Genomic DNA, 68,000 nt, shown 5'->3' with positions numbered 1-68,000 from the left:
AATGATGGATAGTGGCTTGGCCAGCTCCCCTGCCAGTTCTCTCAGTACCCTTGGGTGGATCCCATCCAGCCCGATCAACTTGTGCACATCCAAGTGCCGTACCAGGTCACCATCCAGTTCTTCATGGATAGTGAGGGCCACATCCTGCTCCCCATCCCCTTCCACCAGCTCAGGGTACTGGGTATCCAGAGAACAATCAGTATTGCCGCTAAAGCCTGAGGCGAAGAAGGCATTAAGCACCTCCACCTTTTCCTCATCTCTTGTAACTAAGTTTCCCTTCGCATCCAGTAAAGGATGGAGATTCTCTTTAGTCCTCCTTTTTGTGTTGATGTATTTATAAAAACGTTTTTTATTATCTTTAACGGCAGTAGCCAGATTGAGCTCCAGATGAGCTTTGGCCTTCCTAATTTTGTCCCTGCACAGCCTCGCAACATCCTTATTGTCCTCCCTAGTGGCCTGCCCACTTTTCCAAAGATTATAAACCCTCTTTTTTCTCCTAAGATCAAGCCACAATTCTCTGTTGAGCCAGGCTGGTCTTCTTCCCCGCCAGCTCGTCTTTGGGCACGTGGGGACAGACCGTTCCTGCGCCATTAAGATTTCCCTCTTGAAGAGCGCCCAGCCTTCCTGGACCCCTCTGCCCTTCAGAACCGCCTCCCAAGGGACTCTACCAACTAGTGTCCTGAGCAGCTCAAAGTCAGCCCTCCGAAAGTCCAATACAGCGGTTTTACTGGTCCCCTTCCTGGCCTCGCCAAGAATAGTGAACTCCACCATTTTGTGGTCACTCTGCCCAAGACAGCTCCCAGCAATCACATCCTCCACCAGTCCTTCTCTGTTTGTGAAGAGAAGGTCTAGCGGGGCGCCACCCCTGGTAGGTTCACTAACCAGCTGCGTCAGGGAGCTATCTTCCACGCTCTCCAGAAACCTCCTAGACTGCTTTCTCTGGGCTGTGTTGTGCTTCCAGGATATGTCAGGGAAGTTGAAGTCCCCCACGAGTACAAGCGCTGAAGATTTCACAACTTCTGTCAGTTGCCTGTAGAACTCCTCATCCGTCTCCTCATCCTGGTTCAGCGGTCTATAGCAGACCCCAACCAGGATACTAGCCTTGTTGTCCCTGCTGATCCTAACCCAAAGGGACTCGACCTTGTCATTCCCAGCCTCGAGTTCTACAACCTCGAAAGACTCTCTAATATAGAGAGCCACACCACCACCCCTTCTGTGCTGCCTGTCCCTTCTGAAGAGCTTATAGCCAGGCATTGCAGCACTCCAGTCATGAGACTGGTCCCACCACGTCTCCGTGATGGCAACCAAGTCGTAGCCTGCCTGCTGCACGATGGCTTCCAGCTCCTCCTGTTTGTTACCCATGCTGCGTGCATTGGTGTAGATGCACTTCAGCTGGGCCATTGCCTTATCCTCCGGCCTTGCCATTGTTCCCCCTGGCACAGCCCCAACAATCCTAGCCTCAGCCCCATCCCCCTTCCTACCTAGTTTAAAGCCCTCTCAATGAGCCCTGCCAGCTCCTGGCCCAGGATCCTTTTTCCCCTAAAAGATAGGGACCCGTCTGCGGCCATCAGGCCAGGTGCTGAGTAAAGTGCCCCATGATCAAAAAACCCAAGATTACTGCGTTGGCACCAGTCCCGGAGCCACGTGTTTAACAGGTGGGCTTTCCGTGTCCTCTCTGAACCCCTCCCTGCCACCATAGGGATGGATGAAAACACCACCTGCACTCCCGCTCCATCCACTAACCGACCCAGTCCCCTAAAGTCCCTTTTGATAGCCCTGAGGCTTCTCTCTTCGATGTTATCACTGCCCGCCTGGACTATCAAAAGGGGGTAATAGTCAGAGGGGCGTACCAGGTTAGGAAGCTTCCTGGCAACGTCCCTGACCCTGGCCCCAGGGAGACAGCAGACTTCCCTACGGGTAGGGTCAGGCCGACAAATAGGGCCCTCTGTTCCCCTAAGAATCGAGTCACCAACAACAATAACCCTCCTGTCTTTCTTGGTGGAGGCAGTCCTGAGGCGCGGAGTTGACCTCCTCGCCCCAGGCATCCTCCTGGGAACATTTGCTACCTCTTCCTCACACACCGGCCTCTCAATCTCTAGGGCCTCAAACCTGTTGCGTAAGGGCACCTGGGAAGGTGGGGCCGGAAGGGGAGGGGATCGCCTGTGATGTCGAGCAGGGAACTGTTTCCATTCCTCCTCAGCTCCCAGATCCCCTCCCTCTGCCCGACGGGGACAGGGCAGGGTGTCCGCCCCCATTTGAGGAGTCTCACCTCGGCACCTCCCCTTGAGGCCCTGCAGGGAGTTACTCCAGAAGTCTATCTCCCGCTCACACTCCCTGATGGCCCTCAACCTCTCCACCTCCTCCTTGAGCTCCGCCACCATGCGGACCAGATCATCCACCTGCTCGCACCTCACGCACGCAGTTTCTCTGCCTCCCGCCGAAGGCAGCAACAGGCTCAGACACTCCTTGCATCCGGTGACCTGAACTGCGGCATTTTTTAACGGGTAGTCGGTCTGCGTGTGTACCGACTTTCTGGAGAGCGTGCCGTGCCTGGTGGCGACCATTATCACCTAGTTACGGCTGTTGTTAAGGAGGTGTTGTTTGTGTGTAGGGGGAGCGCTCTGCCCTTCCTGCGCGCCCTTCCTGCGCGAACTGCCGCGCCACTCCCTTGTGACGCGCCACGCCCTGTTTGCCCGCCCTGTTCGCCGCGCTCCTGGTCGCTCGCGCTCCCTAGGGGCAGCTTTTGAATGGCTGGGGAGGGGGCGCTGCTGGCTCCGCCTTCGCCTCGTCAGCCTCCCTCACGAGGGCTGCCGGGTCCTGGCGGCTCCCTCAAGTAGGCTCGATGCCGGAAAAAATTAGCCCTGCCTGGCCCGATCCCCCGCTCCGCTGCAGAACGCGTCTGCCCCGGAGCCGATCGCCTCGGCAAATGTCTATCTTGTGGCCATTACCCCTTGTCCTGTCCCTGCAAACCACTGAAAAGAGGTTGGCCAAATCCTTCTGTCTCCCACACCTCAGGTATTTATACACAGTGATGAGATCCCCTCTCAGTCTTCTTTTCTTCAGGCTGAACAGACCCACGTCTCTCAGCCTTTCCTCATAGAGAAGATGCTCCAGGCCCCGTATCATCTTTGTGACCCTCCGCTGGACTTTTTCCAGGAGATCCCTGTCTTTTTGTACCAGGGAGCCCAGAACTGGACACAGTACTCCAGGTGAGGCCTGACCAGGCAGAGGGGGAGGATCACCCCCCTTGACCTGCTGGTCACTCTCCTTTTAATGAACGCCAGGATCTCATTGGCCCTCTTGGCCATGAGGGCACACTGCTGGCTCATGGTCAGCCTGTCGTCCACCAGGACCCCCAGGTCCTTCTCCTCAGAGCTCCTCTCCAGCAGGTCGTCCCCCAGCCCGTACTGATACATGTGGTTGTTCCTTCCCAGGTGCAGGACTCTACACTTGCTCTTCTCAAACCTCATTTGGTTTCTTCCTACTCATCTCTCCAGCCGGTTCAGGTCTCCTTGAATGGTATCACAGCCTTCTGACGTGTCAGCCACTCCTCCACTCCTCCCAGCTTTGTGTCATTGGCGTACTTGCTGAGGGCAGACACTATTCCCTCATCAAGGTCATTGAACAAGACTGGACCCAGCACCAACCCCTGGGTAACACTGCTGGTCACAGGCCTCCAGCCAGACTCTGCGCCACTGATCACCACCCTCTGAGCTCAGCCAGTGTAGTGGGTTTACGTGGCAAGGTTTTGGTAGCAGGGAGCCATAGGGGTGGTTTCTGTGAGAAAGATCTAGAAGCTGCCCCATGTTTGGGAAGGGCCCCATTGTTTTCCAGAGCTGAGCCAATAAGCGATGTTGTTTTGCACCTCTGTGAGAGCATATTTAAGACAGGGAAAAAAACGCTGCGCCACACAGCAGCCAGGAGAGTCAAGGGAGTGAGAAACGGCCTTGCAGGTGCCAAGGTCAGTGTAGAAGGAGGGGGAGAGGTGCTCCAGGCGCCGGAGCAGAAGTCCCCTGCGGCCTGTGGTGAGGACCATGGTGAGGCAGGATGTCCCCCTGCAGCCCATGGAGTACCACGGTGGAGCAGGGTTCCACGCTGCAGCCCGTGGAGGAGACCACGGTGGAGCAGGTGGCCCTGCACCGACGGAGGCTGCCGCCTGTGGAAGACCCCTGCTGGAGCAGATTCCGGGCCGGACCTGTAGCCCGTGGAGAGGAGCCCACGCAGGAGCAGGTGACCTGGCAGGAGCTGCTGCCCATAGGGGAGCCAGGTTGGAGCAGTTTTCTCCTGAGGGATGGACCCCGTGGTACGGACCCATATCTGGAGCAGTTCTGAAAGAGCTGCTGCCTGTGGGAAGCCCACGCCGGATCAGTTCATCAAGGACTGCATCCCGTGGGTGGTACCCCACAGCACAGGGGACGAGAGTGACCGAGAAGGAGCGGCAGAGAAGAAGTGCTGTAGACTGACCATAACCCCCATTCCCCGTTCCCCTGCGCCGCTCGGGGGGAGGAGGTGGAAGAGGGTGGATGGGGGGGGAAGGTGCTTTTTTTTTTTTTTTTTTTTCCTTTGTTTTCTCACTTCTCTCGCTTGTTAGTTGTAGGCAATAAATCTTACTATCTCCTTATGCCGAGTCTGTTTTGCCCGTTACAATAATTATTGCGTGATTTTCTCGTCCTTGTCTCAATCCTCGAGCCCTTTTCACATATTTTCTCCCCATTCCTCTTTGAGGAGGGGGAGTGAGAGAGCGGCTGTGGTGGAGCTCGGCTGCCCACTCGAGCGGAACCACGACAGCCAGTCAGCCAGTTCTCAAACCACCTTACTGTCCACTCCTCTATCCCACACTTTCTCAGCTTTGCTACCGGGATGTCATGGGAGATAGTATCAAAAGCCTTGCTAAAGTCAAGGTAGATTACATCCACTGCTCTCCCCACATCTACCCAAATGATGATGCCATCACAGAAGGCAACAAGGTTGGTCGAGCACAACTTGCCCTTGGTGAATCCATGCTGACTACTCCTCATAACCTTCTTCTCTTCCAATTGCTTGGAGATGGCATCCAGAACAAGCTGTTCTAACACCTTTCCAGGGACAGAGGTGAGACTGACTGGCCTGTAGTTTCCCAGATCCTCCTTCTTGCCCTTATTGAAGACCTGAGTGACATTGGCTATCCTCCAATCTTCAGGCACCTCTCCTGTTCTCCAGGACCTTTCAAAGATGAAAGAGAGTGGTTCGGCGATCACCTCTGCCAACTCCCTTAGCACACATGGATGTATCCCATTGGGATATATATTCTAGTTTCTGTAAAGAAGTGTAATTAAAGCAATACAAAAACTAAACTAAGTCTTGTTTAACAGTCAATGACCCTGTTGTAACTAGAGCTGGCCAAAGCTTCTCAACTATTTAGTATTTTGCAGAAAACAGCTTAGAAGCACAACAGATTGCACTCCTAAGCTTCACAAATATTTGCAAAACAAAGTATTCTTATGTCTTACATAGTTGCTCTTCACAGACACAGAGAAGTTCAAAGTAAAGAGAACTCTACAACTCCAAAAAGCCATTAAACAAAAAAAAAAAAAAGAGATTTTTATGTCTGCAGCAGAACCAGTTCACCAGACAGAGCCCAGACCTTCCCAGAACACAGAGAACTGTTAACACAGCAACCCCAAATCAGAATCACAAACAGGAAACTCACAGACTATTCATGTCCTAAAGCAATGATAAAACCCAACAGTGTAGTCTTAGTGACTTTTTATTATTATTATTATTTATTTTTATTTTTATTTATTTTTCTTAAGATACATCCCCTCAGGCATCTATAATAGCCTTTCATATAAGCTTTTTCACATCTTTAAACACTAAAAGAATGTAATAACAGGCCAATTTATTAAGAAGTTCTTTAAAAAGACACCATAAATTCAGCCTTTCTTAATCAATACCAAAGTCTTCACAAACTGCATAAACTCCCCCTATCATAGGCATTTCTTATGCAGTCCCACAGTTACATAATTAGCACATCAATTTCTTTCACTTTTGTAGTTTTATTTCACTTTGTTGCTTCTCACACTGCAAGCAGATTTTTTTATTTCTGTCATTTATCTTTCAAAGTGTTTGGGCATCCTAGGTTTAGGTGTTCTATATGATGCATTATTGCAGAAATGAAAAATTTCATTTTATCCTGTGTGGTTTTAATACAACTCACTAGCTGGCAAAATTACCATTTTTCACCCCACTTCATCCTCTCACAAAGGCCTTTATCAATACTAGTGCCTTGTATGAGTGCAGCAAAGAAAGGACAGTGGTCCCCACAACTGCAAGAAGATGCAGAAACCAAAGCTTTTTCCCACACTTCACAGAAGTTGCAGACTATTTGGGTTTATTGCATGTTATTATTATCAAAGCTAATATTTCCTTAAAAATCACAGTGTGTCACTGTACCCTAATAACCTGTTTTGAAAGCAGACTTACTGAGGGGTGAAATGAGCTTACCAGAGTCAAATTAGACATGGGAACATCCCCATCCCAAAACAGTGGCCGTACGCCTGCTCTGCTCCTGCTGTACCCTTCAGGCATCCTGCCGGGTTCCACCTCCTCATTCAAGCACTGGCAAGAAGCCAGCTCTTGCCTTGGCAACCCCAACACATTTGCAGTTGATATTCCTTGATTATAATCCTGACAGCTAAACTAGACCACTTTGGAGTGAATCACCCCAGGATGATTCCTTTGCTCGGTAACATGCTGCAGAAGTCTATCTGGCAGTGCACTTTACGGTTACCTATTTGTGTCAGAAAAGGAGAATAGAAGCCAAAATGGTGTTCTGGTTTGGCATGAGATTTGTACAGCAATGCAGTTTTCTCAGCACTACCCATCCAGTCCGTGGCTAACTTCCAATCCTGTGGAAGCCCTGCAGGTGTCATCCTGGAAAAGAGCAGCGCTAAATGTCTTCCTGTTGTGTTCTGCAATGGGGCTCTTCTTTTCATCTTCATGAGTCAGGGCGTCATCCTCCAGAACAGGAATGTCTGCACAAGGGCACGGGACACTGCCTTCCTCCCGGAGACTCAAGGTTTCCACATTATCTGGAAGAATTTAAAAAACATCTTAATGTGCTCAGGCTCACCCAAGATTAATAAAAGCCAACAAGAATCCCAAAACCGAGGAGAAAACAATATTTTGTCACTGTTGGCACACAGACCAGAATCAGACAATATGCTGTTCTTTCTCTCTGCTTTTCGCCATAGCAGCAGCAGCATGAAGAAGAGAGAGACAAAGGGCTGGGGAAACAGCTAGCACACGCAGACACAGATGTTGAATGCAATGGGCAGGATACACAGCCATGCTGCAATCCGTGGAGTTAAAGTGCCCCAGAGCTTTATGAACGTTTAGATATATTTCACTGTAACAGTCAATTTGTCCCACCATTGCTATGCATTAAAAAGTACTGAAAATATTTCTGTGGTTTACTTATACTAATTCTATATGAAGTATAGAACATTCTCCTAAATGAAACAAAAGGATCTCCCCTTTCCATTGACAGGAGATGAGCACCATAAACTTAATAACAGACTAAATGCATCTATTCTCCACAATTGCCCTACAAACTCAAGGTCTGGTCATGGCGAATCCTTGATTCAAGCTGCTGGTGAAAGGCAATTAGTTAGCAGCTGCTACCTCACCTCAGCTGCAGGCTGGTTACCCTTGTGACTTGTGGAAAACGGACTCCATAGTCAATAAGATTGTAAAGTAGGTATGTTTATTCAGTGCTGGGCAGCACGGGGGGTAGTCCCACCAAAGATGTGCGCACCTGACACAACAATTTGCCATGGCTATATGCAGTTACATATGCATGAAGTTTCACAGTGCGCCTATACATATTCATAACCTGTCCCCACTTCATATTAAAATTAGTCCCAAGGTGTCATTTCCATAAACTCTTCCCATCTGCGCTTGCACAGTGTCTCTGGTGGTGGTCATTGGGTGTCGTGGGGATGAAGGCTGATGACTCTTCCTTGTCACTGCTAGTTGACCTCTTGTCTTTGTGCACTCAGTTGTTCCTTGGCTCTTGTCCATCCACAGGACCAGCTTCTACCAGTTTCTTAAGATAGGCTCACACTCTTACTAGGAGACTGACGTTGGTAAGGGGCCGAAGACTTCTTGCTTTAGTTAATTTGCACAATGCACCATAGTTAGCAAAGACACTAAGTAGCATCCTAGTTTAATGCCATCAGCACTTTATCTCTACTTGATAAGATTCTCCTAACTCCCTCTCTCAGTTCCCCCTTTTCTAAAAAGTTAGTATATTCTTTTACTATTTCGACTTTCAATATAGTGTTTCCCTGTCTAACACTCTTTCAAAATATCTGTTAGACTCCAGTTTCTGTCTGAGTTGGTTCTTCTTCCATTCGCTGTAGGAGTTTCCTGTACTCTTAAAACACCATAAGTTACATCAGATCACTACACAAAGAACCATGGACAAAATCACAACCAAGATTATTGTGATAAACTGTTTCAGCCAGGTTAGGTTTGGCAACCAGGAAGTTAATTTTTCTACCAAGTCTGTAAATCCCCACGATGTATCATCCTGAGCTACTGCATGCAACATTTTATTCTTTTCCCAAATCTTCTCCAGGTCAGTCTCAATCTGTTTTTGTTAACATATGAACAGCAAGTTTGTTTTATGACTGTACACAATCCTCCCTCCTTGGCTAAAAGCATATCTAATCCCATCCTATTCTGAAGCACTACTTTGTGTAGGGAAGAAATTTTTTTCCTATAATGCTAAAAGAGCATCGGCTGTGGCATTTTCAATAATTTCTAATGTGGCTGAGATATTTACAATAGCTTTTTTCTAATTCACTTATTCCAAAGGATGGAATCAACCACCTTACAAAACTATGGAATCCTGTGGGTCTCATCATGAGGGGGTTATTCAAAACAGTACGTGTTTGTCTCCATAAGGTCTGTACTATTCCTGGAGGAGGTTCTGTGAATATACCCCCTCAAGGGCTAAGATAGCCCCCAATACAGTGACCCTTCTAATTTAAGGGTTAGCTTTTTCTAGCATGCCCATCTCCACATAGCCAATAGAATCCTTTTTGTAGTTTGCAATTTTGCGCAAGAGGATTGAGGCCGTGAGATCCTGAGTTCATATGCTTTTTATCAGCATATATTGTGACACCTACACCATAATCTCTCATTTTAGTAAGATTAAAAGTTCCTACATATTCTGTCATAGTACAGTTGTCAGGTTCCTGGGCTAAATAACTAAGTGGACCTGTACCTATACATGGGATTTTATTGTTTAAGCATCTGGTGTATATGTTAACATTTTCATATGGAAGTAGTTCAAATCTCTCCCCTAGATGTTCACGATCATTCTTGCCAAATGGACATGTTCCATTTCTTGGGTGCACAAAGGTCAATGTCTAATTCATACTAATTCAGAGCTACAGACTGGGAGAGGAATGGTTGGAAAGCTGCCAGGCAGAGAAGGACCTGGGAGTGATGGTTGACAGTCGGCTGAATATGAGCCAGCAGTGTGCTCAGGTGGCCAAGAAGGCCAACGGCATCCTGGCTTGTATTAGGAACAGTGTGACCAGCAGGGCTAGGGAGGTGATCGTCCCCCTGTACTCAGCTCTGGTGAGGCCGCACCTCGAGTACTGTGTTCAGTTTTGGGCCCCTCGCTACAAGAAGGACATCGAGGTGCTTGAGTGGGTGCAGAGAAGGGCGACGAAGCTGGTGAGGGGCCTGGAGAACAAGTCCTACGAGGAGCGGCTGAGGGAGCTGGGCTTGTTCAGCCTGGAGAAGAGGAGGCTCAGGGGTGACCTTATCGCTCTTTTTAGGTACCTCAAGGGAGGCTGTAGCGAGGTGGGGGTTGGCCTGTTCTCCCACGTGCCTGGTGACAGGACGAGGGGGAATGGGTTTAAGTTGAGCCAGGGGAGTTTTAGGTTAGATGTTAGGAAGAACTTCTTCACTGAAAGGGTTGTGAGGCACTGGAACAGGCTGCCCAGGGAAGTGGTGGAGTCACCATCCCTGGAAGTCTTCAAAAGACGTTTAGATGTAGAGCTTAGGGATATGGTTTAGTGGAGGGCTGTTAGCGTTAGGTTGGAGGTTGGACTCGATGACCTTGAGGTCTCTTCCAACCTAGGAAATTCTGTGATACTGGGTATGCCCCATATGGGGAACTTCATATGGGGTTGCCTCTAGGCAGCACTGTGCACACCCAACAGTCAGAAAGGCTGAAACTATCACTCACTGCCTGTGTGAGTTTCACATACATGTAGGTATTGTGCGCCCACTGTTCAGTTTTCTCGACTAATGATACCATTAAGGGTGTGAGAAATGTAACCTTCCAGGTCACACCTGAGTAACCTTCCAGGGGGTCTTGGGTGACTTTTTCACTGTGGTATGATGGATGATGCATTCTGTTCCTTGATTATGATCGTTGTAAAAGAGATAAGGAGTACCTGGAACAGTCCTTCCCACTGTGGTTCCAAGGTCTTCTCTGCAAAAGACTTTACATACACATAATCTCCAGGTTGTTTATTGTGCACTGGTCCATCTAGCCCTCTACCCAGTCCCACTCACATGTTTTCCAATTTCATTGAGCTGTTTACCTAAGGCCACCATATAGGAGGTCACAATTTTATCCCCAGCTTGCATGTATTCCATAGGGTTGTCCATATAAGATTTCAAAGGAGCTTAGCCCTTCCTTTCCCCTTGGTATATGCAAAAGAGCTAAAGGAAGAGACTGAGGCCAAACTGAACTTGCTTCTTGTCCCAGTTTCACAATTTGCTGTTTGATTAAATAGTTCATTTTTCTACTTGGCCACTTGACTGAGGGCAATATGTGGTATGAAGTTGCCAGTCTATACCCAAATGGCAGCTAATTTGCTGTACCACTTTTGTCCCTGCCAGAGGATATAGTTGCTGGAACTCCAAAACATGTATTATTTCTTGTAGTAATATCTTAGTTACCTCCCGAGCCTTGGCTGTTCTGGTTGGAAATGCTTCTGGCCATCCTGAAAAGGTGTCAGTTAATACCAACAAATACCAGTACCCCCCTTTTCTTGGGAGTTTGGTGAACTCAATCTGCCATTGTTGTCCAGGCCCATTACCTTTTCCAATTTGGCCCATTTTTGGCTTGGGAGTGTTCTTGGAATTAGTCTGGAGACAAAGATCACATTGCTGAGTTACCTGTCTTACTGTGGTATCCAAATTAGGCCCTATCCATTCTCTATTTAAAAACTCTTATGCTACTTCAGCTCCCCAGCATGCTTTATTATGTTCTCCAGTTACCATTCAATTTAATATGGTATCACAACTCTCCCATCATTTATTTATGTTAAACCTGCACGTTAACATTTTCTGTTTACATCTTAGAATATTCTACTTCATTTTCTCAAGCTTTTGTTAATGCCTGGTTTTCTGTTCCTGGTACTAGTGCCAAAATTTGACTTTCAGATGCCTGTTCTACCACCCCTTTGGCTCCTGCATCAGCCAATCTATTTCCCCTTTCAATATCAGTATCCCCTGCTTGATGTCCTTTAATGTCAATTTTAGTAGGCAGGTATACCACTTGGAGTAATTTCAGTATCTCTTCTGCATGCTTAAAAGTCCTCTCTCCTTCCAAATTGCCCCATGTGTATGCACTACACCAAAGGCATATTTCAAAAATTTATGTGTAAACAATAAGATTCCTTTTTCAGAGAAGGAGCCAGGTTATGCTCCCTATAGCCCTAATATTGCGCCGGTGGCAGCAGAAGTCGCTCCAGGAAGGGAAACAGGGACTATAATTAACATTGTCCCTAGAAGAGGAGCGTACTCTAGGCTCTGGCAAGAATTAGAACAAGGTAGAAGAGATATTGAGAATTTTGCCTTCCCTGATACCAACAGTACTAACACTTAACTGTGTACCCTCTTAAGTGAACTACCTCCCCTCCTTACCATCAGAGAGGTTAGGAGTTTTAAGAGGAGAGGAAGTCTTTAATTGAGGATCCCTTCAGGCTAGCTTAACTATTAGACCAGTTCCTACGACCTAACTTATACTCTTGGTGGGGGTAGAATTATGTCTATAAGTATGTTGTTTACAGGAAAAGAGATGGGAATGATCAGGAGGAGAGCTGCTATACAAAAATGGGAAAGAGCTCATCCTCCAGGACCAGGGGCAATACCAGCAGGGCAGAAATACCCTCTTGCCAATCCTGGCAGGAATAATAATAGTGTGCAACACAGAAATCATATGAGACACTTGGGGTCAGAATGAGAAAGTACTTGGGGAAGAATCCAGAGGACTCGGTATCCCATGGGCTCTTGAAAGTTCATTTTGTGATTAAAGCCTGGCAAAATACACAGAAAATGCTCCAGAAGGTGAAGGGATGTAGTGAACAGACACTGGGGGGCCCTCCTGTGGGAGGCCCAAAAGGTGTGTGTCAGGAGGGAAGATAAGAAGAAAAAGCAGAGATCGAAACTAATGGTATTGATAGTGTAGCAGGTAGTGAGGAAGAGGGTTGGAGAAAGAGGAAGAAAATCTTCAGGGGGAGTCAGGGCCAGGATGGAAAGGAGAGGAAGAGAGATGAAGGAATGGCAGGCAAGGAAAGCTACCTGCATTGCAGCCTGAATCCAAGCAGGGACAGGCTTTGATGGGAAGTGTGGCCAGGCTGGCCACTTCAAATAGGAATATCCTGAGAGGAAGGAGGAGAGAAGGAAAAGGGGATTAAATACGGTATACTGATATGTTGTTTCAGCATCCTGGAGGGAAAAAAACTATGGAATTAAGTTGGCCAATGACTGAGTCTTTTGTGAAAGTACAGGCTGGAGAAAGATAGAAAGAGCTGTTAAAAGAGTTATTGAAGGTGTTAAAGGTGTGGTATGTAGTGTCTGACGCAACTGTCTGAAGTTCAGTGAGCAGGGAAAGAGGATGTAGGCATTATCTAAGTAACGGTCTAGAAGTTTTGGTATATTTGCTGTGATGTTTGTTCAGTTTCCCAAGTATGGGGGGGGTGAGGGGGGAGTGAGGGAGGCAGCCTGCTCCACAGGCCGCAGGAGGGCTTCAGCTCTGGTGCCTGGAGCACCTCCTCCCCCTCCTCCTGCACTGACTTTGATATCTGCAGGGAGGTTTCTCACTCCTTGCTCTCACAGCTGCTGTTGAGCAGCAGGTGTTTGTTTGTCTTCGTGGATGTGCTCTCACAGAGGCATGGACTGTGTTGCTCATGGCTTGGCTCTGGGCAGCATTGGGCCCCTTTGGGGCTGGATGAAATTGTCCCTTATCTGTGACGGGGAGGCTTCTGGATTTTTCTCACAGGGGCTGCCAGTGCAGCTCACCCCCGAACCTCGCCATCGAACCCAATACACTGGGGCAGCTAGGTCATTACTGGCCTATAAAGTATCAGGGGTTAAATTAACTAATGAAACCCTAAAAGCAATAAGGGTAGAAGGGGCTGGGATAACAGTGCCACTTTTGGGGGTTCATCTGAATGAGACAGTGGGGTCATGTGAATGAGACAGGTGGAAGTTGCAGTGGCTGCAACTTTGCCAGCTGACTGCACTGTGTGAGGTACAGCTTGGGACCTTCCTGCCTCAGGAGGAACCCGAAGCCTGGGGTGATCCCCAGCACCGAGCTGTCCTCACATGCTGCCCGAAGTACATGTATGTGAAGTCGAATCTCCCTAGGAAGAAGTCCAGGCCGCCATGTTGATTCAAAGATCGAAGCCGAAATTCCTTTAAGTGGTATATTCTTTATTGCAGCGCTGGATGCACGGGGGATCTCTCCACCTATCGTGCATACCCAAAGCGGAAAGCAGTCTTGAATTTATACAATCAATCTATCAATATTCTACAAGTGCCTATACATATTCATTACCTATCCCCGCCTTCCCTCGCTTCTCATGCTAATTAGCCTTTTGGCACCTTGCGCCTGCGTAGAGCCTCCCAAGAATTGTGGGCAGGGGTCTTTGGGACGTGGGCAGGGGTCTTTGGGAGGAAGACCCCGAGTCTTCCTCACAGTGTACTTTTCACCTTTGGTCAGGAATCTGCTGAATTGGCAGGTTTCTTAATTGCAAGAGCTGGTTGTTGCTAATTCTTCCGTTTGTTGTATCTTTATAATGAATTCCAATGTCCAGTTTCGAGATTTATAGTCCTTACATTCGTTTCTCTGTCCGTCTGCCGCTTCCTTATCATGAGTTCCAGTGTCTTGTTTCGAGATATACAGTCCATGTCTGGGGATTGTCCTTGCCTCCCCAATGCCTCCCCAATACCTCCTTAATCAATCCCCCCTTTTCTTTTCCCATACAAATTCTTTTGCATCAGATACTTTCATTATTTACAGTAACACAACAAAGCAGGCATCTAAACAACATGCACACAAATATTCCTAATACTACTAATGCGATTAGAGCAATGAACACTTGTTTCAACCATTGAAAATTGGGCAACCAGGAGGTTAACTTATTCCATATTTCACTAAAACTCCATGAAAGATCATCTTTACTGATCTCATGTAGGATCCTTGTCTGCTTCCATATTTCTTCCAGGTCGGTAGAGATCCTTCCACTCTGATCTACATACACACAACAACTTGTGTTTATTACTGTACAGACTCCCCCTTGAGCGGCCAGTAACAAGTCTAGGGCCATCCGATTTTGTAATACTACCTGTGATAAACTAGATATCTCTTCTTGTTGAGCCTTTATAGCATCCAGAGTTTTGTTTTCTAACTTCTCTATAATTGCAGAAATATTAACTATTGCCTTTTCCAATTCACTCACTCCTAACCATGGGATAAACCATCAAACAAAACTATGAAAAGCGGTGTGTCTCTCTACCAATGGATTGTTAATTTTTCGTCTGATTCTCCGCATATGATTTCTCAAGTAACCTCGAGGCACTACATCATGTACTGTCATATTGGGGACTACCGCTCCAAGAGTGCAAGTTCCCTTCCAATTCTCAGGCAAGACCTTACAGGCTGTATCATTGCATAGCCAATACCACCCTTTTCCTTCTGGAACCGTCCAGCTGGTTGAATTTGCCCAGCCGCTAGTCGTACTAGTATCAATTGTTCAATTACAAGATGTCTGATTTCCCACATAAGTAGTATCCGTATTTATACAATGCTGTTTTCCTATACCCTTAGGCGGGTTACACCTTTGTACACATACATAATAGGATTCTAACGGCATGAAGCTACTCACTTCTAGTTCCATAACTTCTTAATATTTTCGACCCCAAGATGTGTTTTCCCACAAATTAGTCCAAGATAAGTTTGCAGGCAAGGGAATCCCGATTAACGATACACCCTTATTCCCATGCTGTGGCAGATGGGTGCATACCCAACAGTTCGTCTTATTAGTTACTTGAGAAATTGTTTGTATTAAGGTCAGGTGTAAGTTCTCATCCCAAGTTGCCCACCCCGAATCTGAGAACCGCACCCCTGCAATCATTAGGATCTGGAAAACCGTAATTTTGTTGGTCCAATTGGAGTGGTGGTCTATATCCTCGCCGGGACCTTCTTCACCCTTGAATTGTGGATCCAAGCTGCTTGCTTCTTAATCTTAATGGCGGTGTGTGTTGTCAGAAATACTTGGTATGGTCCCATCCACTTTCCTTCCATTTTTCCTGTAGGGGTTGTCCTGAAAAAGTCTTTATATATATATAATCCCCGAGCTTAAAAGGGTGGATTGGCTGATCCAACCCTCTAGCCCTGATCCCTAAAACAAATTTATATACTTTATTTAATTGTTTCTGAAGTTCAGTTATATAAGCATATAAACATTCTGATCCTAACTGCGTTAGGTCCTCTCCACTAAATAGAAATTGCTATGGCCTTCCATATAAGATTTTGAAGGGACTCAAATTTCCTTTTATTCTAGGTTTAACTCTAATTCCAAGTAATGCTAAAGGGAGGGATTGAGGCCATGACAAATTAGCTTCTTATCCAATTTTAGCTATTTATTGTTTAATTAAATGGTTCATTTTTTCTACCTGTCCACTTGCCTGTGGTCTATAAGGAGTATGCAGTTGCCAATCTATCTTTAGAATCTTACTTATCTGTTCTCCCACTTGTGCACAAAAATGTGAACCTCTATCAGAAGACATTGCTACTAGAATCCCAAAGCATGGTATTATTTCATTTAACAAGACTTTAACCACTTCTCTTGCTTTGTTTGTTCGACAGGGAAAGGCTTCAGGCCTTCCTGAAAACGTGTCAGTCAGAACCAGTAAATAATGATACCCCCCTTTTCTAGGGAGTTCTGAAAAATCAATTTGCCACTGTTGCCCCGAATAATTTCCTTTACCGATTATTCCAAACTTTATTCTATTCTTGGTATTGGGGTTATTGTATAACCAAATGCTACATTGTTGAGTTACTTGTTTTATCATATCGTCCCACTAATGTCTGACTCAGGCTCTTATGCAGTGTGCCAGCTCCCCAATGCGTTTTATTGTGTTCTGTAAGAACTATGGACCATGTCAAACTAGAGGGTATTACTATGTGGTTATCTTTTAAATATACTCATCCATCTGGTTTCATTTTACCTTTCAAATCTTCAATTAATTTTAAGTCTTCTTTTGTATAATTTGGATATAGTTTGGATTTTACCGTCTGGTATCAAAGACAATGCCTTCACCTCAGTTATTTCAGCTGCCTGCTTAGCCTCTGCCAATCGATTTCCAATTTCAAAATCGGTGTTCCCCTTTTGGTGTCCCTGACAATGCATGATAGCTACCTTTTCTGGTTGTTTTACAGCCTCTAACAATTTTAAAATTTCTTCAGCATACTTTGTGTTTTCACTGAGCGGTCAGCAATCCATGTTCTTTCCAAATTGCTCCATGAGCATGTACCACGCCGAATGTATATTTAGAATCTGTCCAAATATTTATCCTTTTTCCCGTTGCCAGTTCCAATGCTCTCGTGAGAGCAACTATCTCCGCCTTTTGAGCTGATGTTCCAGGGGGTAAAGGCTTAGACTCGATTACCTGCTGAGTAGTTGTTATAGCATATCCAGCTTTACGTTGTCTTTGCATAACAAAACTGCTCCCATCCGTGAACCAAGTTTCTTCCGCATCTTCCATGGGCTCCTCCTTAAGGTCTGGTCGGCTGGAATACACAGTCTCTAGAGTTTCTAAACAATCGTGAATCACAGGCTGTGCCGGAGCATCACTAAGAAAAGAGGCTAGATTCACAATATTAGTTATCACAATTTCCAAGTTGTCCTGTTCTACCAATATTGCTTGATATTTCAAAATCATCAATTCTTGTTTAAGTTGTTTAAAGACTTTTTGTGCTTCTCCAGTCCAGACTAACTTTGACTGGTTAATCTTTATCAATTCACATAGAGGCTTTACCAATAGTCCATAATTATAAATCCAAAGGCGACACCAACCTGTCATTCCTAAAAAGGTTTGTAGCTCCTTTACCATTTGAGGTTCTGGAGTCCGGCAAATGACTTCCTTATGTTCAGTTCCTAGTTCTCGTTGTCCTTCCGAAATTTCAAATCCCAGATAGGTCACACTTTGTTGAGCCAGCTGGACTTTCTGTCAAGAGACTTGATATCCATTTAAACCCAGAAAATTAAGACGACTTATAGTCCATTGAATACAACTCCCTTTAGTCTCGGTAGCTATTAAGAGATCATCTACATATTGTAACAAAGCACCTTCAGTGTCCGGAGGCATCCATGTTTCGAGTTCCCTTGCTAATTGGTTTCCAAAAATAGTGGGGCTATTCTTGAATCCTTGAGGTAGTAATGTCCACGTAAGCTGCGTCTTTCTGCCTGAATCGGGATTTTCCCATTCAAAGGCGAATAGGTTTTGGCTTTCTGTGGCTAAGCCTAGGCAGAAGAAGGCGTCTTTTAAATCCAGTACGGTAAACCAGACTTGACTATTCTTTAATTTAGTCAGCAAAGTATAAGGGTTTGCCACTACTGGATGTATATCCTCAGTGATTTTATTTATGGCTCTCAAATCCTGAACTAGCCTATAGCTTTTTCATCTGCCTTTTTAATTGGCAATATGGGTGTATTGTATTCTGATTCACGTTCAATCAATAATCCATACTGTAAAAATTTATCAATTATCTCTTTAATTCCTTTCCTATCTTCTATCCTCAAAGGATATTACTTAACCTTAACGGGTTTCTGTCCTGGCTTTAATTTAATAATTATTAAGGTCACATTTTTAGCTCTTCCAGGGGTTTCAGTAGCCCAAACTCCTGGACATACTTGATCTGTGATCTCTAAAGGTATTTCACCTTTAGGGTCAGTTTGTATTAGTGCCAAGCTTAACACATTTGTTAGTTGTTCTTCTCCTATTCTTAATTCCATTTTCCCTTTTTCAAAAACAATTTCTGCTCCTACTTGCTCTAATAAATCTCTACCTAAGAGTGCCCATGAGGAGCTAGGCATATATAAAAATCTGTGTATGCTCCATTGTTTCCGTAACTTGTACTTCAAAGGTTCACAAAAATAAGCCTTTTCGGTTACACCTTGTCCTGGTTTCAGTTAGAACAGAGTTAATTTTCTTCCTAGTAGCTGGTAGAATGCTATGTTTTGGCTTAGGATGAGAAGAGTGCTGATAACACCCCGATGTTTTAACTGTTGCAGAGCAGTGCTTATACCAAGCCAAGGACATCTCAGCTTCTTGCTCTGTCTTGCCAACAGGCAGGCTGGGGGTGCAGTAAGAGCTGGGAGGGGACAGACCCAGGACAGGTGACCCAAACTAGCCAAAGGGGTATTCCATAGCATCTGACGTCATGCTAAACAATATATAGGGGTGGCTAGCCGGGGGGAGGGGGCCGGACTGCTTGGGGTTAGGCTGGGCATCGGTCAGCGGGCGGTGAGCAATTGCATTGTGCATCACTTGTTTGTACACATTATTAATAGTGGTACTATTATTATTATTATTATTATTATTATTATTATTATTTTATTATTTTGTCTTATTAAACTGTCTTTATCTCAATTCACGGGCTTCACTTTCCATTTCTCTCCCCCGTCCCAGAGAGGGAGGGGGAGGGTGAGCGAACGGCTGCGTGGTGTTTAGCTGCCGGCCGGGTTAAACCACGACACACCTTTTACCCTAACATAATAATTCTGTGAAGGCATTAATGCTTGATTTAGAACTGAATACGTTGCCCCATATCAATAAGAAATTTCACTTCCATTCCTCCCCTAGCTTCATTATAACCAGTGGAGGATCCGCTAGGGTAGATTCCCCAGGTCCCCGTTATTCCTGTTGAAATCAGGGGTCGATTACCCTAGGAAAAGGCTAGTCAATTTGTCCTCCGAAGCCAGGTCCAAACCGTTTTGTTTTATGTATTTATTTATTTATTTATTTTCATTACATTTCAGAGTTGGTCCAAAAATTCCATAGGGGTTTCTTTTAGACCTTATTGGAAGCATATTCTCAATTCCCAATTCATCCAGGTTTTAGTATTTACTTTTTAGTATTTTACTGTTAGTATAACCGTTCATAATTTTCAGGATGATTCGGGTCTTAGTGGGGGTCGGTCAGGGGAATGCAATTGTCCACAGTTCCCTGAGCGGGTCCCATCGGCAATCTGAGCTCGCACATGAACTCAGGTTGTTTTAAGAGTTAACTGGTTTTCTGTTTCTGTGACAACTCTCTCGGACCCATCATGGTCCCTTTGCCCCAAAGGGCTAACACCCATGATTTTAAGATCTCTGCCTCGGGCAGAGGCAGAACTATTATCATTCCTACATCCTCTTTCCCTGCTCATTCAACTTCAAACACCTATAACACTTTCAACAACCCTTTTAACTCTTCCTTTATCTTTCTCCAGCCTGTACTTCTCTAATGCCATCATCAAAGGCTCAGTCAGGGGCCAACTTAATTCCGTACCTTTTCCCACCAAGATGCTGAAACATCAGTATACAACATTTCATCCTGTTCTGCTTCTCAAAAAACAACATTAACTGTAGCAAAATATTATAGTTTAAAGTTCCATTTAGGGGCCACTTTTCTCCACATTCCAGCTTATAAAGCGGCCACCGCTGGTTACGATATTTTATCAATGTTTTCCTGTTCACGCTTCCACCGGCAGATCCTCCAATATCCTTCCAGTGACTTAAAACACATCCTAACACACTTTTCTTTAAAATTTCACTGCTTGTTTGCCCCCCCATTTTCCAGTTTACACTTTCAGAATACACGTGTTACTTACAAAAGTGTATCACAAAAATGTATCACTCACAAAATTACAGGCACGCAATATCTTTCAGTAGCGATGTCACAAAGCTACTATTACCAGCAATATTGCTAAAATCACAATAACAATAGTCAGAGTCAAATTCCACATGCGATAAGTCAGAAAACCGAACTGTGTAACACCGTAACGATATCTCTCTTATAACAATGCCACGAACCTACTATTGCCACCAGAAAAATAGCCAAAATCACAGTAACAATAACCAAAGTTAAATACCATACTCCATGAGTCAGAAAACCGAAATAGACAACACAATTCCAGATGGACCTTAAAGCGAGCTCTTTCCTTAAGGTCCCCAAATATACTTATGGTGCTTACCACAAAGTATATACCAAACACTGCCTCGCAGAAGATCACCTTCTGACTTACAGACAGTTCCAGATACAGATGGACCCCAAGGTCCCCAGATATACTTGTGGTACTAACCACAAAGTATATACCAAATACTGTCCTGCAGAAGTCACCTTCCGACTTACTGGACAGTCCCAGATGACCGGTCTACCAGAAAACCAAACCAGAATAAAGAATATACTCACTTACAATGATGGGGTCCTTGTCTGCCTCCGCACTGATCCGGTGAGTCGAGGAGTCCCTCCAGGAAATCCCGGGGGTACCCTAGGGAGTCCTGTCCCCAGCGGGTCCTGCGGTCCAGCAGAGAGGTCGTCCCATCTGGGGTGCCAGATTGATTCAAAGATCGAAGCCGAAATTCCTTTAAGTGGTATATTCTTTATTGCAGCGCTGGATGCACGGGGGATCTCTCCACCTATCGTGCATACCCAAAGCGGAAAGCAGTCTTGAATTTATACAATCAATCTATCAATATTCTACAAGTGCCTATACATATTCATTACCTATCCCCGCCTTCCCTCGCTTCTCATGCTAATTAGCCTTTTGGCACCTTGCGCCTGCGTAGAGCCTCCCAAGAATTGTGGGCAGGGGTCTTTGGGACGTGGGCAGGGGTCTTTGGGAGGAAGACCCCGAGTCTTCCTCACAGTGTACTTTTCACCTTTGGTCAGGAATCTGCTGAATTGGCAGGTTTCTTAATTGCAAGAGCTGGTTGTTGCTAATTCTTCCGTTTGTTGTATCTTTATAATGAATTCCAATGTCCAGTTTCGAGATTTATAGTCCTTACATTCGTTTCTCTGTCCGTCTGCCGCTTCCTTATCATGAGTTCCAGTGTCTTGTTTCGAGATATACAGTCCATGTCTGGGGATTGTCCTTGCCTCCCCAATGCCTCCCCAATACCTCCTTAATCAATGTACTCCCAGCACTGGGTACATGAGTTCATGTCACCAACACTCCAGACAGAGGCCTAACATAGCGACCACATGGCACACAAATGCACCCCTGAGGCCTCTGGAAGGGCAGGTGGTGCAGCCAGGCCTCCCCAGCCTCCTCCCAGGCATTTCAGGAATTTGAAGTTTCACAGTGGAATATTTCTGTTCCTAAAAGTAGTCTTAGGTAGGATAACTGTTAATTTTTTATTTTATTGAAGTCCCCAAGTGGAAACTCATTGGCTTTGTAATACACAATAAATGTTTGTTCATTGTCTTTTGTATTATAAAACAAGGAGTTCCGTTTGAGGAGCAGGAGTTGCAAAAGCTGTTGCACGTAAGATGTCTAATACTTCGCTAGACACTATGAAAATTCTTTTGCTTAATGTAACAAAAAGAGAACCCCCTCCCCTTCTCTCCTTCTGCATCTCAGTTGCCTCTTTTGTTCAAAGACACTGCTGCAAAGTTCATGTAACCATCTCCTGATAAGTTGCTAAACTAGTGTATCAACATCCTGCATTCCTGTCTCACGCTGGGCCAACATGACCAAATAAAAAAAGAAGTTGAACCACAACGCTGAGGAAGACTACGGCCTTCATCTTCACGACCACCAGAGGGACAGAGACGACCCCCTAGCAACAGTGCGCGCAGTCGCAGAATATACCAGGATGTGCTGCGTAATCCCGGAATTACCAAGATATAAAAAGGGACCCTGGCGGGGGTGAGGTGCGCGCCGTTGGTGGAGCCGAGACTCCCCGGCCGCCCAGCGCTGTTTTGCTTGCTGTTGCTTACTCAATAAATTCCTTTCTATTATTAATGCAATGCTCTCTGAAAATTAATTAAGGGGGCAACTTATAACAGGCTTGTTTATCCAATGTAATTTATTTTAATGTAAAATACACTTTTTTTATGACAGAGAATACTTCTGTCTCCGATTTGTCTTTAAAACAATTTTTTGTTTCCGCAAGCTGCCTTTTTAAAAAAGAAGAGAGCTCTTTGAAGGGCTTAACTGAAAACTTGTTGCTGGGTTGTGTATTTTCTTGTTTTCTCCCCACCCCAAAAAAACAAACAAAAAACAAACAAACAAACAAAAAACCTTAGACATCACTTTTTGCAATTTGTACTTGTAATTTTCAGAGTCTCCATCCCAGAGTTTCTCTGGATCACTGGTAGGCATTAAAATAAATTGGTTAGCATTGTTTCTCTCACTTGTATTTCCAGTTCTAAGAACAACACATTTAATTAAATGTTCTAGATGTCTTTCTTGTCAATATCTTACAAAAAATGGTTAATTTAATTTGTCGCTACATAAATTTTTACACAAAGTAAATCACATACATTTACACAATGTATGTTACACAATGTGTAATGTTACACATTCTAGGCTAATCTAAAAATAAAAAAGGCAGAAAAACAAAACTCTAAGAGGTGTGTGTCAAAAAAAAAAAAAAAGGCATTGAAATTCTGCATTGAAGTGCAGGAGCAATGAGAGGCAGCTTCAGTAATTTTTTTTGAGCTGGCCAGCTTTTAAAATTTAAACATGTTTCAAGCATTAGCTCTGCCTTGCCCACAGAGAGACGAGTTCAGATTTTATATCTGACCTAAGAAGCTGCCACAGTGAAAAGTTTCAGCAAAGCTAGGAAAGTCCAGATGGTGAGACTCACACAGCTAGCCCATCATGTTTTACATGAGACAGTGCCTAAGAGTAAGCGGTTCAAAACCTGGCTGTTCAAAGCTGATGATGCTTCAGAAGCAGGGCTTCTTCCAACTCTGTGCTCATCTGAATTTTCCTGTTAGTGTTTAGAAAGGGAATTGACAATGAGATGAAGAATAATCCCTAAAACTGAGGGATAAAAGGCTAAGAGATAGCTTAATTTGAACCACTGGATGTTTTTGGAAGAGAGAAAAGCACAGTGGATTGTATGTTAAGACTTGAAACAGTCATAGCACAATTTTCATTTGATGTGACCTCCCGTATAAAAACGACTGAGAGCCTGTATCAGGAGAGAACCCAGCTGAACGGTTTTATGAGGCAGAAAGCCAATCTTTCCCGATTACTCTTTTCTGTTCTTCACTGAACTCTCAGGACAAGCCCAGAAATAATCAGGAACTGCCTCTGCAGACTTTCAGACCCGAAGGCTCCGTTGGAGAAGCCGCTTCTCCTCCCGACTACGTCAGCCCCGCGGCCATGCCGGGTCAGGTCGGTCAGCCCCACACAAGGGCGGTGGAGCGCGGTGCTTCCCGGGGCGGGAAGTCGGAAACTGCCGAAGCCGCTCGGGTTGGAACCGAAGGGCGCCGAGGGCGCTCGGGCGGAGCGCTGCGGCCGGCGGGGGAGGGCAGCGCGGCGCAGCGCCCCCTGGCGGCGGCGCGGCGGGGGAGGCGCACGAGCGGAGCCGAGCCCGAGCCCGAGGAGCGGCGGCGGCCGGCGGCCGTTCTTGAGGGAAAGGGCGGCCGGAGCGCAGGTAACGTGGATCCTCGCCACCCCCGTCCCCGTACCCCGCCGCCCCCTGCTTCCCGCCGCCGCTACCCCGTACAGGGCCAGGCCGCTCCGGAGCTGCGGGCCTGGGCTCGGGCCCGCCGCCTGTCAGCGCGGCCCGCCGCCCCTGGGGGCCTCCGGGCGCTGGCTCCGCTAACAGCCGCGGCCGGGGAGCTTCTCCCGCGGGCTGCCCGACCCCCCCGGAGCGCCGCGCTCCCCCTTTTGCTGCCTCGCCGCCCCGGAACGGCCCTGCGGATGCCCGGGGAGCGGGGCTGTTTCTCTTCCTGGGCAGAGAAGGGAGGTACCCGCAGCGTTTCCAGCGGCGCTGGGGCAGGCGTGCACAGGTCCTGGTGGCCGGCCCCTAAAATGAACGCGCTGCCGAGCCTCTCCTAAATACTTGTGGAAATATTCCACAACGGAAAACAAACCTCTGTTAACGCTCAGACCCTTTGAGAAACCGTCATACAGCATCCTGGTTTTCAAACTTACCCTATTTGCTATTGACTTAGACCATCATTTCTTTTTTTTTTACTCTCTAGGAGATGAGAACAGAGGGTGTATTCAGTTCTGCACATACCTTGCATGGGAGGAAAAGGGACAGATTAAAAAAAATAAATAAAAATTTTGCAGAGTGCTGTAGCATTAAGCTTATCATATAATCATAGAATATCCTGAGTTGGAAGGGACCATAAGGATCAAGTCCAACTCCTGGCACTGCACAGGTCTACCCAAAATTTTACATGTAGACCATGTGCCTAAGTGCACAGTCCAATCGCTGCATAAATTCAGACAGGCTTGGTGCAGTGACTGCTTCCCTGGGGAACCTGTTCCTCTCGGTGAAGAACCTCTTCCAGATGTCCAGTCTAAACTTCCCCTGCCTCAGCTTAACACCGTTCCTGCGGGTCCTATCACTGGTGTTTACAGAGAATAGGTCACCTGCCTCTCCACTACCCCTCGTGAGGAAGTTGTAGACCACGATGAGGTCCCCCCTCAGCCTCCTCTTCTCCAGGCTGAACAGACCCAGTGCCCTCAGCTGCTCCTCATATGTCTTCCCCTCTAGGCCCTTCACTAAGCTTATGCATGCCGAGATTTGTTTTTTCGAAATTATTAAACTGTAATTTTCAAAATTATTAAACTGTAAATGTGTGACACCGTCACACAAAGCCAGAAATCCGTGGTTTTGCTTATTTGATACCTCTTGCTTTCTCTTTGTAGGAATGGAGGGGGAAAAACTGATCTCTGCAACAGACACGCAGTATTCTAACGCGCTCCTTCAGTCTTTGAATGAACAACGTGGCCATGGACTTTTTTGTGATGTTACTGTCATCGTGGAGGACCGGAAATTTCGAGCTCACAGAAACATTCTTTCTGCCTCAAGCACATACTTTCACCAGCTTTTCTCAGTGGCAGGGCAAGTAGTTGAACTGAGCTTTGTAAGAGCCGAAATCTTTGCAGAAATACTTAACTATATGTATAGTTCCAAAATAATCTCTGTCCGATCTGACTTACTTGACGAATTGATTAAATCAGGGCAACTGTTGGGTGTTAAATTCATAGCCGATCTGTGCATACCTCCTTCTGAAGGAAAAAGCTCGTCAAACGAGGTGAAAGATGCTGCTTCAGAAACTTCAACTTCTAGCCCCACTCAAAAGGATGCTGAAACACAAGTACCTGCAATCAGGCAAGAGAGTGGGGATGTACTGGGGGGGATGCCGGTTATAACTGAATCATTTTCCCTGCATGGAATATCATATGAGACTGCAAAAATAACAGTGAGCGACTCAGATGATGATGATGATGTCATTTTTTGCTCTGAGCTCGTTCCCCCAAAAGAATGTACTAAAGATACTAGTGCTGCAACCCACAACCAACCTTGCTCAAATGCAGCTGGAGTGTCTGACCAAAAATCATGTGGCAGTGGTGGCTCCCCACTATTGACTAGCCCCACAGCAACTCAAAAACTCTCTTCCTCTGCTAACCAGCTGAATGCAAAACAAATACAATCAAGTGCGGAATCCCTTGTCTCTGCAACACCACAGCATTTGACACCTGAGATTATTTTGCTAAATCGGCCTCCAGTGAATGCATCACCCACTGTTAGCTCCTCAAATCAAACACATGTGACCCCTACGATTAATTTGGTTGAGGAGAACCAGAAGCCATCTAACAACAGTTCCTCAGCTGAAACGGAAACGACTGCTGTTGATGATGTAGAAGAGATGGTTGAAGATGACGACGATGTCATTAGCTCCTCTAGTCCTGGTTCAGTCAGCAGTAGCTCTTTGGTTCAGCAGCCTGCTGCATCCAAGACTGCAGCCTCTGAAGGATCAGGTGTACAGAAAAAACAGGTTGTTACGTTTTCCCAAGAGCCATCTTCTAAGCCTGGAGAATTTAAAATAAAAATCTCAGATGTCCTTACTGGAAACAATAGAGAATTCAGTGCAGGCATTGCACCAAAACATGTGGCGGAAGGGCAGAAAATCATAACGTTAGATACAGCCACTGAAATAGAAGGCTTATCCACAGGCTGTAAGGTCTATGCAAACATTGGTGAGGACACCTATGACATAGTCATTCCTGTAAAGGATGATCCCGAGGAAGGAGAAGCCAAGCGTGATGAAACACCCAAAACATCTGGTGATGATTCTCCAGGCAGGAAACGCATGAAAGTTAAGCATGATGACCACTACGAGCTGATAGTGGACGGAAGGGTCTACTACATCTGCATTGTATGTAAGAGATCGTATGTGTGTCTGACGAGTTTACGGAGACATTTTAACGTTCATTCCTGGGAGAAGAAGTATCCATGCCGATACTGTGACAAGGTTTTCCCTCTCGCTGAATACCGTACGAAGCATGAAATCCACCACACTGGCGAGCGGAGGTACCAGTGCTTGACATGTGGCAAGTCTTTCATCAACTACCAAATCATGGCCTCGCACATAAGATCAGTTCATAGCCAAGACCCTTCTGGAGACACCAAGCTTTACCGATTGCATCCTTGCAGGTCTTTGCAGATCAGACAGTATGCGTACATTACTGATCGTTCAAACAGCATACCGGTATTAAATGAGAATGGAATTGTTTATCGTGTTGACACAGGAAAGGAGGGCACCGAAGGAACAACATCGAATCCTCCAGCCAAACAAATGACCTGGGATGATATTTTCATTCCACAGGGAAACGAAGCAATTTTTAAACAAAATCAATCAGAGGGTAGCACTGAATTTGAGTTTGTAATACCAGAATCTTACTGAAATGCATGAAATGCTGGAAAAGGGCTTCAGTGCAGAAACACTGCAGCTGTTTTAAATGAACTGTTAAAATAATTGCAGAACAAATTGTTAAAGTGAAAACAAGTTAACTTGTTCTACCAAGTCACCAAATGGTAGTACTTAGATGGATCATTAGTAGCTGCAAGCAATTTGTGGAAGCAATTCATTGGAAAGTTTACTTGAATACAGATTAAGACATTTTCAAGGAGCTAGCAGTGTTTGCTAGTATGTTAATTTTGATCAAACCGTGGGGATTCGTAGCTTGAAAAAGGTACAGTTTATTCTAAAGAACTAGAGATCTAAAGTAATTTCTAAAGTAATCGATGTATTTCCTATACCCACACTTCTTATGTAAACCCTTTCTTTCATGGTAGAACTTCAATGCTGAACTGTGTTTAAACATTAACCAAGAAAACAGTAAAAATATTCATCATAGTCTCTTGAATGTGGAACCATTTAAAAAAATAATCCCACAACTCATTTTGTTTTTCTGAGCAATGCATAACTGCAAGGGTCCAGTTTTTTTTTGTTGTTTGTTTTGTTTTGTTTTTGTTTTTTTTTGCTATCTGAAGGCTTCTTAAAACTGAGAAATAACCCAAGTGCTGCGTCAGCTTAGCACTGAAACTGCAGAGGATCTTGTATGTCTATTTGGCTAGATTTTTAATTTTAAAATTAAAAAAAATTTTAAATTGAAAACAATTTTTTTTTTCCCACTTACAGAATTAGTGTAACCATGTAATAATGATGAACCAACAATCAAAAAATACCCCTCATCCCTCATAGTCCACAGTATAATTCCTCTACAGCTGCCTAGTTGTTATCTGTTTTCAGTTTCAGGTTTGTTATATTGCCCCTTTTTTTCTCCTTGTACTTGGTACATTTTATGACTCCTAGGAGATGATCCAAGAAGTCCAACCTGAACGGGAAACAGTAGATCTGAGAAAAACAACTGTTTACTGTAGTTTAGCACATCAGATTTAGTGACTTCTTGAATTTCTGTAAATGGTAATATGAAAACTGCACAGAAATTCTAGTGATGACTGACTGAGCAAGGTTGTTTTGCATAGTGCTAGTTAGTTATTGTAAACTTTCATTGCTTAAATTACAGCTAAAAGTTTTTCTTCTCCTGTTTCAGAGAAGCGTTTTGGTCCTACGACCTTCAAAGATTTTAGGCATCCGGTATTCCTGACAGAAAGATATTTAACTGGTAAATGGTTCAAATACAACTGGAGCTATAAAAAAGGGTACCAGAAATGCGTAACGATGGGAGAAAGAGAATGTTTACGTTTTTTGTGTAATACTCAACGCTTCTGTTTTGTAGGCCAAAAATTATATACGTGGTTATTTCCCAGATCATGTTGCGAACGCCTTTGAGTATAACAGGATATGCTTTCAAATGTTACAGGTTGGATGTAGTCTGAGATGGTATTGCAGCAGCCACATGTAATCCTCACAAGGAGTAAGTATTGATTGCTTGACGTAGCTGGCTGCATGCTGTGTAGAAATTTCATGAACTTTTGGTCATAAAAATGTGATCATTTTGTTGTTGACATGACACACAGAGAATTAAGGATACACTGAAAAGTGTGCGTTCAGTGATAACAAAAAATAATGGCTATCAATATTTGCTGCTGATATATTTAAACCTTAAATTAAACTGTGCCTACTGAAGATCTCTCTTTGGAGGAAAACTGGAAAATTAGGGCTTTGTAACTGTATTTTTGCTAGAAGACTCGTGCTTGCATGTGTCTCAGGGTCTTCAGTTTTCCTTGGAAGTGATTTTTGATATCCAAAGTCCAGAGGTCACGTAGAGCGTTTTTTAATTTTACTTCCAATATTTATTCATTTGGAAACATGTTAGATCCTTCCTCTTTAAACTTTATGGGGCCATGAGCTTTTATATTTAGATTTCTGGCTATTGCACTTATATTTGTTCATTTGTTTTTAAACATTTAGCTTCCACTTTAACTTAATGAAAAACCTTATGTAAATATTAAGAAATTGGCTTTGGGGTAATGAGTGAAAAAGTTGGAATCTGAAAAAGCATTTAGATAAAAATTAACAATTTCAACAGAGTGCTAGAAAACCTCACAGTCATTTATACACGTATAAAAACATTAACGGATCTGCTGCAAAATGTAATGATGGTGGTTACATTCTCGCTGTATGGTTTCTTTGGAGATTCATCCCATAGCATTCCAGTATATGAATAAAATAAAAAACAAAAAAATCACCTGCTTATTTATTTTGTACTGTTAAGGCATGCAGCTTAGAAAAAGATGCAGAAGCTGACAACTATATACATTGAACATTGAGTTCTACACCTGTTACCTATGAACTGTTCCATGTGAAAAATCAATAATTTTTGCCAGATCTGTATATACTTGTATAGTCTTTCTTTAACATACTTTTTAAAGTTGTGTTCCACTTTTCATTAATCAATACTTGGTATTAGTTCTTAGAGCTTTCTATGGCAAAAAATAAAAAGTTTAATTCCAGAGATGTGTAGCATGTTTCATTTCAATCACAAATCAGCTTCTGCAATCTGACGTGGTTGATGGCTAATAGTTTGTACCATTCTTCTCCAGGTCTATGACAATAGCAGGAACCCTCCCTAGAGGTTGTTTTTGTTATTTTTATTTGAGGTTTTATTTGTTTTTCCTTTGATTGAGTACTTTCCAAGAAAGCATTTTAGCTGAAACACTCCTCTGTATATTTTAAGCAGAATTTTGTTATATACGCTTACCCTCAGACCAGTAGAGTACTCTGTCCAACTATTAATGTGGTTGCAAATAACCTAGAAATCAAGAAAAATATATATAGTGACCAGCAAAATGCATTTCAGCTAACTCAGTATTACGTCTTCTATTCTTAACTGGTTATCATATAGAATAGTTAGATTGCTGTTGAACGCTGGCTAACGTTGAGAAAATTACTTTAGTTGAATTTAGCACAGATAAGGCATACAATTCAATGAGTAATATATAAAAATGATACTTTAGATGTCTTTATCTACATGGCACATGTCTTCCATTTTTGCTAACATCAAATAGCAGTTGGTGTGATCAGGACAGAATTAGGCCCAAATACAATAAACACAAAAGTATGTGAAACTCTTAACTGGATGGATTATTCATCCATGTTAAGCAGAAATTTAGCAGCAATGACTTTACAGTGATTGAAATTAATGCATCCTGTTATGTGGGTAGGGCTGCAAAACTGACGGGATATCTGAGGCTTAACAAAACAGAACTTAATAATAAAACAAATCTCTGCTTACTCCTGGTAGAACCACCACTGATTTCCTAGTACAGCAAGTCCTGTTGTTTTGTGTTTTTGATTGTTCTTAAATGCATGCTGTTAAACCAAATTCCTCAGCTAGCATTAAAGGTGCTTGTGAAACAGGACCATTGCTGAAGTGTAAAATGCAAGTTATGTTTACAAAAGTCGCACAATTTTATTTAACTTTGGTAAAGTAATAAAAGGGTACATATGAGTCACAATTTTACATTTGCATAAGAAATGATGAATACAGCGCAGAATGTTGCATTTACATTAAACACTTAGTTTTACTCAAGCAGAAGGTAATGGGTAGTTCAACAGAAAAATCCAACCATTTTTTTTTTTTTTTTAAATGTGACAATGGCCTTATCCTTTTACAGTAAATTTAAAGCAGCAATGTAATTTTTGCTTAAATATTCCTTAGAGTTCCTTATAAAACAAGAATTTGGATAATTTCCTAAGTTTAGTATATCTGTCAAGTCGAAACCAATGACACCATCATTTCTTTATTGTTTCTCTGCCACTAAGTTGTGCTCCCCTTATGAGTTTTCTTAGTCCTGTCCTGTGGTGTCCCCTAGTCCTTCTAGCCCTATTTAGTAGATAGGCACAAATGGTATAGTATGTTTGTTGAAAGTGGGACAAGACTGTTAGCTTCCATTTCAAAGATGCAGCAATAAAAAGTTTTCTGATATTAAATTTATGTATCCTTCAAGTGATAGGTTTGTGGGGAGTTTTAGGTACTGCCTATTTGGAAATTGCACATGAATCTCTTTAACAATATTTCGTTCTCGAAAACATAATATAAAATGGATGAAGCCCTAGTATGCAAATTTATTTTCAATATGCAAATTACAGGGGCTGCACTTCAACTATCTCAGTAAAACAAAATGTCACCAGGAAATGTTTTGCATACACTACTGCTTTAAATCCCAAGTGCTGTATTGCTTTCTCCAGCTATTTATTTTTATTTGTTGCTGGAGAAAAGGTACGTGCTTGCTTCTGGATAAAAGGTGTCATCCTTTAACTTACTAATATACTGACTAGTGTTTGACAGTAGAATGATAAAGTTAACACAGCTGAGCCTAAAGGCTTTGCAAATGCATAGTAGTAAAAACAGCATTATAAAGTGTGAGTGTACTTTGAAAAGTGAGATCAGGGACTTCAGCATTTATTCTCCATTTTGACAGTATTTCAGGTTTTTTTAGCTTAAAAGCAGAGAGATGCCACAGTTTAAATTCTAGCTGTTGTTTTCTTTCCCTAGCATGTATACCACTTCCAGATTCTGCATACAAGATTTAGCTTTCTGGTAGCTTTCTGTTTGCATTAAATTGAAGGTCATGTAGACAACTTAGGAATAGGATCAACAATTTGGTGCAAAGGAAATCAAATTTTTAGGAAATAAGGAATAAAATGTCAATACCTTATTTTTTAACTCTGAAGCAAGCAGTTGAGAATGCTCAGGTTGAGCAGCTTAGATCTAAAAGCTGTCATCTGAGGTCACTTCCTGGAGTAGAACCACACTTTACAGGACATTGTATCACATAACAAAGCTGACCTTCTTTTGTTATGCAGGATGCATGCAAAATTTGTTGGAATCTAGATCAATCAGCACAGTCATCAGCTGAAGATTAAATGAAAGTCACGACAATAACTGTAAATTCCTATCAGCTTCATCCTATATTACATGGTGATGAATTTTATTCATGTGAGACTTACCTCTTGGAGAACTAGTAGTGGAAATTCCTTATGTGCAGCCTGTAATACAGCTACTAAAACAGTGCTTATTCAGGGTGCTGATTCAACCCATTAAAAAAGTTGAAATTACAAGCTTAAAAAATAATTCCCAACCAAACAGAAGGAAAAAAAAAAGTTTTCACTGCAATGTAGTAACCCAAAATAAAACAGCTAATAAAGCCTATTAAAGTTTTTCCTGTCAAAAAAGCAATATTCCAGTTGTTCTGCTAGACAAATATGAAAATACCCTATGAAGTTACCTCTATTCATTAGTTTTAGCGTTAAGAGATGCTGTCGTGGCTCCTCACAAGGATTTCCACTACATAGACTGTAATCAACAAGTGACGTGAGCTAGGTTCAGTGGCCCCACAAAATCCCAACAACTGGAGACGAAAGACCAGACAAAACAAGCATCAAGCTGAGCTGTCTGCAAGCACTCTCACCTTGAACAGAAAGATATTCTTGGGCAGCTGTTGGTCCTGGCTACTCTTACTTCAGCTTGGCTCAAGATGAAGTAAGGCAGACCAGAATCTAGCATACGTGTCGTATCACTTTATTAAAAAACAAGGACTATATGAACCTCACTGGAAAATGAGGAGGCTAGAATTTAGGTCCCCTGGTACTCACCACCACTGCAAAACATCCACAATACATCCCTTTCCTCACGCCCCATTGATAAACCTCTGAAATAAGTCTTGCATGAAATAACAGTCTGATCAACTAGTCATATTTGCAATTATCTTCTGTTTCTATCCTCCTGCTTTCTCCCACAGTAAAATATAAATACAAAATGTTCACAATTATTTCAATGGCAAGTATTTCTTTCTTCTCTTCCACATTCTTTATGGCGTATAAGGTGGTGGCTTTTCAAAAGGTGGAAAATACGGTGGGGAGTAACGAGGAGGTGCATTGGAAGACCACATATAGCTGGGAGAAGGTGACACTGACTGGGGGTCATCGGAGAGGCCAGAAGGAGTGGAGGCTGGAAACATGCTGGAATGCTGCAGGGAAAAAGCAAGAAAGCTGTAACATTTCTAAATAAAGGACAATGGTAAAATAAGATTTCATTACCAAGCAGTGTAAGATTAATATTTCAAGACTCAATTCTGCAAAGCATGTGTACACACAACTAAGCATTCAAATAACTCGTTGCACTCAAGGAAGCATTTAAGAATTTCTCTCTCATCACTTCTGCTGTGTACTTGCTTCTGTTTCACATAGCCGGAACAACTGAAAACTGGTTAGTCTCTTTCACATCTTGGGGTTTCATACATGAGCCAGTGGCAACAAAGAGGCTACAGCTCATTTCTTCTTGTACTACTTTCATCACTAATTAAAAAAGAAAAAAGCAACCAAAAAAATAATGGCAATAAGATAATGAAACTCTTCAGTAAATGCAAAGCTTCAGAAGGTTTTACACAGAAAAACTGCGTGTGCCTGAAAATTAATTTCTGCTCTCCAAAATACCTTTGTTATCAGAAATACCTTAAGCCTGAAGTCATATGATGTTGGCACTGTGATTGACCTGTGAACATGCTGTGTTCTGTTCACAAATAGGCCAGACAAATTAACTCTGAATAGGTAATGAAATACTGTCACCTACATCGGCTCCTGCGCCACCAATACACTTTATCTTTATCCCTGGCAATCATATTCCCAAGCTGCACCTTGTGTTACCATTTGCCACCTGGCCCATCCTAAGGAGGCACTCGTAGGGCAGCCTGGGGAAGGGATGGGGTCACGCTATCAGTACACTGCGTTTCTGAAATAGAGCACGTTCCTGCTTTGGTACCGAGCAGCAAGCACCCTCAGGCTGACTCATCCCTTGGGCTGCAGGCAGGCACTGCTCACACAGAGCCAGCGTGACAAAAGGTGTGCAAGGAGAGGATTTGTACAGCACTGCTGAGGGATCAGCACTGGAGCAGGGCACTCACACCTTGCAAGGCTGAGCTGCAGACAATGTTCAAGGTCAGATTTTATCCTGGTGGGGGCAAGGATGACTGACTGTGGGGATAATAAATTGTTTTCAAACAGCTTCTTTTTTTTTTTTTTTTTTTAATGCTTACTTACTAAATCACTTACCTAAAACTGACCTGTGACTGTTTATTGAGTGGATATATAACCCACGAAAGCCCAGCTTGGTCAGCTAGGTGGCCACAGAAAGCCATACAGCTCATTCTCATTTTAAATAACACAGCAGCCCCCATCAGTGGCAGCCCCTAGCCTGCAGAGCCACTTATTTGTAAGGACACTGCTGCAGCAGCACAGCATGGACACCGTTGAGCAAAGGCAGCCTTGGGTTTCAAACACTACAAAGCATCTGAGTGCTGCTGCCTGGCAACAGCCCGAGGCTTTGAGGAGAGCCACCTTTGTTGCAGCTGCAGAGCCGGCCTGGCTTGCTCCAGCTTCAGGCAGCAGCCTGGTTTTATTAACGAAGCCAGCACTAATACCTCTCTTTCGAAAGAGGATAAGAGGCAGAGCATGCTGCTGCTGGGGTGAAATGAACCATTCATCTGTGTCCTCTTGCAGAAGGCGAAATGTTGCAGGACTAAGATGTGCTCAGTTAACTGTCCCCTGGCCATGCAAAGGGAGGAATAACATACAGGCTGCCACCCTCACCAGAACAGCTTCCTCCTGCCCACTTCCTGTCTCAGCATATTGTAAAGACTTTGGCACCACGAAGAGCCTGCTCTCCTGGGGGATGTTGCTTCCTGTGGTGAGAACTAGTAACTGCCAACATCCATTGGCAAACCAGAGCACCAGTTCTGCTGTCTTACATTGTGTGGGGAAGCAAAGATGCTGCAGGGGCACAAACTTCCTTACAGACTTTGGAGTGGCTTTTTTTTTTTTTCCTTTTTCTTTTCCTTGGGAAAGAGGTCACTTATACTGGGAAGTACTGACCTAGCCCATTTTGGCACCAGAATATTTGCAGCCTTCGACAGGGCATTGAGGAGTGAGGTTGCACAGGGGAGAAGGTGTCCATGTGGTAAAGACACTGCTCAGATCAGAGAAGATAAAGAGCCTCCACAACCAGAGCCCTCAGCTAATGCTTTCCCGCAGGCTCTCACATTTCCTTGAGGACAAGAAAGGCTCACACTTAGAACTGCATCTGAAAGCAAGACTTGGATTACCTTAATTTACAACCGGCTTTTGTTGGCCAGCTCCTAAGCCAACACCTGTGGTACCACAGCAGTGAGAAACAAGGGCTTTCATCTGCTGGCTGAGATGTAAATACTAGGAGAGCCCCAGCAGTACTTTTAGTTGAAAAGCAGGGCAAATCAACCCATGCTGAGCTCACTGCTGGTGCAGTGGCAGTACAGACAAGCACAGAGTTAAACAGTGTTTATTATCAGCTGAGTGTCTGACAAATGGACTTCACAGAAGAGCTTTTTAAGATATATGCTGAGGTTGGCATCTCTGTAACAGGAAAAAGTTATACAACACTGCTGAGTGTCCCAGGTTGTGCTAATCTCAAAAAATAAATCACAAATCTGTATACATAAGTTTTAGAATTTCTGATGTTCAAATACCTCTACGAAATTCCGACAACAGTGTTGTCCAGTGGCACTAGCAATAAAAACAGAAAGGTTTGGATGCAAGGCACATTTAGTGCATGGGTCTGATGGGGGAGATTGTGGCTACTGCAGACCACAATCTCTTAGCTGACGTCTAAGAAATTGAGCTTTTGTTAATTAAAAAAAAGTCTCCTGCCATGATGGTTGCCAAGAAAATGTATGATGTTAAATTAACATCACCACTCTGGTAATATCCACCTGAAAGAAGTACTGATGTTGAAGCAGATACAGACATTCCCACAAGTAAAAACCTATGCTGACAGCAAGGTTCAAGTGAAATCACAGGTCCGTAACTCAGAAGAGACAGGGATTGCAGCAGCAGTGGTATTTGCAGGGACTGCTCTTAGACCCAGCTGAAGTGTGTGGGAAAAACAGAAGAGGTTTTCAGTTGGTATACCAGGAGCTCAAACAGCTTATTTCCAAAAGCTCATCTGTTTCTCTCAGGCACAGCAGTTGGCCTAATAAAAACAAACAAAACAAAACAAAAAAATCACCAGAACATCTTGCTTTGCCTCTATCCTCAGAGCATCGCAGATGCCAGAGGCAATGACCATTTTTAATGTGGCCTCTGCTGGTGAAGGACAGGGGAAGCAGGCAGCATGTCCTGTTGCCTTCTTTTCAAGGAGAAGCTTTCAGGAAAACCTTGTCTTAGTCAGAGAGAGTGCTGCCAAGGAGCAGTGGCTAGTAGGAAAGGCCTGGTATTCTCTGTATGAACAGGAAAATTAAACCGTGTAAATGACAGGAAGACAGGCTTCCAGAGTCCTGCAGACTGGGCTATATTTAACTTTCTAGCTAAACGAGGAAACATCCTGTAATGTTCTGTACCTGAAAGTCATACGCAGAGTAGGGAGGCAGGTGAGGAGTGCTGTGGTAGTAGGTGTTGTAAGATGTCACCTGTGGCCTCGAGTAATAGGACACTGTAGGATGTGCATTTTCAACCGTGCAGTTCAGCGTAGGGATGGAAGGAGTCTGTTAAAACAAAGAAAGAATCTCAACTGCTAACCAGGACATCTTCAGAGTCACCAAAAACTGACAGCTGAATGAAAACAGAAATGATTTAAAGGAGCAAAGTGTCTCTCTAGAGCTCGATTCTGCTGAATCAGCAGCTAGCAATCTATTTCCCTCTTAGGCAGCAGGCAAGTCTTGAGGTCATTTCATTCTTTACCAATCCATTGTTTCCTTTAGATTCCCCAGAACAAGCCTGGCAATAGCCCAGTGCATGTTAGTACTCAAACAAAGTGACTGCTCAGACTGTTTCTCCTATTTGTGAAGATGCAAAGTGTTAATTTTGATTACTCTATTACTCAGTGCATTTTGAGATTGGCATATTTCAAATCCTCTTGTGCTGCTGTTCACAGAGACTTCCATACATCTTTTTGCAGTGGTTTACAGGCTGTCTGGTGTGGGTCAGAAGACTGTAACACACAGCTGGGAATGTGTCTCAAGATTTGTTTGGGAAGATTTTAGTGCGTCTGAAAACAGAGTAGGAAAGTTCAGAATTTTGAAATAAGGCACCCCTGATGAAGGGCCCAAGATTTGTTAGTAAGAAAAATATATTGACAAGACAAAAAATGTTCTTTTCTGCGTATCTCATTTTGTATTATTCCAAATGAGTCATAAGAGACTGAACTGTATGTATGTATTGAATGTTCAGTTCTCCCCATTGATTTGTTCTCGTCAGAACAAAACTGTACGGGATGTGACAAGCAACCTGGCTGAGTGAGGGTACTTCAAAGCTTGTGTTGCCAGAACAGCATTTTTTTCCACTCTATGAAGTTTGCACTCTCTTGCCTGGCTTTGGTCCTAACCTCACCTTCTCAGATTCTGCAACATGAAGAAACTATATGGAGAGTTTCAGCCTAGCAGTGCTGCGTAAATATTCTGTAAAGCTCAGAACTCTACTATTGCTATAAAATCAACAATTCGAGAGCAACAACCACACATTTCCTTGTAGAAGGTCAGTGCTATGAAAAGAAATATCATTTTTAAATAAAAAGTTGATTTTTATTCATCCTGGTATTGCCAACACTTCCGAGAAAGTTCCTTTTGAAAATAAAATCCCTATTTCTTTTCATCTTTTCTAATTGTGTTCAGGCAGTGACACCAGATCAGAAAAGTTAATCGTTTTTACTTTCTCCTTAGAATTATTTCATGTCCTTCTTTCTGGCCTGACTGCAGTGATGCATAGATCATTTGCACTGAAATATCAATAGCTGTTTCCATGCTTATTTTAAAAAGGCAATTCGTCTGATTTGCACAGAAATTGGTACCACCTTACCATGTCTTTAAAGCCTCCAAGTATCGCTGCAGTAATGATCCCTAGGAATAGCCCCACTATGTTCAGAATTGTTGCCGACCAAAGCAAGTGGTAAAGATGGATGATGTCCTGGCAGCTGCTGACATCAATGTATTCATAGTAGCCTCCAGAAATCTCTACTCTGCTGGATTAGGAAAAAAAAAAATCCCACAGTAAAACAAAAATGATTAAAAAAACACACCACACAATAAAACCTAAGCTCTTCACTGGGCACGTAAAACACATTCTTCAATTTAATGATTGACTGGACATAACCACCAAGATGAGAGTGAGGGTAAAGCCTTCTAGATCCCATTCTTGTGGCATCTAAGATCTCCCTGCATGATACTGGCAGCAGAGATGGCTTGATATGCTGTGAAACAAACAAGTCCTACGAGACCTACTAATATCAAAATGCCCTTGAGTCTGAACCTGCCTCTTATTTCCATCAATTGAAATCTCCAGAGCCAGCCCTTCATGCTGGTGGCTTCCCAAGGACATACCAGTCCTGGAATCAGTAGGGAAACCAGCCTCCTTCCCCTATTACTCACTTCCAGTTTCTTCTTTTCCTTTTTCTTGTTGTAGTGGGCCACTGCAGAAGAGATTGCAATGAGGAGATGATTTCAAGCAGAATCGAGGCAGAGGTTAACCACTGGCCTTGGCTGTGAAGTGCCTGAACAACCTGAACTAGAGAAAGCACATACCATGACTGCCTTTAACAACACAACCTGTACTTACTGCTTGTACAAGCTCGTTCTTATGGAGATGCGTAAGGGCATAATGTTCTCAGTGAACCCTGGTACACCATCAAGAACATTCAGCACTGCACAGACTTTAAAGAATACTATAATGATGTGAAGAACCACGAAGCTGCTGAATCTCACCAGGGATGGCAACCCTGCACAACATTTGACATGAAGGGGCTCATACAATACTGCTGCTTCCAGCATTCCTGGCATCACAAAGGATGTAAAATTGCCTCACTTTTTCAGTAATTCCCATCCTTTACGTGATAAACATGCTAACCAGCCTTTAGTGTCCGTGCCTGAGATCCCAAAAGAACCAGCATCTCCACAGTGCAATGCACTTATGGGGCACCAAGCAAGATTAAGATCATAACAACTGGTACAAAATAATGGAAAATGGGTCCAAGGCAGAACCCTGAACCAGCCTGGCTGGGGAAAAAAAAAATAAAACAGAAAAAAACACCCATTAATACAGAACAGTTACAATTTTTTTTCTGTTCCAGTCACTTCTAGGTGTATCATTCCCTTCAGTTAGTAAAAAGCAATCATGTTCTTTAAATGCTCACACAGAAATGATGTACTACTGAGACCAGGGATTACCCTTCCCAGCACACCAAGCCACCCTCTTCCAACAGCATCTTTTGATCTTCCTCCACAGTCAATGATTTACGTGGGGGCCAGCTCAATTAAGTATGATAAGAAACATTACCCCTGAAACAGCCCTAGGCAAGAGCCAGAACTAAAAAAATCATTTTTTTCTCTGCTGACACACACTAGACACCCCAAATGACATAAGAACTGCATGCTCCATGGTTAGCTTAGGCACAGCAGCCAGATCAAACAATGGTGTGATCACTGTGTGAGGGTGCTCTATTGCTAACCACCCTTCTGACTCAGCCTTGCACACTGCTGGTGCGCTTTCCACTCTTGTAACCATAGGAGATATTCACTGGGCAAAGAGGGCACTGATTTATGAACACGCAGATGGCACTAGTTTGTGAACTCTCCTCCCTGTTACTAGGATGGGAAACAAAACAGAGAGGAAGGCGAGGAAGAACAATGTCACAACCTTTATCTACTAAAATGAAATAAAACTCAATGAACAAGTGGTACCCACAGGTGTCAGGACAAAGGACACTCAACAGTGGGGAAAAAAAAGGGCAAGGCACCAGGAATGGAAGTAATGGGACATTACACCCATAATGAGAAGTAACACCCATTGTTCCAGCTGGACTGGCGTGGGGTATGCTTACATGTAGCTGGCGTAGATTTAGTATACTTCATACACCCCTTCACTCTCCTTCTGACTGGGAGTCCTTTTGGGAAGCAACCACAGCTTCAGTTCCCTTCCTACAACAGCTGTCATTAACCAAAACTTTGCTCCTGTCTTATCCTGGCCCTTCAGACACCTGCAAAACAGCGTGACCACTGCTCACTCTGCCCATGACAGGAATGGTTGTTTTTTTTTTCTGCTTACTCACTTCCCACAGTTGTACAGGTCACAACAGAAGCAGGTGTTGGTTTTTATTTTCGGTGTGCAGGGTGCACGGCGTTGCGGATGACAGATTGCCTGTGTGAATCCAGAAGAAATATGTAAGGCACATGAGGATACAATCACCAAACACAAATTCCGCTGCCATTTGGCCTGCTCTACATGTAGGTTTTGCACTGATCCCAGTACGAGCCCCAGGCAGATTTTTCTTCCCTTATCTTGCAGCACAGCTCTCACAAAGTAGGCAGGCTGCAATAAAGACACACATGACTAGAACAGGCCAGGCTTTTCTTCCACCATGGGGAAGTCACAGATAAGCACGCATCTGCATAGGAAGGGAGTTGTGTAACTCTTGCAAAGAGATAAGACCCTGCTGAACTAACACTCTTCCCCAGATGGCAATGTAGTGCAAAGAATTGTCAAGAGACTGACGCTAACAGGGAAAGATTCCAGTACTGGCAAATAACTGAGCAAAGAGGTCAATTGGCTGCCTGTGGGTGCTAACACCTAAGTTCACACGGATGGTCTTTGGGCCAAAAAGGACACCACCAATGCCACTGGGTGGCACTTTATTTGCACCTCCAGCAGGCATTTTTATGTGGAATGTAGTGGTTATTCATAGCTACTCAGACACTTGGGAGGAAACCTTAGAGGAAAAGAAGCCAAGGGTGTCCCATACACACTGTCACTGTGTGGCAGGAACACCCATCCCCAGCAGGCTTCTCTCTGGAGAAGACACAAGCAGAGGTGCAGAGGAAGGTACATTTTGTTCACATCCACAGAAATTACTGCTGTCTGGACTCTTAATCCACACCCTGTTCCTGTGATGAATGTGCAGCTGAAGATTTAAAGAAATCAGTGTATTTTCCTCTCCCACCTCCTCCTTTCTAACTACTTCTCCGCTAGCACAGCACCAATCATGGAGAAAACCATTCCCGGCCTCCCAGCCACTCTGCAGAACTCCGAAGATGGCAGCAGCAGCCTGCCAGGAGGTTTCTCCACCTGCAAGATGAAGCCACCCCTGCAAGGAGACAGCACAGCCACAGCTGCTCTCACCTCTGGCAGTGTGGTACTCTTGGAGTAGTACTGGCATCGTCCCGCGTACAGCGGCCGCAGGTCCTGCCGATGGAAAAGCACCAGAATTAGCACCACATTAAAACCAAAATCTGCTGCCCAGCTGGGCTGGGGCAGCAGGCCAGGCCTTGGAGAGGTTCCTGCCTCAGGACCCACCCACAGCAGCCCCTCCTGACCCCGAGACAGATTTTAGCTCTGGTCCTTTGAGGCACATATCTGTGGCAGCTGAAGTGGAAGCAGCGGGCTCTTAAGCCAGCCTCACCTGGGTGAGGGCAGCCACCCTGAGCTGAATTATCCATTCCTCATTTTCCCAGACGCATCCCAGGGATGCCTGAACCCACAGAGAAAGCAATGCCAAATTTCCCTTTGGGGCAGGGAGGGTGGTAGCAACTGCTTTGCCTTGTGCATGCTGGCTGATAGGGACAAACTCATGCCCAGGACCCTCCCTGCGGGCAGCCGGGCCCACTCTCCAGGTGTCACCCAGCACACCCAGTGGCAGGGCCACAGTGGGAACGCTATGTGCTCGGGTGGCAGGAGCATGTCTCTGGCCAGACAGTGACATTCTTGCACGGTTAGAGGAGGCCAAAAGCACACCTGTTAATCAAGAGACAGAAACCAGAGCCCTCGTCACCCCAGCCACGCGGTCCCTGCTGCAGACGCGCAGGCATCCCAGCGCCTGGCAGGACCAAGTGCCAGCTCCCAGCCCACGAGGTCAGTGCCCCAAATCACGCAGCTGGCCTGTGGGCTCAGGCTCCAGAGGCTCTATCAAAGCTTCATGAACCCCTGAGAGGGGGTAGAGGTGGTCAAGAGTTGCTCCTCACATCCCGACAGACTGAGACCTATCGCTGCCCTGTGCTCTGCCAGCAAATCCTGCCATCCCAAGGTTTCTCTACCGCTTGGATGCTCAGAGGCAGAAAGGGGAGTCTGCATTACAAGGCAGAATAAAGAGCCAGATGACATGCAGAGTTTCCGTTTCATGGTAACTGTGACAGTCTGAAATCGCTTCCCACTCTGATTGCAAATAAACTCTAAGCGTGTCTTTTTAATCCCATTTTGCCAAAAATTAAAACCAAACAAAAACAAAATCATCAAATATCAAAGTTGCAGGAAAAAAAAGTCTACGTGCAGTAATAAATTTCAATTTAAAACTTCAAATGAAATCAAGTGTTTGTTTTTTTATATCCTAACAGCTGAAGTTTTTGCAGTTTTTTATATTAGTGATTGGTCATGCCAGCAGCAGCTCATATTGTTTTTTTTAAGTCATCAAATGTAAACTTAGAGCCCAGTGAGTGCTTCCTGTTTGTACTGCACCCCCTCAGTGAGCTTTGTATCAAATTGTATCCCTCTACTAGAACATACACTGATACAATCATCATTAGGAATGACCACTACAAGCATGTAAAATAAGATTGATGCTACTGCTCATATGTTATCCCTTGGCACTAGCTGTAATTCACATTATGCCTTATACATTTCAGTCTCAGTAAGCACACAAAGCGCAGAAGAACTAAAGCAAAGTTTCCAGGTCTTAATGTTTAATGTGCGTTTAAAAATATATTTTTTTAAAGCCAACACGTTTTTCTAAATTTTGTAATTTAAACCAGCATTCAGCATCTGACATGTATTTACAGAGCTCGATGCAGTCTGATGTAGCGCGTGGACACATCACCTCTTTTCCTCAAGTAAAAGGACGGCAGGCCCCATGTTTTCCTGGAAGCACTTACTATGTGTCTGGCAGCAAAGACGCCATCTACTATGGCACAGCAGAATGCAGCAATGACACCAAAGCTGATGAAGACGATCGATGCAACCAGCTGAGAAAGGAAAACAAAGCAAAGTATGATCTGCCTTGCCACAACCAACTGCTGCATGCCCCCTCCACAACAATACAGAAACCACAGCCACTAAGCCCTTGAGCAATCAATGACCCAAACGTTTGCCCAGGCTGCACAGACTGGTCTTATTGAAGTCAATGGGATGTGTGTCTCAGAGGAGAGCCTGTTCTCATGCAGAGGTAGAGGCAACATAGCAGGAGCAGCAGTGCCAGACAGGTTCTCTGGGGACATGATATTGTAATGCAAGTTCTTCCATGACATCAAAGTGCTAAACTTTGGCTGGGGATACACCTCCTCTTCTGGCTGCTGCTGTCCTTAATTCTTCCCTGCAGAGAAAGAAGGGATTTCTTCTCCCCCACCACAAAGAGCTGCAGGCAAGGTGCTCCTGTGAACAACCCTCAGGCCATTTCATCCCACAGTGGCTTCTGCTAAAGCCAGCAAAGGCCACAAGACCTCAGTGACTGTGCTGGCTGGCACAACAAATGGCTGAAGGCTGCAACTTCTTCAGCTGGCAAGGAGTGGTGTGTGCACTGCCTCTGTACCCTGTGCCAGGTGAGTGCCAGAACAGCCCACTCTGGCTTGGAGGGGCTGCAGAGTCAGCCACGGCCATGTCGTACCCTGTATTGTGCTGGGATGGAGAGACACTGAGCAGGTAGACCACCGAAAGCAGGGGGGCACCAAGGGGCAAGACAAACATTTTGTCAGTATTAGTATTTGCCCACTGGACTAAGCAGCCTACCAGACAGGTGCACATACTTGAGAACAGCAGCATTTCCATTTAAAGAACTGAAAGCTTTGCTGAGTTTTTCCCCAGGGAGTTTTCACTCCAGAGGTTGTAGTCTTCAAGTGCTGCTTGCTAAAAGCTGCTTCTCCACAAGTACAGAGGTGATTCTTGTAATTAGGAGCTCTGAGCAACATTAAAAATAATTAATAATACACATGCAAAAGTAACAACTAGCCTGGCCAGCACTGACAAATACCTCAGGTCTCTGGGCATGGATGGGGATGTTTGTTTTAAAGCCTAGCTGTTAAGTAATACTTGAAAAACTCAGTTCTTGGCACTGCTTAAGGAGCCAGTTCTCGGGAGGACAAACCAAAACCTTTGACAAACACAAGCCAGAAAGGATCCTATATGTATTTTTTAAGTAGCTTGGAATTTTCAGATAAGTCACACTAGTTTTATTCTGTGAAAGTAGTGCCAACAAAGAGCAGACATCCCTACTTTTCTTCCACTGTTGCAGCCTCTCCAGCCAGTCATTTGCTGATCCTGAAAGAAGAGGAGTCATTTCTCTTTCTCAAACACCTTTTCTGTCTCCTGGAGTCTGAAGCGGTTTTCGGGGAGACCACAAAAATCCCCGAAGGCCTGAGGGCAGGCAGGACGTCCCCTCCGTGCCCAAGCTGGAAAACAGCTACCACCCAAGAATCTGAACAGAACAAGACAATGTGGAATCCACACGTGGTCATACATTCCAAATCAAGGAAAAAAATATAGGGATAGAGAGATGTATGTGCTTTTACTAAACCTCTAATAATTCCTCAGCAAATTATCAGTAAAAGTTTAACCTTGCTGAAACCCTGAAAGACTGCTATTGTCTTGGCCTCCAACCCAGACCTTCAAACAATCCTATTTCTTCCCCAGCCAAATGGGATGAGACATCATCCTGGACACACGAGCAAGCTTCTAAGACTTGCAATGTCCCACTGCAAAGATGAACTGTGATGGTAGGCAGAACAGACTAAGATTAATCCAATTGCTGTAAAAACAAGTCACTGTCACCAGTAACAAGCTGCTGCTGGAATTAGATGCCCCAACAAGCCTGCCGATGGTAGCAAGCGACAAGTTTTCCAGGGTCAGGACCCCGTTTCTGTTTGCTGTAAACACCAGCAATTCCTCCCCATTTGGACCCGCTCCATCTCCACAGCTGAAGCACAACTTGAACCATCACTTACAACGGTCACACTCCTCTGACCTAAACAGTGAGAGCACAAAATGGGGGAAACCACAGCTTCATACAGTCTTGGTGGAAGGAATGTTTTTTATGGCTTACGTTATTCTGTAGTAAGTTTCCCTATGTACTTTCCTTCATTGCATGCACACACAAAGGAAGATGTTCTCCCTAAAAAGCACAAGCACTGGAGATGGGAAGTGAGCCAAAACCTAAGTATATATATACAATTGGGTTATTTGTCTGTTGGCCCCGCTCTTGTAGACAGGAGCTGTTAACATGGTTATTTCAAATGACACAAGGTTAATGATGAGACTTTCATAACAGCCCCACTAGGATCTGAGTGAGGATATGGTGTCAGAAATGGGTTTGCTAACTTTACATACCCCCCGATTTCCTCTCTGAGCTGTAGAAAAAGAAGCCTGAAAAACAAACACTGAGAATTTATGAGAAAGATAATAAAATGGCAAATTAATGTATAAAAAGGCATCTTAAAAATCACATGGTTTTCAACTAATCTTATGATTTGTCAAGAAGATTTTGATTCAGAATCAACAATACTGTTACTATAATAAGATATCGGTTCTTCAGGTAGCTGCCACTGATGTCAGTTACATGGAGCCGAACTAGGACTAGAAAAGACAAACTGGTTTTGGATAAAGTAGGAACTATAAAATAGGAGCTTTCTGGTCAGAAGTCTCCTTCAGGCCACATCCCAGCGATACACAGGCTGCAAAGCTGCTGACAACTCCTTTTGCGTGGCATGGGTGACTGTCAGAAAGCGGCACAAAATGCTGACTCCTCATTTGAAAACCGCTGCCCTCAAGGAACAAACTCTGCTGAAAGCTCTCCACTGTTCTGACAAGCCACACGGCAGGGAAGCCAGCATGACAAGGTGGGAGAAATGAGAGACATCTATTTCTGCCAGCAGGCAGGACAGAATTAAGTTTGAGGTTAGTTCTCCCTTTGGCCAAGTTGGCACACTCGACTCCTCATGCCCCCCTAGCCAGCTCATGGGAAGAAACATGCACAGGAACACAGCTATAGAAGTTGCTTTTAGCTTGTCCTGCCCTACTGAGGAGAGACTGAGTAACAAGCAATGCAGACAGCCTTCTAGTAAATTAGGACACGAAGGAAGTCCATAAAAAAAATAAAACCATCTTGCACTGGCAGTGGTATTAAAGAAACACATAATTGGCTCAAGTGCCTCTGTAAAATTAAGTGCCCCAGGGTAAAGAGGAAACATGAATAAAGTATGGGGACAATGAGTGGCAACAACTCTGTGTCCTCTGCAGTCAGAGCAGGCTCATGTTAGCCTGCTAACCCAGGTGGCAGTGATGCAATCCTTGCAAAGCTGGGTCACGCATGCTTTTTAGGACACAAAATGACAGAGAAATGAGAAGAACAGACACCGGCTACCCGGGGCTCTTTGGAATAAACAACCAAGCCAGGTCAGAGCCACATTGTCATTTATGAGCAGCCCTGCAAACATGGCATCGGTATAATATGATTCTTGCTCAACCAGGCTCTGATCTGCTGCTAATAGACAATGAGCACGGGGCTTGGAAAGCTGCAAGGACAGAAGGAGCAGGACGTGTTGCTCTCACATAGCTGGAGCAAAAACAACAAATAGCCATCAGGAAACCCACCTACCCTGAGCCCTGTGGAAAAGGAAGGTTTCCTTTCCTGCAGGGCCTGTCCCACCCTCTCCCTGCTGCCAGGGCTGTGCTCTGGGGGGAGGACACTGCTTGCAAAGCAAAGGGGAGCCCAGCCTCTGACTTCGCACAAGCAGGAATTTCTCCAGATCCCCTTCTGCCTTTGTCAGCAGCACATGGTGCTAAGCAAGTCCACAGGCCTCTCTGCAGAGGCAGCTCCATCACTGCAGAAGCACGCAGTGGTGGTGGGCAAGCAGGATGGGCAGCTGCAGCACGGTCCCCCCATGCCACCTCACATGAAGAAAGCTGGAAAGACCTCGCTGCCAGGGCCTGGGGCAGCCATTGAGAGGGACACTGCAGCTGCTGACACCTCCAAGCACCTCCAGGCACAGGTGGGAAGAGGAGGAGGTTGTGAAACAGAGCCTGCAAGACACCCTTAGGGGACATGAGAGACCCAGCCAAGAAAGGCCTTTCTGCTGGGCCCTCTAGAGGCTTTTACGTCCAGTCTCTGGGTTGGCTGTTTTACCATCTTCCTCTCTATCCTTTGCTTAGAATAGAAAGCCACCAAAAGCAATTTTTGCAGAGCTTCAAGTCTCTAGGAATTTATTTTAAAAGATTTAAAATAACTATATTGTACCTAAACTATTTCTATTCTGTGCCACATACTGTGACAGCTCAAATGAAAAAGCGCTGGGAGTGAGTCTACGAAGCATCAAGTATCCTGAAAACACCAAACACTATTTTGAGCCCTTGAAAAATCCCATTGAGTTCAATGAGACAGTGTATAGTTACTCTGTGCTTCCTCAAGCATTTTTGAAAATTTAAAAAAGTATCTGGGTTAACAGCCATGGGCTGCCAAGAACCATCCACAGCTCTCAAGAGGCATGCAACTCTAGCCTGGAAGGGTCAGGAAAGCTAGCAACACTCTTTACATACAAAATTCAAGTTGCTCTCACGTTGTTTTTTTTTTCTTGAAAGTCTACGTAGTGAACTTACCATTTGCCTTTTGTTTTCTATCAAGTTTGATCCAATTATTCCAAGAAACGACCCAAAACCAAGCTGAAAGACAACATATTGTTAGCATTTAGATCAGGAAGACACCCAACATATTTCACATACAAACAGAGCACAATTAAATCCAGAAGCAGCAAAAGAATACATTGATGCGTGAGCACTCTTCCCTCAGCATGAAAATCAATGGAGTCTGTCACTAGCTAAAACGGTCAAGGGTACCCCTCATGTGACACTAAAATGTGTGTAAAAACCAAAAAGATGAATTCTGACCTCAATCCCCTCCCTGGTGATGCTGAGAAATGGGTGGTGGATGAGCATGTGCACTGCTGTCTTGGAACAACCCTGTCAACATTCAGCAGTCCTCAGATGCAAACCTAGTAGGACATCACTGGCATTTGCAGGACCAGGCTCTAGTAACCTCACCAAGGATGTGAGCTGCGACCTAAGTTTTCAGCTCAGAGTTCCTTGATGTGAAGCATGAAATAAGGGAGAGCTCATACTCACGACGACTCAGCAGTTTCTCTCCACCTGCTACCCCTCCCTCACTTCCAGAGGTGAAGTGTTATCAGCCAGCGTCCTTCTTTCAACCAAAAGAGCCCACAGCAGCCCAGCCAACAGAATGAGCTACTCTGGCAAAAGTGTATTTTCTTGCTGCTGTAACTGACAACCCTGTTTTTATTTCAGCTCAGTGAAGTCAGTTAGGAGTGCTATCACCTTTCTCTAAAGCCTTAAGCTATTTAACTACACTAAAGAAGTTTCTAGGACACAGTATGCCTCAACCAAGCCAAAAACAGGGAACTGAGGACTAGAGGGGAAGATCCAGACGTACTTCTGTAAGGGTCATAACTAGAAAGGTCTTTGATCAGTGCGTAGCACACACAACCCCACTACTTTTGGTCGGCAAAGAGAAATGCTCGGAAGTCCTACAGCTACCATTGCTTGTACTCAGCAGGCTACAAATACATTCAGTAGATGAGGGGGGGCAGTGAAGATCTGGGTGAGAAAGCTAAATAACTGGCCAGCTCCTAAGGAAGCAAAGCAAGGCACAAAACAAGCTGCAGTGGCTCAAGAATGGGTCAAGCAACCTGAAATCAGTATTTTAAGATCCAGGAATGGAAAGGAATGGTTTAACAAAACCGGTATTAACAGATGGGCATAAGTAAAGATTAACCGGCAGAAAAGTGACAAAAAGTTGGTGCTAAAACTTACCCTGCTCTGCTTAAGCCCTGTAACATTTGGTGCTGGTGCCAAAGGCAGCAAGGAGTGTTGAATCCAACAGCATGGGATTAAAGCAGAGCAGCTGACCTAGCTACTGCTTCCCAGCTGTCTGTGCTGCACTCTGAGCTCCCAGAGTGGACCCACATTGGGGTCCAAAGGAACTAGCCACCAAAGTGTGAAGCACAGCAGTGAGGGCAGGCACTAAAAGGGAAGAGAGCCAGGGCATGACTGAACTGCCCCAAACAGATCTGCTGATGTTTCTGGGCTGATCTTTCATTATTTTATTCAGTTTGGGAAAACAAAAAAAAACACCTTTCCTATGTAAGAAGAGTCTTAAAATTCAATTTCAAGCCCCAAACCTGAGCGATCCAGGCATTAACAGTGACTTGGATCCAGGTAATATTTTCAGTCTGCTGATATTTAGCAGCAAAGAGGATGTCTGGCAATACACACCTAAGGCAAACGTTCAAGAAAACCCTTTTGTACCCTTTAAACTTGACCTGACACATTTAAGAGAAGTGCACATGGCATTTCAGAGCAGCCCCAAACCAAAATGTGAGAGACTTGAAATAATTCACGGTAATTAAAAACGAAGAAATCAGAGTGACTGAGTACATCCAATGGGCAAAGATCAAATAAATTGGTGGATTCTCAACCAGCATTAATGGGAAAAACAGCAGTTCCTCATCAGAACCCTTAGTAATCTGCATTAATTGCATCACTGTTATTTGCTGGTGGGTAGGATCCCCTGGGGACATCTGTCTGGAAGGAGGACAGGGTACAAATGAACGTGCTTTTCCAGAAGAATGCCCCTGGCCAACTTGCTTGACAAGAAGCCATTACAGAAAAGGTGTTTCACTCAGCGCCTAAGAAAGGTCAATCATTTACACTGATGCCAGAAGCTGTTATAACTTGGAGAGAGCATTTGTACCACATGGATGGCCTTTTACAAGGCAACACAGAGGAGAGGCTTCTGATAAGCCTTGTTCTGCCTTCACAGAGGCTCTTTCCCATTCCTCAATCCAGCTGTCCTGCACAGAGCTGTGCCACATCCGGCTGCCTCTGCAGCTGCTGGACGCCCCTCTTCCACTGTACAAAGTGGAAGAGCTCTTGGAGTCCATAGCTGAGAAGTCCTGAAGAACATTTTTCTTGAAGATTCACAAAAGAGATGGAAGGAACTTGTGAGTTATTACTTTAAGAAGATGCAGGATTTTTAAGCTAAGCTCTCAACCTATGATCCCTGCTCCCGTAAGGGTGCTTGCCCTGTGTACCTGATGATTACTCCTGCTTGCTGGGTGTCACTGTTCTAGTCTGGGCTTCCCAGGCCCACATCAGTCAACCAGCCACAGGTGATGCTATTTCCCACGGAGACACAGCTGAGGTGTTCACAGAAGTAGCTGTGAAGGTACTAGTGGTTAGGGTGGCAGTGAAGGCAGCCTGGGTACCAGACACATCCTCATGCCCTCTGCTTCAGCTCCTCCAGCTGTGTCAGTGAGGAACTGCTCTGTTTGTGAAAAAAACAAAATCCCACTGATGCATGGAAAGTCTCTAGTGCCTGCTTCAGTCCTTCCTCAGGAGCCTAGGAAGATGATTTCCCCACAGACAGACACTTCTTTCCATACTCAAGGCAGGCGATCCAAAGGAGGAGCATTAGGCCTGGGAGCTAGGAGGCACCCTGGCAGCCAGTACAGGTCTACTTTTAGAGGAGCCAGTGCCAGCCAGGTGACAGTGACAGCACATATGTGGAGCCATCACACCAACCCAGATCACCACAGGGCTGCTGCGCAATTACAGATGGAGCCTGCTGCTTCGTCTACTCACACACATCAGGGCCCTAGGCTGAGGAACACAAAGCTAGACCAAAACAGAGCTTTGGGGCTCTCTTTTCCTCGCTAACACAGAGTAACTGCACCAGCAGTGCAGTGGAGACGCGTGGGCCTAACATCAGTGTGAAGCTGTGGGTGACATGACTTCTGTGGAGCCGCTACCTGTGGACATCATCTGCCCAGGGACACCCCACCAACACCCTCTCAGCACAGCAAAGGGAGAGATCCCATCTTGTTACAAAACATCAGCTATTTTAAGTACCTGCTGAAGCACCCAGCAGCAAACAGGAATGCTTTCCTGCTCGGGAGACCAGCGAGGTTGTTGTGCATTTCCACAGCTTAGTGGATTGAGAGTGGGAATTTGGTGACAGGTCTACAGACACAATCAGGGGGTCTTCAAATAAAGCGAGCGACTCAACACCCTTCTCAAGTCCAGAAATTCATGAAGCCCTTGAGCAGATCAAGTCTCACAAAAGATGTAAGCAGTGTTGACGTTGCCAAAGAATAACAAGATAGATGTCACAGGGACGCAAACACCAGGCTCCATCATCTGTGGCAGTCTGGGGGACCTGCTCTGAGGCACGAGGTCCAGCTCGGGCTGACAGCATAGGCTTAGCGTGGAGAGCTGGAAGCCAGATCATCACCCTTCTCAACACCATGACAGTCCTCTTTTAAAAACTCCTCGATAGTCCTCTTTTAAAAAGATCAGATCTAAAAGCAGAGTTACTTGCATGAGCCAGAAAACTGATCCTAAATCAAAGAGACCAAACGCTGTCTGTAATAACGTTTCACATGAATGGCCGTAAAGGGGCTTTTTTCACTCACAGAAGAGCTTGTCCACAGGGCAGTAAAAACCTTCCAGAGATCAGCAGTGCATGGTAAATAAATCAGATAGTAATAAGGCAAGAACAACTCTCCCGCTAGTAATCTGACCTGGCTTTAAACCTCCAACTTTGGGGCTCCAAACCTACGCGTGTAGAAGCCTTTGACTGTTATACCAGGAGCCTCTAGCTCGAGGACTGCAATTGTGCTCAGCTCCTAAGAAATGGATTTAGCTGCAGCTCAGTCCTTATTGTTCTCCTGTATGAGCATGCCTCAGACAGACATCAGGACAGCCCAGCACATGCTTTCCAGCATGTGATGCTGGACCTCTTTTTGGGCAGCATCACAGAGTGCACACCTGTGGTTCTGGGCCAGGCGGTGCACAATGTACTCTCCTCACATGCTTCTGTAGACAGTTGTACATCTACTGGCAGGAAGGCTGGGCACCAGTGGTCTTCCCTAAATTAAGCAATTTGAAGATCATCCTTCCCCATTCTCATTTGTTGATTAGAAAAAAAAAAAATCAATGTGCTAGCCACTTTGATATGTATGCTCCCCCGGCAAATTGCCAAAGCTTTTGCTAGTGCAGTTCTCCATTCAGAATGCCAATCATTACACACTTCGCACATGAACTTTTTGACCATGAGTTCATATGAACAGTATTTCGCTTTTGGACTCCATTACCTTTGTAGGTCCCTTTCAGCTGAACTAGTCTATCCTAAAACCCAGTCTCTCAGCTGTTGCTAGCACCTCTGGTCCTTCTCCTCACCTATGGCTGGGGTTAATCTGATGCATGTAAACAAAGAAGTTCTTGGGTTGCTTTGACTGACGTCACACCTATTTATCTGTCTCATTGTTAGATCAAAAGCATGTAATTACCTAAGCTCAGGGGAAACTGCCACTTGACTGGATGGGATTTTTGCATGGGAATGATCAGCAGGTGCAAAATAATAAAACAAATAAATCAAATTGCAATGAAGTAGCTGAGCATACGTTAATATTCAGGACAAGATCACCCTTTATAACATTTGCAGCATCACAAGGGACTTTATAGGCAATAAGTTTTCTAGACCTACCTAGGAGTTCTATACTTACAATAACCCCTGGGTAATAACCTCCAACAGTCACATTTTGTGTTCTTGTTGTAGCAGCTAGGCCCACCGTTAGAATTAATACTGACACAATGAGGAGAGTCACAGTTACGTAGAGGGAATTTCTTTTTCTTCTATTGAACGACCCTAAAAACACACACAACAGAATTTGCTAATTCCATCTGGGGGTGGTCACAGTATCACAAAATTTTCCTCCCACCACCAACCACATAACAGTGAATTTCCTTTCTGGCAACGTGAGAATATTTTTTGTTTTGGCTGTCTCTTTTCACCTTCACTGACATACTTTATCAACTGCTAACTAGGGCATCTGAATTCACATCTGTTTATCATTGCTTGGATATGGATGAAGAGAGCCTTAAGAACTGTAACTTGGCAAAGCTCACCTGGATACAACAAAGCCTTCCGGCACCCTCCAGTCTGGGACAATCAAGCTAATGATAAATACTACCATTATGTATTCATTTCTTTTCTGATATATGTCTGCTTACATCAAGCCAAATATCCACACTCTGCACCACCTGTTTTGAAGGGGGAAATCTTCACTGTAAACATATCAGAAGGCATCCACGATTTTCCATATAAATGAGACATCACCAGTAACAGCCACTTCTCCTGCAGTATCATTCTCTACTTTCAGCAAGGACCAGGTATTTTTAGATGTTTGAATAATGAACTTGAGGGTTTGGTTTTTTTTTAATGTATTTATAGATCTCCCAAATGAGTATAAATATAAAATAGTGATCCCATCAGCCAAGAGGAAAGCTGGCTGCCATCTTACGCTCAGCAACACCTTTAGGGTTGTTTGTTCAGTGTGTATTCCGCAATCTTTAAATCACTTTGTGGAACAATTCTTTTGATTACATTTCATGCATTATGTAAACACAATCCATCACAAGTGAGCAGCTGGCAGGATAACAGGCTGTAATGGTCCCCTGCCTGCCCTGGGGCTGCACCTGCTCCCTGTGGCTCCTGGGACCACTCCAAATCCCATCCTTGCAGCCCGGGGCTCTCCAAAGCACCCAGGGAGCAGGTGGAGGCATTCTCCACTCCAGAGGCTCCCAAGTGGTGTGCACACCACGAGCACCTTGCAAGGTATTTCAAAGCAGGGCAGGAATGCACCCCAAGAGCAAGGAGCTGCTTCTGGTCCTTCCTCTGTAGGGACAACTCTCCCCCCATCAAGCACAGACCCCACCACCAGCCACAGCACATCCTCACTGGGTGATCCATGCTCTGTGGTGGCACAGCCACGATCAGCTCAGGGCCAAACCATCACATCCACAGAGAGCAGATGAGCTCAAAAACAAAGCCGAGTCCTGAGCAGGCTTACCACCCCAACACAAGGAGATAAAAGGCAGGAGGAGTTTGTAGGGAAAAACTGTGTCCTTTTTGACTTGCTAGCATCTCTGATAGGAAAAGCTCTTCTCCTGATTGTGCCCTTGGGCACAGCTGTAACTGCAGTACTGGGACATCACAAGGTCCAAAAGCAAGAGGTCTGACAAGTGGTTAGTCAGTTCTTAGCTGGAGTGAATATCTAGACAGGTGCTAGTTCCAAATAAAACACACATTTCAAATAACTGCTAAAGCATCCCTAAGGCCCAGGCTGTATCTTTTATCATCACTCTCTTTTTATTCTCCTAAATCTGCCAAATAAGCTAATAATATAAAAATCTAGACTTTTAAGTGTTTAAAATCCATCAAGATACCAGGCCATTCTGAACATACTGCCTCCCAAATACCGGAGTTTGTGCAACGCTCCAGTTCTAATGTCATCCTTTTAATGCAAGCATCACAGAAATGTCATGAAATACCAAAGCACTAGGACTAAAGGTTCAGCTGAACAAAAAACTTCAGAAAGGTGGGGAACAAGTTGCTACCTTTTACAGAGCTTAGTTCTGAACGGAAGGAGGGAAGAACCTGTCTTGCTTAAACACAGTAGGTCACCAACCTTCTGATCACTGCTATAGCTTGGCTGGTAAATGAGAAGAGAAGTAGTACAGCCATACATTCCTCACGCAGCTTAAACTCTTTAGGGTTAGGCTGTGTGGGTGTGCAGATGCTCGTGTGCCTCCCAAACAGCCCTGCAGAGCCAGCCTGAATGAGTGCGGGGCATACACATGGAGCTACACACTGGTCCTTCTGCATGTCCTTCAAAAAGGGTATCCTTCAACAGATCCTTCAAAAAGTCACAATGAAAAATGGCAAAATATGCCATCTTCCTCAAAACCAGAGTATTTTATAGTAACTTTTCTTCAAGAAAATGCTCTAAAACAAGAAGCTTGAAATATCATATATGCACTTGGAACTTGTTTCACAACCCTGCTCCCCACATTCACATTTCTCCATTGTTTCCCAGCTCAAAACTGACACACACCAACATGCGATAGCATGGAACAAAAGATTTCCAATCAAAAGACTTCTGAAATCTTCTAAATATTCCTTAATAAGAGGGGGGGGGGGGAAAGCCAAATACTTTAATTCCAGGTCTGAAGAAAAACCACCGTAACACTTTAATTTGAAATCTCAGAGAAAATGCGGTCATCTCCACTTCATCTCTGTTCTTGGACACTAATGTCATTGTTCCCTTCTCTGAAAAGCTGCTTTGTTACACGTACATTGATAAAGTGGTTTTGTACTTCCAGAAGGACGCCTGCAGCTGTTTCAGCAACCCCGAGCTTTTAAAACAGCATGTCCGCTGATGGATGCCCTGGCTAAATCATCCATCAGGACATTAATTTTTGCTGCAAAATTCCCTGCTAGCTTGGCTGTTTTCCTCTTTGCTACTGAACCAGGTTCAGCTTTACGTGCAGGAGAGCAAAGGGAAGCCACGAGCACTACACAGCTTTGCCACCTCTCCTGTTAAACGGCAGTAACAGCCTTTTCTCTGTGATTTATCCAGACCAGATACCTCTGTGATTTATCCACATACCTCCAAACTTGCCGCGTTTAGAGGTATCTTGCAGTGTGAGCATATGAGGCAGCTTGCATATAACTCTGTGAGGCAGAGGTAAAGACATTAGCACTGCGTATCACCTATTTCTTTCACTGGAACGGCACTCGAAATGCATTCAGGCTTCACTAAGACCAATTTTACATTAAGCCCCAGAAACGTCCTAAGCACCACAGCCACAAGCTCACCACCAACCGGGGTGTCAGCAGGGCGAGCCCCCTACCAAACCAGGGTGGTTTTCTGTAGATTGCTGCAGAAGTTCAGAGTGATAGCTACCTTCGTGTGGCCTCGATGTGCTGCGGCTCCTGCCCCCTGGCACAGCACCGACTTCCCTCGGCGAGCGGGGGGACGAGCGAACAGCAGGGCAGCCCCCTCCAGCCCCCCGGCCACGCCGCACAACATGGCCGCGCCGCGCCGCCCCCAGCCCCGGCCCCGCTTACCCACGGAGTCAGGCAGGGCGATACCGCCCGGCCGCTGCTGAGTCAGGGCCTGCCGCATGCTGCCCGCCGGGCCCCGGCCCCGGCCCCGGCCCGGGCAGCGGCTCCCAGGCGCCTGCGCGCAGCGGCTGAGACGGCTACGGGGCCGGGGGCGGGCCCGGAGCCTGGTGGGGGCCTGATGGGGGCCGGGCCGGGGCCTCGCTGCGGGGCCCTGGGGGTGTTGTGGGGTTCGTGCGACGCCCGAAATCCCACCCGGGAGTGCGGGCTCTGAGCTGGGGGACCCCTCGCAGAGCAGGGCCGGTTCGCTGTGGGGATCGGTTCGGCCCCGTTAAGAGCCCCCCCCCCCCCCGCGAGTCGTGAAGCCCGGTGGCAGCTCCAATGTTACCGGGGGAGAAGGGGAGGGGCGTTACAGACAACACCGTAATTCCCCTCCAGAATTACAGCTCGGCCCTCACAGCTGGTAGCGCATTTTTGGGTGCGGTGGGGTGTTTCTGCCCCAGGGGTTATTCTGGGGACGGGAGGGCTGAAAATGCTGCCATGTAGCCAAGTTGTCTCGCAGCACTTGGCCCCTGCGCTCACCAGTGGCACAACACAAAATTCAGGGCTGGGGCTGCCCTGCTTCATCCTCCCCACTCCCCACATTGCTCCCCTGGCCTCTCTGCACCCCACCAGCTCCCCTCCACCTCAATGCCCTGCTGCTTTGGGTGCTCCCATCTTTTTCCAAACATCCCTGTCCTCCCCACCCACACGGGGCAATGGTGAATCCAGCACAATCAGAGACAGACTTGGGCAATTCCAGCCCCTGTCCCCCCGTGTTTCAGTGCAGATTTTTACTTCCCAGTGCTCTGGCTTCCCTGCAGTGCCTGATGTTTCCCAGGCCCCATCTGAGAGGCCCCACAAGCACCTCATCTTCCCAGCTGAGGAGCCAGGGCAGGACCTTAGCTTCTGTTTACCAGATCATGTCTGTAAAATGGGGATAAAAGCATCTTCCCAGCAGGCTCTGTAATTGCTTGTAAATCATTTTTAATGCCCTGGGCTGAGAGGCGCTAAGTGCAAATCATGTAATTATTTCAAGCCAAATCATATTTCATCAAGTTAAAAGAAACTAATCCTATCTCTACTTCAAAAACCCACACTTTTATTGGATAAGAGCCTAATTACCAGCCTCTCCCTAGAGCAAAGAGAAGGCACACGCTGACAGGGGTGCAAGAGGCAAGCTACAAATGCCCAGATCAATTAATGGCAAAGAACACTTTGCCTCCAGAGAAAGCAGCAGTTATTTACCTTGGATGAACCGGCACAGCCCCATGCACACCGATACAGGGGTGTGCATGTGCTCACAGGGAGCTGCGTGCGCCCCAAGTCCCACAGGCCCCATGGAGCAGCTGCGTCCCATCCCAGCTCCATCCTGCATAGGCTCTGGTACCATGCCAGCCCCGCCATATGCCCAGTGGCAGACATGGGGCAGCCCGGGGCCACTGCCAGATCCTGCTCCTTCCTGCTGGGCACATTTGCTAGCACTGCTGGGGAGCAGCTCTCGGCCACACGCGGGAGAGGATATGCGAGACGGCGCTCGGCTCTTGTGGCCCTGCGATGTCCCCGTGCCTCAGTGCAAAGCCTCGGGCTGTGGCAAGGCAGCATTTCCTCACCGCTGAGCAGGGCCTGAAGAAAGGAAGGTTTCTGGCTATGTTCAAATTGTGCTGGGGTGTGAGCTGAGCTGGCGGCTGGAGCCATGCTCCAGCTCTGACTGTTGGTATAAAACAAACCCCACTGTTCCACGAGAGCTGCATGGGGCATAACAATAACAGTGGCTGTCACGTAGCTCCCATGCTGCTGGAGCTATTCCAGGAGTTTCGGCAAGACTTTTCCCCTCATCCCCCCACAGCCCCCCATCCACAACCCATTGCTTCCAGCATGCAGGTCCCTCACAGCCGCAGGACCTTAGCACCCTGTGCCCTAACACAACCTCCTGTGCCCGTAATTCACTGACAAAGGAAAATGTGATCCTCCCCAGCACAGTGGCGCAGCAAGGCATCGCTCTGGAGAGCGTCCCGCTGGCCATGCCTGGGGAGCAGACGCTGCGTGCCCCCAGCTGCTGCCTCAATTCAAAGGGATAAATATAAACCTGCCCCTCTGCTGCAAGAGAGATTTTGCAAGCATGGAGCAGGGTCCGGCGGTGACTGACAAGCACCTATTGACAGCCACACAGCCACCGAGAGCCCTAGTGACTGTCGAGTGTTTGTTAACAGACACCCCGTCTCTCCACGGCACAGCACCCCTCTCCCCGTGTCGGGTGTTAGCTGCTGCTGGGGAGGCTCCAGCAGTACAGTACACTGCAGGACCACTGCAAAGGGCACCAGGTGGCAGGGGCCTTATGCCCAGAACGGGATTCCGTTGCGTTGAGCTCACCCCTCTTAGGAAAGCAAGTTATTTTTTGACCCGCTCCTGAACGCTGAAGTCTTCTGGGTGAGTGAGCAAAAGCAGCCGTGGTTCGTCAGCCGCAACCACTGCGGGCAGGCAAAGGTCTCCTGGCCCCCTGGGCTGGGGGAGCCTCGCTCAGCTGGAGACAGCAGTGGGGCTGGGGGCTGCAGTGGGCAGGGGACTGTGCCCACTGGCTCCACAGTGGGGACGGAGGCACTGGGCTCAGCCCTGGGCTCCCTCAGTGCTAACACTCACATTTGTCTGTGTTTCAGAGCCAGGGATGGAGCTGAACGCTGCCTCCCCGGGAGGCAAAAGGCTGGTAAGTGTTCGGGGGCTGCTTCGAGAGGCGAGGCGGGGGCTGCAGCCACTCAGCTCACCTCCTGACGGGTGAAAGTGGCAGCTTTGCTGTAGGAAATGCTGCCTGGTGCCCCTGCAAAATGCCAGCGCTGTGCACTGGGAGGGAAGGGAGAGGCAGCAGGGCTGGCAGTGCTGCAGCCCTGTGAGAGGCTTTCCATAAAATCCTTATGGTTGTCCCGGACTCTTGCCCTGTCCCTTCTTGCTGGCCATGCACCCTCAGCACCTGGACATCCTCACGGGAATGGCCAGTGCTGGGGGAGTTGCTTCAGGCCCCCGGCAGGCTGCCCCAGCCCCACTCAGCCTACCCCACCAACCCGGCAGGATGGGACCTTCACCTTGTGCTGCATCTGCAGCATGGAGCCTGTGTTCCTGTGCTATGGCTATTTATAGCAGGGAGGAGAGTGCGAGGAAGGAGAATTCATCCTCTTCTTCTTCCTTCTTTTCATCTTCCTCCATCCGTTGCCCAATGCAGGTGTCCTGCCCTGCACGCCCATGCCTTTCCCCCACTTCTCACTACTTTGCACTATCTGAACAGAGCTCAATCCCCCTCAATCCGGAGGGATTTCCTAGCCAGAGTTTCTGCTAAGCTGCTGGCCGCGTCCCAGGGCAATCTGCAGGCTATAAATGCTTCACTGGCCCAACAGGTGTCCGCAGACAGTGGGTTTCCCCAGCCCTTGGCACAAGCTGCCAGTGCAGCTGCTGTGGGGTCTGGCTGTGCTCACCTGCACGGCCCCATCTCCCCAAGCCCACTGCAAGCATGGCCGGACCCAGCCAACAGCGCCTGACCTCTGCCTTACGGCACAGGGAGGCGATGGGCCAAGTCCAAGGCTCCAGTTTTTCATGTTTTCCATCTGGAGTCCTAGCTCAGCACCCGTTCTCCCGGCATCCAACCTCGACACAAAGCCTGCTTCTCTGGGGAAAGGTGGGTTTGGGGAGAAACTCCTCCTGGTTGGCAAACCCTGCTCTGGGGTCACCCAGCCCTGAGCTCCAAGCAAGGGCTGCACCCTGTCCCACATTGCTGCCTGGTTTTAGAGCTTCCACAGGTTCAAGGCATTTAGGGACAGTCACCCTAAATCACATCTCCAGTGACTTGTGGCCAGAGAGAGAGAATTTAGTGTCTGTGAGCTCCAGATAAATGCCTCTTCATCACCAGGGCCGTGGCACAAAGAAAACTCTCTCTGTGCCTGGGGATGCGCTTTTCCTGGGAACTTGGTGTAATTCAAAAAATAACATTACAGGGATTTCTCCAAAGACTAAACACTTGCTCACATGCCAAGAAAAATAAAGTGGATGACCTCTTCAGTGATGCTGACTGGTGTCATCCACAGTAACACGGAAAATGCACACATGTGGTTAGAGACATGGTAGTGTGGGAACAGCACCAGCTCACCCAGCTTGCAGGCTTTCTTGTGGTCACGTTGATGCAGGTTAGAGAAGACAAACTTTTGTAAATGCCAGGACAAGGAGACAAGGAGATGGAACTCAGTGTGACTGCAGTGCCATGGAAAAAAAAAAAAAAAAAAAAAAAAGAACGCTGGAATCTAAGTGATCATAAGTCAGAACAGCCAGCCTCTCCTTAACTCAAGAGTGATGATGGGAAAATGGAAATTTGAAACATTTCCAGCTATTAAGTGCTTTTGCATTTATTTTTGGCCAATGAGATGCTCAGCCTGCCTGTGGGGGTTGTGTTCTGTAACTCTTCCAGGAAAATAAGGATGAAGAGAAAGTGCAGGATCTTGACACAGGAGAAGCAGAGACCAAGGCAGAGATGGGGAACAAAACTTGGGCAGACCTGGCCGGGGAGATGAAGACCTTCCTGTGGAACCCAGAGGAGAGAACCTGCCTAGGGAGAACAGCCAAGAGCTGGGGTAGGTCCTTGTTTGAGCCCCGTTTCTGGGGGTTGGTGCCTTTTCTCCTTCATGGTGGATGCACTTTCCTGCGAACATCTGTGCTAGCCTGGATCACTGCCCCGTCCCAGCAGTGAGGGGTGCACATTTCTTAGCGGGGCAATAAAAACAGCTAGTTGGGGAGGGGGAGGACAAGGAGACAACTGAAGTTAGACCAAGGTTAGACCAACCTAGGTACACCAAGTACCTTGGTCTGGATGCCAGTGTTTATCAAGAACTCATAAGCAAAAGTTTGGAAAAAAATTAAGAGACGGAGCAAAGGCAGGGGACCCCAGCTCTGTTGTGGCCTGGATCCTGCCAGGGCAAGCAGGGAGCAAGCCCTCTGCACCTGGCAATGTGGCAGTAGTGGTGGGCCTGCAGTGAATGCTGCCAGGCAGCCCTCCTTGCACCCCAGGAAGGTCTCGTCCCTGTCTCCGTCCCTTTCTTCATCCCCCCACTGCTCCTTGGGTACAACTCTTGGGCTGGCATGGATGCGTCCCCAGCTGAGCAGTGCTGGAAGTTGCACGTCTGCAGGAATGGGGAGGGCGCAGTGAGCACCAGCACATGGGTGTCATCTCCTGGTACCGCACGGATGGGCAGCAGTGTCACCCCTGGTGGTGACAGCCCCATCTGCCCCATCCTGGCCCGCAGCGGGATGCAGCCCCACAGCAGTTCCCAGCCCCGTGCTTGCACACAGCTGCGTTCCCAGGGCTCCCCCCACACTGCCGGCACGTTTCTCCTGGGAAATGTTTGGGTTAGGTTTTGCTTCGCTCTGCGCCACTGGGTTTTATTCATAGGCCACAGCCTCCTGAGACATCCTCAGCCGTCAGCCTGGCCCTGAGGAAAACAAACACTGTGCCTGGACGTCAGGGCCAAGATGCTGGCAGTGCCGTGGGCCGGGCAATGCCGTCTGCCACAATCCTAGTGCCTGGGTCCTCATCACAGCCAACAGGAGGTCAGGGTGGGAGCACCTTCATGTGGCCCCCACCTGGGTCCTGACTCAGCTCTGGGAAGGGCTGTGCCACGAAACAGATCCAAAGGATCCATCCGCAGGGCCTGGGTGGGCAGGGAGTCCATCCAACAGCCCCGTGCCCCAAAATTCTGGTGTCAGGGTGGAGGTGGCTGCCAGCATCCCCATGGGACATGCTTGGGTTACACTGACAGCAATGTGCCCTCTCTGCTCTGCAGGCCTGATCTTACTGTTTTACTTCGTTTTTTACACGTGCCTGGCGGGGATGTTCGCCTTCTGCATGTACGTGATGCTGCTCACCCTGAGCCCCTACACACCCACCTACCGGGACCATGTGGCTCCGCCAGGTACGTGCCCAGCCTTGGGTGCCTCTGCTGGAACACACAGACAGGCTGCAACGGAAGGGTTGTGTAGACAGAAAGAAATCTTATTATCAATAATAGAAAGATTTATGAGAGGAAATTTTGCAGACTAAACGGAGAGGTCTTTTTTCTTATGTTCTTCGCAAATGGACAAAGAGTTAAGGTGAGATCTTAAAGCTTTTTTGAAGCAGAAATAAAGAATCAAAGAGACTCACAGAATCACAGAATTGAAGGGGTTGGAAGAGACCTCGAAAGATCATCAGGACCAACCCCCCATGCCAAAGCAGGTTCCTTAGAGCAGGCTGCCCAGGTAGGTGTCCAGACAGGCCTTAAATACCTCCAGAGAAGGAGACTCCACAACTTGCCTGGGCAGCCTGTTCCAGTGCTCCATCACCCTCACCGTGAAGAAGTTCTTTCCCATGTTGGTGCGGAACTTCCTGTGCTCTATCTTGTGGCCATTACCCCTTGTCCTGTCCCTGCAAAAACTCACCAGGGATTGTCCTGAGACAAAAGTCCCAGCTGCTACAGATCCATTAGGGGCAGGATCCTACTGGGTTTCCACCAGCTGAAGACCTGTCCCCATCTGTTGTGGGGGCCAGGCTCCAAGCCCGGTTCAGCAAAGTGCTTCTAAATGGCATTACCCAGGGTGCTACCATCCACTGCAGCAGCAATGGTGCTGCAGCTCCCCAGCCACCAGGTTGTCTGGAGAGGACCAGACATCTTAAATAGCCCCCATGTAAAGCCTTTGTTCAGATTATATTAATTGTTATTGTAATCACTCCATTATTCTGATTATTCTTAAAGAGGCAAGTTTAGGCATTTCATAGATGATACCCACTCATTTCATCTGCTCCCCTTTTATACCTCAGACCTTTGAAACCAAAATGCAAATCAGGAGTAGCTTTTACACTTTTTTTTTTTTTTTTTTTTTTTTTTGGGATGTGGGGGGCGGAATAGGGAACAATGTTCAAAACCTTCTTTCCCCATGGCAGAAGCAACATTTCCCTGGGCTTTCATGTCAGTGGGGAACAAGTGACCCCCTGGCCCTCTCTCTGCCCCCAGCTGGCTGAGAGCATGGGGGTCCCTTGGCCCCTGCGTGCTGCAGAAGGATGAGGATGGGGATGATGAGGATGATAAAGATGTTACTGCCTGCTTGAGAACTGGTGCTGCTGGCCTGTGCCTGTGCCCAGCCCACCCAACATTCTCCACAGCCTGTGGCCAGTCCCCATACCTGCTCTGACAGCATCCATCTTGTTCTCCAGGGGTGATGATCAGGCCATACCTGAATGGATTCACCATCGCCTTCAATGTCTCCGAGCGCAGCACATGGCAGCCATACGTGGACAGCATGCACCACTTCCTAGCAGGTGGGTGTTGGGGTGCCATGGGGCAGAGCACCTCTGGGTGCCTCACGTCTCCTGCCTGGAAAGGGAGGATTCGTGAGGTGGTCTCAGGAGCTTCTGTGGGAGGAAACTTCCTGATCCAGGTGGGACTGCCCTTCATGTGAGGGTGCACTCAGTGATTTGATGTGAGCAGGCCTGGAGAAGCATTAATGAGTCGCTTGGTCCCCACCAGCTTATGATGACAAGGTTCAAGAGGAGAAGAATATTGAGTGCATCTCGGGGCAGTACTTCATCCAAGGGGGCAATGAGAGTGAAGAGAAGAAAGCCTGCCAGTTCAAGCGCTCACTGCTGCAGAACTGCTCGGGAATCGCGGATCAAACTTTTGGCTACTCCAGAGGCCAGCCCTGCATCCTGCTGAAGATGAACCGGGTACAAAAAAAATCTGGTTGTCATGATTCCTTCCTTCAGTGGATCCTAGTGGGACAGACTAAGGACTGTGCGGGGCCTGAAACTCATCCTGTTCTTAGGCCCAGGGAAATAGAATGAGAAACCCCAAACCTGCTGGCTTGTACCTGCCAGAAAACCTAAAAATGAAGCACTACAAAACTCTGCAGATTTGATTTGATGAAGGGCTGGGTGCATGGCAGCACCTGTGCCAGCCTCCTCTCTAGGAGGAAGTGAGCTTTAGGGCTACACCTGAGGCCCTCATTTCTTTATAACAGGCATTTTTGCAGAACCAAATTTATTAGAAAATTTCCAATATTCTGGCAGCTCAGTGCATGCTGCTGGAAAAATAAAGGAGGGGGGAAAGCGAGCTGTGTGGGGAGATGGTTGTGTTATACCAGGGATAATCCCAGCATCCTTCTCTGCCTCTCCTGACACATCGTGGTTGTCCTGGGTGACTGGCATGCACAAGAGCTCTAGAAAGGGAGGCAGCACATACTTGGCGTTGCATTTCCTTCAAGTGTGAATGTCTTTTTTCCCTGCAGATCATAGGCTACCGCCCTGGCGCCGGGGTCCCCGTGAGCGTAGACTGCAAAGTGCAGGTACTGTCGCGCTCCATGCCCTCAGCTTAGCCCAGTGCCCTCACAAGACCCTGTGCTCCTCATGCCCCCAGCCCAACTGAGGTGGTCTGCTGAGGGCTGCAGGGGTGGCCACGAGTCTCCTGCTTCCCATCCTGGCCCTCACCCTCTCACTGCTGGTTCCCAAAGCCCCCAAAGCTGAGGAGAGAGGCTGGAGCTGCTGGCATCCACCCGCAGCCCTGTCCCAGAGAGCGCCCTGCAAGCTGGCAGCAGCAGCAGGAGCGGCTCCCACACAGGGCAGCAGCCAGGTCATACCCTTAGAGAGTGATAAAGAAGTAGCCGAGCACAGAGAAAGATCCATGGGCAGCAAACGCTGTAACTTTCACCCATACCCTCCTAGCACAGTTTTGCTCTGGCTCACTGCAGCAGCCACTGACTCACAGAGCAAACGTGCCACGAGTGAGCAGCTGGCACGGCTGAGCTGTGGTGGGGATTTGCAGGAAATTTTTGTGCTAAAGCTCCTTCACTTTACTTATTTTGTGTCCCACATGCTATGCGAGTACCTTTTTGTTTCCATCAAAGAAAGGCAATGAGAGCGACCTGGGGTCAGTGGACTTCTACCCTGGGAATGGCACATTTGACCTCATGTATTATCCCTACTATGGCAAGATCACACACGTAAGTAAAGGTTCAGATGTTCTGGTGGCTTCATTACCTCTCCTTGGGAAGGAGCTACTGCAGGGGGTACAGATGTGCTCACTGGCTATTTCAGGCAGCTGCAGGCAGGAGGGAGGCCATGGGCATTGGGATTGCAGCGCTCTATTTTTGTCTCTGACAAACTGCAGGTAATCTTTAGGGATGCTGGTTTTCCCTTGCCAGCAGTGGGAACAGTTAATTTTTCTGCTTGGGGTCCAGGTCTGGCTGTGCTAATCCCCCAGGCTAACTCTGGGGGGATGCTAACTAGCACTAACACTGGTCTCAACACCAGCATTTTCCTAGGGTACTGGGGAAGGTGACAGGCAACAGAGGAGGAAAAGCCCCCTAAAATGAGGCTCCTATTAAAAGACACGACAAAACCACTGCAAATTGAGCAGCTTGATGCAGAGCAGGCAAACACCAGTGTGTTTCTGGTCCCACTGGTGGGGGCTGAGCTGGGTCGTGCAGCCAATTACCCGTGATATTTACTGACCACGAAAGAGTATCGCCTGCTTTCCTGCTCCCTCAGCAAATCTTCCTCCTTTTCAGGTCAACTACACGTCCCCACTGGTGGCCATGCACTTTACAGACGTGAAGAGGAATTCTTTGGTCCCCATTCAGTGCAGCCTGCACGGGAAAGGGATTGTCAATGACGTTAACAGTGACCGCTTCCTGGGCCGAATCATCTTCACGCTCAGCATTGGGAAGTAGCCACGGCAAACACAGGGCACGTAGGTTTTGTCAGGCAGAGGCTTTTTCCTTTTTAAAGCATAAAGGCAGCATTTTTTTTTTTTCCTGCTAGGAAAACAGACACATGGAAACTTTTAATTTATTTTTGTTTATAGTTAGGAAACAAATGAGATGCAACAGTGTGGAACCACATCTTTTACCAGCTGATGTAACTCATTATTAATAAAAGTTAAGTTATACCCTGGGCAGGGAACCTGCAAGAGCATTTCAGTTTTTATTAGAGGAACTCTGGTATCTGAACACTATTTTCATAAGGTCTTTTACAAGTCACCCCTGTGAAATGCATTTTTCCTGGCTATAAATTTCAGTCTTTACCATAGTTTTATGTGCATTTCTCAGGCAAAAGCTAAAAAGATGGTAGTTTATAAGTACTATTCTTGTTAAAATAATAAATAGCAAAAAATCTGGATTATGCTTGCAGTAACAGCTAAGAAGTGAAAATGACAAATCTCAGGACGCCTCCTAGGAGCCTCAGCACCTCATGCAGCCAGGTGCTGGAGCAAAGGCCACATAGGGCAGCATTTGCCCTTGAACCTTTCCAGTTGTTCCCAGGCAGACAAGTGCCTTTCTCCCTCCTCACTTCAGTACTTCTCTCAAGTCTATTGGGCAGGGGACAACTGAAAGGAGCTCTTTATTCTCTCCCTGTCACGGCTCACAACTCCTCCTTCCCCTGCTCAGGCGCAGAAGCACCAGTGAAAAATATTCCTCCCTGGGGAAGCCCCCGCTTTGCTTCATCCCCAGCCTCCTCAAGTGGAAGCAGGGCTGAGCTAGCTCAGAGAGGCATTACAAGGCTTAAGCCATGTTCATGTCGATAGAGGTATGGCTATCTTTGTTCCCCAGGACAAAGCAGTGGTGATTTCAGCATCTATTACAGCCAAACACTTTGTTTCTACAGACACTCAAACTCAATTTAAAGCAGTTTTGATTCTTTGGAAAATGAGTTTTTTTTATTATTATTATTATTATTATTATTATTATTATACACCTTCACATTTAACATACAGAGAGTATATTTCATCTCTCTTATCAGCTATGAGCAGGACAGGACACCTTAGGATAACGTACTGCTTGGAAAGCACACTTACTAAAATTACTTACCGACTGAACAAGAGCATTATGGTATGTTTGTCCTACATTCTAGTCCAGATACTTCATCTGCCATCATTTTTGATCTATATAAGACTCTAAGAAGTCTTTTTTTGTATTAAAAATAAAGTGACTACAGTAAAATTAACTCTATGGTATCATTCTTAAAACATTTAAATGTAACAAATGTAATTTGTAACTTTTGTGGGCTCTGCTGGCCAGCTAGGGACTGGTTTTCAAAGACAAATGTAATGTGTGTAATCCTTGAATTTTGAGCATTTGATTAACTTCCTGAAGAGTTTAGAAGTCCAGTACACCAAGGCTCACTATAAGGCAAATATCACAATCAACCTCTTGGCAAAACCTATTTCTTAAGAACCCTTAAAAATATTAAATACAGGTATTTTAGGAGTTAATTTTCCTCAGATGTGATTATCCACATGAAATTGAAAAGAGATAGGGCAACGTTATGATTTTTTCCTCCATAACTTACCCAAAAGGACTTGTTCTGACTAAGTAGAAAACAGCCTCTGCCCATGAAGGCATGGCAGTGATAGTTACTCTAATTTTGACATCAGAACTAAGTCAAAACCACAGATGTTTCCCAGCCTGCCAACTGCTTTACGTCTTTAGAAGCACTTCTGTTTCTATAGGATCCTGAAAGGAAACAAACCCCTCTGTGCTTCAGACCATGAAATGAACGGCTATCCAGCCTGCAACAGGATCAAAGATTATTTATCCATTCCATGCCTGCCTGGTGGAAGGATTCACAAAGCAGCAGGGACTGTCCTTTGGCAGATGCTGTACCAATATACAATTCTTTTTTGTCACACCAACAGCCAGACCCAGG

General features: G+C 46.0%; 3 protein-coding genes across 6 annotated transcripts; 2 read left to right on the top strand and 1 right to left on the bottom strand.

Moving 5' to 3' along the window:
- Positions 1-23,866: 23,866 nt before the first annotated feature.
- Positions 23,867-30,529, top strand: ZBTB33 (zinc finger and BTB domain containing 33). Its single transcript, XM_082785841.1, has 2 exons — positions 23,867-23,954; positions 25,184-30,529. The coding sequence occupies exon 2, from the start codon at positions 25,186-25,188 to the stop codon at positions 27,223-27,225; it is 2,040 nt and encodes a 679-aa protein (XP_082641967.1). The 5' UTR covers positions 23,867-23,954; positions 25,184-25,185; the 3' UTR covers positions 27,226-30,529.
- A 152-nt stretch (positions 30,530-30,681) lies between these two features.
- On the bottom strand, positions 30,682-56,364 carry TMEM255A (transmembrane protein 255A). Of its 2 annotated transcripts, none has more exons than XM_082785843.1 (9): positions 56,261-56,364; positions 52,854-52,996; positions 47,875-47,937; positions 43,167-43,256; positions 41,425-41,487; positions 40,358-40,446; positions 38,113-38,272; positions 36,660-36,803; positions 30,682-33,260 (listed from the first exon to the last, which is right to left on the bottom strand). In XM_082785843.1, exons 1-9 carry the CDS (start codon positions 56,316-56,318, stop codon positions 33,102-33,104), a joined length of 969 nt encoding a protein of 322 aa, XP_082641969.1. In that variant the 5' UTR covers positions 56,319-56,364; the 3' UTR covers positions 30,682-33,101. The 2 variants fall into 2 exon arrangements, with proteins under 2 accessions (XP_082641969.1, XP_082641968.1); XM_082785842.1 differs by having other exon boundaries at positions 38,113-38,275; positions 56,261-56,363.
- A 2,210-nt stretch (positions 56,365-58,574) lies between these two features.
- ATP1B4 (ATPase Na+/K+ transporting family member beta 4) lies at positions 58,575-67,785 on the top strand. Of its 3 annotated transcripts, none has more exons than XM_082785845.1 (9): positions 58,575-58,723; positions 58,951-58,997; positions 60,741-60,903; positions 62,110-62,238; positions 63,516-63,620; positions 63,829-64,025; positions 64,586-64,642; positions 65,201-65,296; positions 65,864-67,783. In XM_082785845.1, the coding sequence occupies exons 2-9, from the start codon at positions 58,959-58,961 to the stop codon at positions 66,023-66,025; spliced, it is 948 nt and encodes a 315-aa protein (XP_082641971.1). In that variant the 5' UTR covers positions 58,575-58,723; positions 58,951-58,958; the 3' UTR covers positions 66,026-67,783. The 3 variants fall into 3 exon arrangements, with proteins under 3 accessions (XP_082641971.1, XP_082641970.1, XP_082641972.1); XM_082785844.1 differs by lacking the exon at positions 58,575-58,723 and adding an exon at positions 58,773-58,780; XM_082785846.1 differs by lacking the exons at positions 58,575-58,723; positions 65,201-65,296 and having other exon boundaries at positions 58,803-58,997; positions 65,864-67,785.
- Positions 67,786-68,000: the final 215 nt, after the last annotated feature.

This window comes from Aythya marila (assembly GCF_965140915.1).
Source record: "Aythya marila genome assembly, contig: HAP1_HAP1_SCAFFOLD_269, whole genome shotgun sequence".
Classification (NCBI taxonomy): domain Eukaryota; kingdom Metazoa; phylum Chordata; class Aves; order Anseriformes; family Anatidae; genus Aythya; species Aythya marila.
This window is presented reverse-complemented; position numbering and strand designations above follow the sequence as displayed.

Excerpts from the sequence above, each read along its gene's own strand:
- ZBTB33 (XM_082785841.1), top strand. The coding sequence starts at position 25,186 with ATGGAGGGGGAAAAACTGATCTCTGCAACAGACACGCAGTATTCTAAC.
- TMEM255A (XM_082785842.1), bottom strand. The coding sequence starts at position 56,318 with ATGCGGCAGGCCCTGACTCAGCAGCGGCCGGGCGGTATCGCCCTGCCT. Across the intron at positions 43,257-47,874 it reads TAGAAAACAAAAGGCAAATG|CTGGTTGCATCGATCGTCTT; the intron begins GTAAGTTCACTA and ends TTCCTTTCTCAG. Across the intron at positions 33,261-36,659 it reads ACTCTGCGTATGACTTTCAG|CATTCCAGCATGTTTCCAGC; the intron begins GTACAGAACATT and ends TTTTCCCTGCAG.
- ATP1B4 (XM_082785845.1), top strand. The coding sequence starts at position 58,959 with ATGGAGCTGAACGCTGCCTCCCCGGGAGGCAAAAGGCTG. Across the intron at positions 60,904-62,109 it reads GAGAACAGCCAAGAGCTGGG|GCCTGATCTTACTGTTTTAC; the intron begins GTAGGTCCTTGT and ends TCTGCTCTGCAG. Across the intron at positions 64,026-64,585 it reads TCCTGCTGAAGATGAACCGG|ATCATAGGCTACCGCCCTGG; the intron begins GTACAAAAAAAA and ends TTTTCCCTGCAG.